A 72089-nucleotide genomic window follows, 5' to 3' on the forward strand; every position below is an offset into this window, starting at 1 on the left:
CATGTCATGTTAGTGTTACACATATCATTGTCAGAATCTCAATTTGATTCATGTATTTGTTATTTTAATTTAATTTAGTCTTTTTTTTAATTGAATAATTGTGTGTTTCTTTCCAAACTAAGACCAAATTTAACTCTTATATGAATGTTATAAAGATATTTTTATTAAATATTTTTAATAAGATTAAGTTTATTCAAATTTATATTTTAAATTGAACTTTATTCATATTATTGTACCTAGGGATAATATTATTATGTATGCATACCTTTTGAATGGAAATTTTTTTATTCCACTAATATATTAATTCTTTATTGCTGATAAAAAAATGATATAAATTAATATAAAATAAAAATACAAGTAACTAAAAAAATAATTCCTTTAAATTCAGAAGTTATCTATATTATAGTTACCAATTCATATGATGATAAGACTTATAGCCTTATTCATCATAGTGAGATTTGCTTCAACTCTCATTCTTTAGACACCTACTTATTTTCTTACTCGTTATACTATAATTTATTTATTTTCTTAAATATTAAAACATTATTGGTAGGTACACCACCATTTAATGTTACGATTACAACTTCACTTATACATCAAGAGATTAAAAATCTCATCTTGTTGAAGAATTCAACACAAAGGAATCCAATTGATGATGATGATGGTAAAAACACCTATGAAAATGAATACACATAATTAAGATGGGTATTTGCCTTTATAGTATCAAACAAAGCGTGTGCAATGTTTATTGGAATGAATGAGTAAAACTTGAAGCATACATTGTTAGATTAAAAAAACGAAGCATGATGTGTTAATTTAAAAGGAAAAACAAGAAAGTTTTTGATTGAAAATGCATTTCCTTAATAAGGAAAAGATGTTGACAAAGGTGGTGGGAAATGATGAATTATTGGTGAAAGGTTTTAAAGAAGAGAGGTAGCAACATGTACAAAAATGGAGAAGAAAAGTGATCCGTGAATATTTGGGCCCAACCAAAGCAATTGCAAGCAAAGAAAGATAAGTAGTGTGAGTTTGTGGGTGTAAAATTGTAGCGCACTTAGCGCCATCTTCAAATTCTAACATAAACAAATAAAACATTCACTATCTCACAACACAACTTTTAACCAACACACCAACCTTAAAAGCCTTACCTACCGACATCATGGTTGGCATCCAATTCCCACCATTCTATAAATGTGCATTCACTCTGCCAAATTTTCCACAAACAAACCCTCATTCTTCTTTTACGAATTTGAATTCTCTGTTAGATTTTTGTGTGGTGTTTTTCTATTGTGTCTCTATAATACACTAATTATCACTAATTTTGATGTTTTAAAATATATTACAATGATATTTAAAATGTCAACACAATGTATTTTTAATGCTCAGCAGGAGACAACACCAAAAAAAATTAGTAGAGAATTTGGACTCTTCTTCTACTCACTTGTATATATCAACCCCCTTCACTTACACACTACACTACAACAATACAAAAAAGACATAGGTTAGATTCTTTTTGTCCAATTTACCTTTTATATAATGGCCCAACCTCATCATGGGCTCACCAACCTATTTGTCCAATTCACTTTTTCTAATACCCAAATCTCACTTTTTATTCTAAAGCTTAAATATGTTTTGGTATTTAAATTTAGATGTGAAATTAGAATTTGTTTATGTCTCAAACTAAACTGATATATATTAGTTCCTAAATTTTAAAAACTAAATGAGTATAATCCTTTTAGTCCAACAACATTAATTTTTGGAAAATGATACGGTGACCCCCTTTTTTGACCCCTTTAGTGACCCCCTGACGTGACATGCACATGTGGAAATAATTTTTTAAATTAAAATTAATTTTTGTGAACCCATTCTCTCCAGACGTGGGCTGTAGCGGATAATGGGTTGGGCGGGTCAGAATCGGGTCAGTAGTGGGTTTGGGCGCGTTTTAATTGAAAGGGTAGGAAATTAGGGTTTCGTGTGGAGAGTGGGAGCAAAAACGAGATTTCGGGTCAGAAGCAGTTTTTCGAGAGTGGGCTTGGGCGTCAATATTCGGGTCAGAAGCAATTTTGAGAGAATGGGTTGACCGTTTGTATTTGCTCCTTCTCCCGCGCACTCCGTCTCCGCACCGTCTCCACAGCGTCTCCGCACTGCGCCGCACAACAACTGTCTTCTCACTGGCAGGGTCTGCATTGTAGATTGCGAAGGGTTTATTGGTAAAAATTTTGAACATTCTTTCGTTCTCCCCGCGCTCACTGGTATGAGTACTGACTTTCCCTTTTGTGGTGGCAGTTGTAGGTTGTGTTGTCACCGGCCACGCGAACGGATTTTGGAGTGGTTCGTCTGGCGTAGGAAGATAGCATAAGATAGCACAGTGTGGGTATGCGGAATCTCTGTTGCAGCTAAACCTTGAAAGGGTTAGGGTTTGCGGACAGGGAGGGCGTTTGCTGTGGAGGAGTTGAACCGTTTTTGTTTGGTGTTTCTCCGGCGCACTCAGTGGAAGATCCTCTTCTCTCCGCATAGTCGCCTTTTTGGTTCCCGCCGGCAAGGTGTTCAGTGTAGGTGGCGAATGGTTGTTTGGTCTTAGATTTCAACATTCTTTCCTTTCTCCCCCGTACTCACTGGTATCAGTTTTCATTTGATCCCCTTTTGTGGTCGCATTTGTAGGTTGTATTGTCACCATCAAGTACAGCGGTTTTTGGAGTGAAAGGGAGTTCTGACGAAGCATATCCTCCATTAGTCAACCACTGTTTTGAAAGGCCGCAGTTCTACGAAGGACCGGCTTTGTAGCAGATTGTAGGTATGCCAATTTTATTTGTATTTGTTGTCTTAGGGGTTGTTGAAGTGCATGAATATAATTTTTAGATGATAACTTGATGGATGTGGCGATGGAGAAGATGGTGACGGAGATGAGGAGTATTAGAATCTGGAATATCTGTCTGATATGGCTTCTTGATTTGATTTGAACTTTTTCGTTTTCTCTGGGATCAAACTGTGTGTGTGATTTTTGAATGTTTGGTTGTTATCGAATATCAATATATGTGTTGTGTGTAGCACAGAATTTAGAAGTTTCCCTATGTCAAAAAACCCAGCCCCATGACTTTAAATCCAAAGAATTTGTTGAATCCTAGATACAAAATGTATACTTTCCAAAATGTATTTTCCTGTGTGTAACGTATGAAAGAAATTTTACTCACAGTAGTTTAAAATTTTTCATCCAAAGAGCTCTTCGAAGGCGCTTCGACTGTTTCCTAAAGTGAAATGCACTGTCTTGCATTGTTGCTGTCTTATAAACAAGAAGCTCAATCCGGTCACCTGGCTCCAATATTTTTTCAATGTTGTCCACCATGATAGTGCGTATCTGTAATATAGGATATTTTTTCAATATTTTTTCCAGTATCCAATAATTTCTGGATCGCTTATGATATTCCTTCATTAAAGGACATTTGATTTGTCAAAGGAACATGCTTTATGGCATTAGTTCTTTTAGAAGATATAACTGTTTCTCACGTTGGTAGTTCTGAACATGTTTCCTATTTTGGCCTTGCAGTCTTTACATTTAGGAATTTTCTGTTCTTTCTTCTCACTCTCTTTTTTGGTAAAATAAAGATGAAGCCATTTGACCCATTTTGCATTGGTCCTTTATCTTTGTTACCCCTTGTCAATCTAGAACTAATTAGAGATTTTCTTTAAATTTCACACTCACACACACACACACCACACACTCTCGTGCGTACATATAGATAATTTAGTTGACTAGCATTTATTTATTAATGTTTCAGGTTTTCCCCAGAGAAGATCTGGTACATTGATCAGATGCTCAAGGTTCTGTCCGAGGTAATAAATATAAGAGACAAAATTTTGCAGTGAATTAAAATTTTAAAGGCAAAAATTCCAAAGCATGCTAGCTTTTTAGGCTATCCATGGGCAGTGATGTGGGCTTACATGTAGATTTAATTCCTCTAAAGTGAAAGTGATTCACTGGAGGGAAAAGTGAGACATGTCAACCATAAATGCTAAAATTAAGGGAGTTGATTTTAATAAATCCATGATTATACTTGTGCATGTAATATCAACCATTCTCATCTATGCTCAAAATTCCTTGCCTTTTCTTCTGAAGTGAACTCTGCTCCTAGAGGAGCTAAATCCTTGTATGTGAAATATGATAGTTCATTTGCTTCCAATTGGCATGAAACATTGTATGAAATCATTCGCATGCTTAAAATCTGCTCTAAGAATAATGTTAACATTTCCCAACTTATTGTCGTCGTTTTATGATGTGATGGTGGTTCAGGTATTGATGTTAAAAGTCTGCCATGTATATACGATTTCATGGCATCAATTTGTTTGAGTCAAAATTGTGTTGTATGCCATGTGTTGGTCAGAAAATGTCTACCAAATAAATTTGATGGTGTATTGAGAATGTTGTCTGGAAGGTGTGCCTTGACACAATAAGGTTGTCGCTACCTTATAATCTGGTGGTCACAAAGTTCTAGCTGTGGAAACAATCCATGTGATCACAGGGGTGTGGCTACATTTTAACTTCTTAGGACCACTGAATCGTGGGAGCTTTATGTGTTGAGCTGTCCTTTTATTGTGGTTGTTGTTTGGTGCTAGCTGTCTCCGCATTGAGCTATGCTTTTTTTATTTTTTAATATTGGGTGCATGTTCTGATCTCTATTCTATGTTAGTAGGCTGGAAATTTTGTAAAAGTGAAATGCACTGTTTATTAAAAAAGTAATTACTCATCATCCTTTTAAGTACCTTTTCTAGAAAATTCATATTCAAATTAAAATTTTCTTTTCAAATTTACAATATTACCTTTTTAATTACGTTTGTAAATTCTTAGGATTTGACTTCTGTAATGGAAAAAGTGCATGATACAGAGAGAAAAGGTGAACTTATAACCATTTATAGAAAAAAAAAAAGACATTTTTGGTTTTAACTTTATAATTGTTATTCATGTAAATATATTCTGTCACAATATGAACAATTGATTTTCCAATAATGGCTATAATTGCATACTTTGGGAAAGTAGGATTTTTAACTGAATGAAGAAATATAGTGTTTTGAAGATTGATAGTCTTTTGAAGATTGATAGAATAACTTTAAAGGCCCCATTGGATCATTTGCTGCGTTGGACCCTCTTCAACATTGATTTGACTTTCTTATAAGCAGCATTTTTGTGTGTGATGACCTGTGTGCAAGTAAATGATGACCTGTGCACCATTTGTTGCAACAATGTGGTTTTACTTAATTTTTTTGAACTGATACTATAGCAGTTAATTCGTGTGTTTGGGGTGACAAAATTTTGTTAATAATATGTGATTTGTAATTAGTGGGGTTAAAGACTTGTAATTTGTTGGTGATGACTTTTGTGCACCCAAGTGATGACCTGTGATACATTTTTTGCAATCAGTATTAATCGAATTTTTTATCTGTTTTGTTATGGCAGTCAATAATTGTTTATGATGTTATATACTTTGGTCCATGTGATAAATTTTCAGTTATATTTGGTTTTATTTAGGAATTTTAAGTAAGATGTCTAGCAAACGTGAACGCAAATGTATTCCAGAAGCAGGCAATAAGGGAAAGAAGAAGAAGGTGGTGGAAAATGTTGATCAGGTATAATTAGAATCTTTAAGTTATTTAACTTTTTTAATTATTTCTAATAAATAATATTTTGTTCATGGTGCTATAGGTGCGAATTGTGCATAGGTGCGAAAGCAAGTACATTGTTGAAGTAAACAATGTACTAAAAGCCACCCACCGTAAACGGATTCAGGCAACACCATTTAGATGGTGTTTGGAGGTGGACAACGCATTGGAAATAAATTGTCCTTTGTTGAGGGAAGTGTTGCGTAGATGGGTTCCACAAGGGGAATATATTCGTGTAGGTCAGCATTTGGTGGGGTTATCGGTTTATGATGTTTGTGTATGCTTAGGTCTTAGTATGGTTGGTAAATGTGTTGAATTTGATGATGATGTAAGTGGGGTAGTAGGTTCACTTTTTGAGAAGAAACCAATCACCTTGCGAGACATAATTAAGAAGATTAAGAACCTAGTGGTTAGTGATGATGATGTAGAGAATGTGTGTAGGTTGTATCTGTTACTTTGTTTTATTGTATTTTATTTTCCTAGGACATCTAGGACAGTGACCAATATGCCTTTCAAAGTGTTAGACAACGTTGACAACTTAAGCGAATATAATTGGGCAGAGTCAGTGCATAGTTTTTTGATCTCTGCACTCAATCGTGGATGTAAGGTTGTACGAGAAAAGATAAATACTCGTAGCCTTAACTTAGCCGGATCTGTTGTAGTTGTTCAGGTAATTAATGTTTTAGCAACCTTTATTTTCGTTATGCATTTTTATAATTTATTGATTTGTCTAACATTTTTATAGGTTTTGGCTGCTCGTCGTCTTGGCTTAGAAGATGTAGAGGGGGAGGTTAAATTCCCAAGATTTCTGCGGTGGCCCTCCGTGAAGATTAGGACACCTAATATTGGCTCTGTATTACTGTTGAAAGAAGTTAGTGAACTATGAAATAATGTCTCTTGATTACTTTTCCTCTTCTTGTACAATTACTCATTAAACTTTATGAATTTTGATTCAATAGGTTGCTATATTTAGACCTTTTGGGTACCTCAACATCACACTTAGGAACATTGTCAAGGTAAATAACTAATCTTCACACAAATATGTTTTTTTTATTCATACCGTGTCTTTAAGTCACACAATATAACCATTTATAACATTTGTAGGTTTTCAAGTATGACATCACTCATCCCACTGAAGAAGAAGTTCAAACTTCTATGCCTGTGGTGCGACTTAACTATGCTGTGAAACAAAATGTGGAAACTGATGCCCAGCCTAGTAAAAATTCCAGTCCAAACGCAAATGTCAACACAAATTTCGGACCCAATTTGCATCCCAACGTGGAGCCTACTAACACGGCTAATGTGGAGGACATACTGCAGATGATGGTTCCTCCATCCACAAATATTCCATGTGTTGAGGTTGGGGAGAGTTCCAAAGTTCAATCTTCTGTTCTGGATAATATATCACTCACCTAAGTCATGAGTCTTTAATGTATTCAATTTTTAGGTTATTTATTTTTAACTTGAGTGTTTTTGATGTTGATTTTAATTTTCATGGCACTGTTGGAATGATCAACTACAACTATGATATTAAACTTATTTTATCACTGTGATATCCATTTCACTGTCAGTTTAACTTAGTATATGATCATCTGTGTACAAATAAGTGTTGACCACCGACAAAGATTTTGCACTCCTTCATAATTTCTGATATATGAAAAAGGTTATAGTATGAAACTCACTTACAATCAATCACACAAATAGAGTAAAATTTAATGTAGGCTACTGCCCATGATGAATCTGTGGGAAAATTGTGCTACAACTGGAATATAACATACATGCCTAACACTGACAATATTAATTGGTTAACAATGAAGTATTAAGTGCTGACCTACAATAAACATTTTGCACACCTTCCAAATTCCTGGTCTTTGATAACATATATTCTAGAAAACTTAACTTTACCAAAGTAGGCGTGTGATAATTGATAATAAGTACTCCATACTTAATGAAATTTAACACCTATATTGCGTTTATGAAAGGTATTAAACAACAACAATACGTGTGGCATAATTCATCCACAACTCCAACATGATATTTTTGTTATCTGTATTCAAATTATATGATGACTCAAGAACAATTAAGTAGTGACCTGCTTCAAAAAATTGGACTTAATCACTCTAACATTTTAAATGTGGATCAATCATATATTAAGTGTTGACCTGTGAACAAAATCTTGCACATAATTAATCACTTCTCATCTGTGTGGTAACCAACATTACTAAATTTTGGACCACATATGTATTCGCTGTTCACCACAGTCAAAATTAAGATGATCAACATCCAACTATCACTTAACATAAACCACTCACAATTCCATAAATCAATGAGTAAGCCAAACAAGGAAATTGTAATCAATCACGACAACAATGTCTAAACATAAAAAAAACCAAATTTATCAATACAAATCCAAATTACAACATCAAATCTATAAATGAACTACTTATTGCGCTTCCTCCTACTAAATGTTGCAAAAGGAGTTCTTATTGCTATACTCTTAACACGCAACCAAGGACCCTCCCTTCGTCGGACATACATGTTGCTTTCTTCAGATTCTTGTGTTTCCTGATTTGGATAATTAACTTCTTCCACATGACCCCTGTCACCAGAATTGCCAAATTCAATGCAGCCAGTGGGGTGGTTCGAATAAGGTGTTTGCGAATGACCAGCACTTGCCTCACCAAAGTCAGAAAAATTCATTTTGCCCTGCTGGTGTTGGCGCTTCTTCTTCCTCTCAATCATCATTGCATTCAAGTCCTCAAGTTCTTTTTGCAATTCTCCTAGCACACTTTCTTGTTGTTCGACAGCTTTAATTAAGTCAACTATTTTATTACCCTTACTTTGACGTCCGTATACCTCAAACCCTTCTTTAACGAAGGGATGGGTCAGCTCTTCTGCAGAGGCAGCTACATCTGCAACAACCTGAAACAATTCACAACAAACTTCAATCAATATAGATCACATATTTTGGAAAAAAATCAAACAAAATACCCAACCTACAGTGTTATTTGTCAAACTCCTTTTAATTACATTGTCCCCTGCTTTCATTTCCATCCAATGCAAGATTCTGGGAAACTTTGTCGTGCGCTGACAATCCTTTAAATTCGGTATCAAAAAATGGTCAAAAGACCATAACTGCCACAATTATAATCAAAATCAGACATAACTCAACCAAATATTTTAAACGGATGAAACAACTTCTAATTTAATTTAACATACAGTACCTGTAACAAATAAACACATCCAGCTACGTGGAAGTGTTTGGTACTTTGTTTCTCCTTCAAGAACAATTTAGCTTCACATATACTGCCAACCAAGAACTCATACACCACTCGACCCCAATTAAATTTCCCAATACTACCCAGGTCATCAACAATGTTAAACAAAATAGAAAAAACTGTTCCACTATGATTGGGCAACAAAAACTCAGAAATTGCTAACAAAACATAAAGCTTACAAAAATCCTCTAAACAAAGCACTTTAATATGTTTCAAGATGTAATCATATACCATGTCGATATCAACAACTTGGGAAGCTCCAAATAAATTCCTTGAATCACTATTTAACCCTTCCTGGTTTAAATCAATGTTCTCACCCACCACCCTCAAGCCTAGACCAAGACATACATCTAAATAGGTAAATCCAACAACTTGTGCACCAATGTCAAACCCTCCCAACCTTTCAACCCACCTACTGATTAACGAAGTCAAAAGATTCCTAGATATTTGAACAGACTCTGTCAACTCAACCATCCATCCAAATGGTGTTCCTCGGATAAATGATTTTTGCTCATCTGTTAACTTGTTATTCAAACTACCAATCAATTTGGTCCAACATGAATGCCTAAAACAGATCTGGAATAAAAAAAAATTGTTATGTCATTTTTTACATGACAAATTTGCAAATAAATTGAAGTACAAAATTTATCATACCTTGCGGTCAACATTGAATTCACTTCCTTCACGAAATGAAGCCATATTTATGACCTGAATACATAATTTCATCAAACATATAATTTAAAATGAAATCACACTATCCATGATTTAATCACCCCATAATCAGTGCTATCAAATGAAACATGACAAAATTGATTCATACCACATGGTTCCAAAAAATATAACACAGGTCATCACTTATGAGCACACAGGTCATCAGTCATACATCAAACAAGTGTACTCCCCAGTTGCCAATGAAACCACACATCTAAGGAATATTTACAAATTAAATCACATTATCCAAACAGAATCAACCAATAAAATAGTATGCAACTTAAAAACATTGAGTCAACACACATGATTGCAAAAAATGCAACACAACTCATCACTTGGATGCACACAAGTCATCATGAATAAATCCTACAACTACATTCCACTTGGGTTTGAAACCACATCAAACACATAACTACGTACGAATGCATATTACCCATACTTAATCACCTGCATATTACCCATATTTAATCACCCCATAATCACTGCTATCAAATGAAACATGACAAAATTGATTCATACCACATGGTTCCAAAAAATATAACACAGGTCATCACTTATGAGCACACAGGTCATCAGTCATACATCAAACAAGTGTACTCCCCAGTTGCCAATGAAACCACACATCTAAGGAATATTTACAAATTAAATCACATTATCCAAACAGAATCAACCAATAAAATAGTATGCAACTTAAAAACATTGAGTCAACACACATGATTGCAAAAAATGCAACACAACTCATCACTTGGATGCACACAAGTCATCATGAATAAATCCTACAACTACATTCCACTTGGGTTTGAAACCACATCAAACACATAACTACGTACGAATGCATATTACCCATACTTAATCACCTGCATATTACCCATATTTAATCACCCCATAATCACTGCTATCAAATGAAACATGACAAAATTGATTCATACCACATGGTTCCAAAAAATATAACACAGGTCATCACTTATGAGCACACAGGTCATCAGTCATACATCAAACAAGTGTACTCCCCAGTTGCCAATGAAACCACACATCTAAGGAATATTTACAAATTAAATCACATTATCCAAACAGAATCAACCAATAAAATAGTATGCAACTTAAAAACATTGAGTCAACACACATGATTGCAAAAAATGCAACACAACTCATCACTTGGATGCACAAAAGTCATCATGAATAAATCCTACAACTACATTCCACTTGGGTTTGAAACCACACCAAACAGATAACTACGTACGAATGCATATTACCCATACTTAATCACCTGCATATTACCCATATTTAATCACCCCATAATCACTGCTATCAAATGAAACATGACAAAATTGATTCATACCACATGGTTCCAAAAAATATAACACAGGTCATCACTTATGAGCACACAGGTCATCAGTCATACATCAAACAAGTGTACTCCCCAGTTGCCAATGAAACCACACATCTAAGGAATATTTACAAATTAAATCACATTATCCAAACAGAATCAACCAATAAAATAGTATGCAACTTAAAAACATTGAGTCAACACAACTCATCACTTGGATGCACAAAAGTCATCATGAATAAATCCTACAGGTACATTCCACTTGCGTTTGAAACTACAACTATTGACTGCTACGAATTTAAAAAACATTGATTAACACATTATTGCACAAAATGCATCACAGGTCATCACTTGTCAGCAAACAGGTCATCACAATTAAATAAGACAGATTTCATCAACCTAGTTACAAAACTACTATTCATGCATCTATCAAAGCACCAAAATCACAGTAAAGGAAAAATAACACAAACATACCAACCACTGCCTGAATCGAACAACTGAAAGCACCACAAACCCTAACTTCGCAAGCTTCGTCGAGGATTACAGTGTTGTGGTCATTCACCTGTACAAGGTAGATGTTAAATTTGTCTTTAACCAATAACTCACTTGACTATGCTGGCGAAAACCAAAAAAAAATCTCAGTTCCTTAACCAAAAAACCCATAACCACGACTTTGGAAAAAAAATACCACAAACCTGTTGCCGTAGTGGAGAAACCCAGATAAAATAAAACATACCTACGAACTACGAAGCTGAATCCAACAATGGAGACGAAGAAAAACCCTAACATACCTACGAACGTCTTCTCCCTTCGTCTTCTCCCTTCGTCTTCTCCCTTCGTCTTTTTCGACTCACTAAAACACACGTATTCTCCTTTCTTCCTTTCTCCTTTCGACTGGGTTTTCCCTTTCTTTCTTTCTTTTCCCTTTTCTCGTTTTTCACGAACAAGAATCCAACAATGGAGACGAAAAAAAACCGTAAATCTGGCAGGAACGACTTCTCCCTTCGTCTTCTCTCTTCGTCTTCTCCTTTCTTCCTTTCTTCCTTTCTCCTTTCTCCTTTCTTCCTTTCTCCTTTCTTCCTTTCTCCTTTCGAACGGGTATTCCCTTTCTTTCTTTCTTCTCCCGAAATCTCGTTTTTGCTCCCACTCTCCACACGAAACCCTAATTTCCTACCCTTTCAATTAAAACGCGCCCAAACCCACTACTGACCCGATTCTGACCCGCCCAACCCATTATCCGCTACAGCCCACGTCTGGAGAGAATGGGTTCACAAAAATTAATTTTAATTTAAAAAATTATTTCCACATGTGCATGCCACGTCAGGGGGTCACTAAAGGGGTCAAAAAAGGGGGTCACCGTATCATTTTCCTTAATTTTTTATCATGTTAAACAATATTTTAGATTAATATTTGAGTTGGAATGTGTCAAACAGTATAAACAATTCAATCGTTAGTCGAAGACATGTTTCACACATAAAACAAAATTTAATACTATTAGATTAAGAGGACTTTATTTATTTATTTTTAAAATTTAAACATCAAAATGTATCAAAGTTTAAGATATAAATAAATTCTACTTTTGCATCTAAATTTAGAGACTAAAATTATATTTAACCGTCGTATTAATGTTAAATATTTAATTTATTTGAATAAAAATCTGTTTGATTTAGCAATGTTTTTTATTTTTTTATTTGAACGGTTCACGGACAGGTCCGTGTTGTTGCAACTCACAAAAATTGATTGAGCTATTTTAGTTTCCATTAGAATGATTTGAAAATGCATTAATTTGTGAAAAATCAACTACACCCAAAATAGGAATAATTTCTCATTGCATGTGTATTTTTACCCGTTATGATGACTTGACTTTGTATAAAACTCCAAAAACGGCTATTCAGAGTGTATTATTACAATAAGAATCAATATAAAGATTTTCACGGAAAATAAAGGAAATAAATTATAGCACTTTAAGTTATAACTAATAACTACTGTAGAAAACCGTGAATAAAATAGTAAAACACTATCAGATTTCTTAAGTAGATAATAGAAAATCACAATTAACTGATTTCTTGCCAATATTAAAAAAATTGAAAATATATTGTTTAAAGCGGTTAAAATGTTTAGTGGTTGGATTTAATATGATAAAATGGTTAGAAGTTAAAACTGTTTTTAAATATTTTTGCTTTCTTATTACTGAATCTCTAAAGCATGCTTTTATTACTGAATCTCTAAACTGTTTTTATTTTTTAATGAAAGTTACAAGAATTAAATAATAAAATTTTAGGATTTTTTTTTTTACTAAAAATGATTGTTTGTCAAAAATTTTCAAATAAAACTTTGTCTCTCTAGATATTTTATAGATATCTCTGATGCCTCCAATGATGAATTAAATACTAATACATTGTGATAAAAATATTTATAGAAAAGGCTGCAGTAAGAAAAATAAAAGTACAGGTACAAATGAGAAAACAATAATCAAGAAATAATATGCATGGATCGACACTTTAAAAACATCGATTGGACCACTTCATAATGTGCTAAACTTGAAAATAAATCGTATATTCAGAAATATAGATATGCTGATTGGCCACCACCTAAACAAAAATGATATTGTCCTTTAGAGTTTGACGATTGTTATGAATATGATGCATATATGGATTTTTTTTATAGTTCATGAATCAAAGGTTGCACTCCATTTTATTAAGAAAAATATAAATCAAAAAGTTTATCAACATTTAATATATAACTAAAGAGAAAATAAAAATTATAGAAGATGTTAATGTGTATATATATATATATATATATATATATATATATATATATATTATAATTAGATCAGAATACAAAAAAAAATGAGCCTCCCCTGAAATTAAACTGCATGCTGCTGAAGTTTTATTTCTACTTTCCTTTTGAAACTCTACACTAAATTATTCTATCACAAGACATCATCATGCACGTAGAATGGACCATAAGATATTACATCTTAGGAATCTAAATATGAGTCTAAGTTTTACATTGGTTAAAAATGATAAATTAGAACATTATATAAAAATAAAGACCTATGAACCAATCATCTTATAATTTTGGGTTGAGAGTGATGTTAATGTGTGAAAATAGTCATACACATTATATGTTGAACCATGTTAAATTTTCTGTTTATTTTTCTATCCTTTGTTTTTTTTCTTTATTGTCTTGTTTCTAACATGGTAGGTCTTCAAATTTTCTTCTTTCTCGTTTTTTTTCAGTGTCAACCCTATCTACCTTCCAGAGATTTTTTGTCAGTGTCAACCCTATCTACCTTCCAGAGATTCATCACGAGCCTTTGTTATTACAACGTTGCTCTCACTATTCTCTGTCTTAGACACGACAACAACCTCGGAGACAACAAATTCTTCAGTGTTCTCTGATGACACAAATGGAGTTACCGTTTTCATGTCTTTGCTCTTCCCCCACAACACCATGTACAGACCACACACAATAAGCACTCCTCCAATTACACTGAACATGCATGTTTTTAAAAGAAAAGCTAATTAATTAACTCGATTATATTCTAACAAATTATTACGTAATAGTGTATATATATAAATATATATACCTTCCAAGGTATAGCTGTTCTTGCAATAACAGAGAAGCAGCAATAGCCACGAGCACAAGGCATAGGGGGTTGAAAACTGATGCATATAATGGACCTCTTTTTCGTACACACCATGCAGTCGCAATAATAGCAAATCCAGAGCTCACAATTCCCTGCCACGACCACAAAAATTTATCATTATTAACCAGAGATACACAAAAATATAATATTTAGTTCAGCATGGACACTAATTATGAAATTAAGATACCGTAAAAAGTGCTGTGAGAAGCCTAATATCCAAACCCAACTTCCATTGACTCCGATCTTTATCAACACAAAGGGCAAGAGCCGTGGCTTGTAGTGCACCCATTAAGTTCATCAACGCTGAACCTGAGTGATGCCTGGGATATTGCTTACTCACCTTAACCTGTTGCATACTCTTAATTAAACTTCTACAAAATCTTTCCACAAAAATTGTTATTAGAAAGAAAATTGTTATAATCTCAAGTCCGATAATATAATAGCTGTCATTTAACATATATTCAAGGTATTATTTATTTCTATCACAGTTTTGTTTTTAAAATGCATATATCAGACAAGGACAATGATATTTTGACTACTAAACTTTAACAACTTTCTCTTACAATATGAGATGTCATCTTCTAAATGATTTTTGAATATTGAGAATGAAAAAAAGAAAAAATGAAAAATCACTTAAAAAATGACACCTAAGATTATTTCATAAAATTGTCAAAATTTAGTAGTTAAAAAATTATTTTCCATCGAACAATAACAAGAAGAAGTGGTACTTAAATTGTCTTAGAGATCAATTTTTAAGTCATATGAATCTATTAAATATGGTAAGAACATGAGATATGCAGCTGGAAAGTTTACCTGAATGATGAGCCAGATTGAAAAACTTAAGCAACTTCCCATGCCACTGAGAATACCTACCCATTCAGCTTTGGAGTGAGCACGCGATGTTGTGTGATTTGCATGCAAAAGATTAACGTCAAGGTTCCATACATTAATCTTTGTCCCTTTAAAAAAAGACAACAACATTGTCCCTGTAATTCCTAGTATCGTTCCCAACACCTTACTCTGTCCTCCTGTACTACGCACATTTAACTCTTCGTAGCTACAATATATAGCACTTTCGCAATTAGTCATATCCCATGAAAAATAAAAACGAAATGAAGGCGAGTGATGAGAAAAACGTACCCGCAGAAGAAGGAGAGAATAAAAGTGACGGCAGGAACCATATTAAAAACAGCGTATGCATATGTTGCTGACACCAAAGTCAATGAAACCATGAAAAGGTTCTGGAATAGACTCCCCCTGTTTATATATATAATCCATAAAGATTTGGTTTGTTCATAGTGATATAACAAAGAAGAGTGAAGAATTAATTAACACAAAGCATACCCAAATAGACCGCAGAAGAAGGACATCCAAAGCACCCGCCATGTCAACTTTGGCCTGTTCTTTCTGTTTCAAAGTAATAATAACGTAGCTTATGTTTTAGCCATTGTATATGCAATAAAGAGGTTGAAAGAAGCAGAGAGAAGAAAAGAATGTGAATGCACCTTTCGAAAATAAGAGCAAGAGAAAGTGAGAAAGCAGCTCCGAAGATGAGACGGTATGCAGTAAGAACTCGCATGCTCATTCCGTCGTGGGCGGCGAGCTTTGCAAGAACACTGGTTGCAGCGTATGCAAACTGCACCAACACCATCACAAAGCTAGGCTTCCACTCTTCCATTACTTTCCACCAACCATTCATTTTTACTTGTCTCTGATAAATTCAATTCAGTTTGATGAAGGGAAAACAAATACATTCCTGGCTTATACACGCATATATATATATATATATATATATATATATATATATATATATATATATATATATATATATATATATATGTGTGTGTGTGTGTGTGTGTAATGAAATTTTCTTAGGAGAATATTAATGACTACATAAACCTATGTATCTATGTCAGCATTTTATATTTTTTTAATTATTCATTTAGCATTATAAAAACATATACTTCCAACAATGTTACAAATTTTATATTAAAATAGAAAATTATCTATATATTTAATACTTTTAAAAAATATAAATATAATTTTTTTTCATGAATCAACATTAAAAAAATTTCTACAAAAATTGTAGAATAAATTATTACTAAGCAAGTGTTACTTCTACTACTGTACAGTGATTGATTACATATGAAAATATATATATATATATATATATATATATATATATATATATATATATATATATATATATATATATATAAAGGATTGGGTTTTTTTAAGTGTTAAATCTTAATCTTAATAAACTTAATATATATATTTTAAATAATGCAGACATGAGATTGGACCTATTTTGTATAAGACTCGATTTCATTTTATCATATATATGAATTTATATTCTACTGTAAATGTAAAAAGTTATCTTAAAAAGTTATTAGGCAAATTAAGTATTTCTTATTAAAAATATTTTGTATGGTCATTATTATTATTATTTTCAATAATACTAGTCATTTATTGGCTCTAGGTAACTTATAGTTATAAGTTTGACTTACGAATATTTTAATTTAGAACACTATTTTAAATCATGTAAATATTCACTTATTTAGAACTCATCATAGCCTCTGGGTTTTATCCCACAGTGTACCATAACTTCCCAAATACAAACCCTTATATGTTATAGAATGCAACCAAACCTAAACCTAAGACTTTTTTTTTCAATTGACATAGTAATGGATATTTTCAATAATCACACATAATGTGATGATATCAATATATGTCATGTTTTCCTTGACCAATGATTCATAAAGCATCCAAAATATGTACAAAAGTATAAAAATAATAATACAGCATGTAAGTAATTTTCTTTTATGCAAATTCATTAAAAAAATACTTTTAGTTTATTTTTATTATTATTTGATATGTATTTCTTCATATTATAGAAGAAAGATGTTTAAAACAAAATAAGAATTCAAAATAAGAACTGTAAATAAATAACTATACATTAAAAGACAAATAAAGAATAAAAATATAAATTAACAAGAATAAGTGTAATTCAAGATAAATTAAATGACATAACTATGAATAACTAAAAAGGAGAGAGTTGAATCCAAAGTCTCCTCTCTTACCATCAACTTTACAATTAAGACATCTAATCACTTTTAGTGTAGAACATGAAATGCACATCTCAAATCCATTATGCATGTGTGAACATGAAATACACATGCTGCATGCTTCAATTTGATATACATGTGTTGTATATGTGCAAGAACAAAAAAATGCTCAAATCAGGTGTGTATGTGGGCCACATGAAATGCACATGCTTAAATCCAACTTGTTTCCTTATTTTTTAGGGCTATGATAAAAGCCTAATCGAAAGTTTGCTTTAAGATAAAATAGGGTACTCTAACTAAAAGAGTACAATTTCTTTCTAATAATTTTTTAAATTTTTTACCAATATGCGTAAATCATAATTAGAAGCTTTACTTTAAATAAAGAAATCTCATTTAATATTGTCAAAAAATAATTATTGAAGTCATGAAGATAGGCTTATATTTTTTTTATTTTTTTAGAAATCATTCTTACAAGCACTACTATTTTAATTTTTTTTCTCGAAATAATATTTATAAGCACGTTTTCAATATATATATATATATATATATATATATATATATATATATATATATATATATATATATATTTTGAAATTGTGATATCTAAAACACAATTTTGTGTTTTTTTAATTTTGGCTTAAATACCTTTTTGGTCCTCATTATCGTAGTGTTTGTTGCGGATGGTCCTCATTTTCACAGAATGTTTAAAATGGTCCTCATTTTAACCGAATGTTTAGAATGGTCCTCATCTTCGCAATTCGTGTTTTATTTGGTCCTTTTCTGTAACGTCGTTTAAATCATTAACGGAACATTGTACAGGTGGCACGATTTGTATTAGGGTGTGTTACGTGTAATGTACAGGTGACTAATTAACGTTAATTTTTCAATTTAGGGGAAATTTTGCAATTAGGGAAATTTTTTTATCTTCGTCTTTCTTGAGTTCAGATTTGCAGAGGAAGCAGCTAATACTTGTCATTTCATCATTGGATTGCAGTTGCACTTGCACTCTTCATAGTGGATGCAAGAGGCAAACCCATAACCACCATGCTCGAGGAAATCAGAGTTTATTTAATGGAAAGGTGGGTCACCAAGAAAAAAAAGGTTACAACTTTTGAAGGAAACATTTGCCCAAAAGTCCTTGACAGACTACATAAGGAAAAGGAGTTAACCAAATATTGGATCCCAAGGTTAGGTTTTTGTGTTTTTTTAACACAATCAACTTATTTGTGTACTGATATGTGTAATGATATTTGCAGTTAGTCAGGAGAAAAGATATTTGAAGTGAGGCACATATCCATAGTTGGAGATAAGTACACAGTGAATGTGGATGTTCAACATTGCAGCTGTAGGAAATGGTTTCTGACTGCTATCCCTTGCTGCCATGCTATTGCAGCAATGAATTTCATCAATGTCAATGCTGAGGACTTCATATCAATCTGTGAAGAAATATATCAATACATCATCTTTCCAGTCAATGGTGAAGTCTTATGGGAAAGAACTCCCTACCCTGACGTCCATCCACCACATAAGAGAATCTTACCAGGAAGACCCAAGAAAAAAAGAAGGTTGGAAGGGTGGGAGTTGAGAAAGGATAACACACAAATCAACAAAGGAGGTCAAAGAAAAAAATGTAGCATATGCCGTCAGATTGGACATAACAGGAACAATTACCCAGATAAGCCTGTGGATGAGCAGACTACAACACCTGCTGAGACTGCACTGGATGCCCAAAATGCTGAGAATGCACCAACTGCTGAAACTCAAACAACTCAACCACCAAGGAATGAAGTGGAGAGTCAAGCAACACCAATACCAACACCAGAAGAACCATCTCAGTAGTTTAGGATGAAATTACAGATTAGGAGGAGACCATGATAGCAGCTACAAACGTCTTAGTTATTTTTTAGGATTTCTGATGTAGAATTCATTATTGATGTACTGCATTTTGACTTTCCTTAAACTTCGTTCAGTTTCACTTTTGCCAAACATTGATGTAGTGCATTTTGATGAGGATGAATTAATGTTATGAATTTAACTTCTTCCAGACTTATATCAATTTAATTTTTCCCAAACTTAAATCAATTTCACTTACTTCAATGCTCAGATTAAGATGTCATTTTGAACATGTTGGGACTAATATCAACATAATCAAACTAATTCATTTCTTCATTTAACAATAGTATAAAACAGATTGGACTTTAAAAGATTACACACAATAACAGTACGAATAATACAATAACAACTCAAGTGAACCCTATTACTAATTGCACTCTCTTCTCAGCAACCTTCAATGACTTCTCCAAATCATTAATCTGTCTCATTTGTGTCATGATGATGACATCCTTTTCATCAACACCACCATTTGAAAAAGTTGCAGCCCACATTATTGGAACCACCACTCTCTAAATCAATAAATCAAAAATTAAAACCAATTTATTATTAACACAAAAATAAAAATAGATTGTACCCAAAATTTTCTACCAATATTCTTTGGAGTTCTTGTCATCCTCAAAGCAGTCATCTCTCTGCAACTACAAATAGGGGTTAATTCGTTTCTCGTTGAAACATCAATAGTGCACGAAGTGATACAACACGGTTGCCTCCAACGATTACAACCAGAGGTAAAGGAAGAAGATTGGGACCGTAACATACCTATATAATGGGATTGCAGGAAGAAGAAGATTGCAGCAATACCAATTGGGAATGGAGGAACAAGATTGCCAAAACTCACCAATTGCCCAAACATTCCCTACCAAAACCCTAGCTCACTTATTTATTTCCAAATATCTAATTAAGCCACCTGTACAGTACACGTAATACACCCTAATACAAATCGTGCCACATGTACAATGCTTCGTTAATGATTTAAATGGCGTTACAGAAAAGGACCAAATAAAACACGAATTGCGAAAATGAGGATCATTCTAAACATTCGGTAAAAATGAGGACCATTTTAAACATTCTGTGAAAATGAGGACCATTCGCAACAAACACTACGAAAATGAGGACCAAAAATGTATTTAAACCTTTAATTTTTTATTTATTTTTAAAAAAATTAATACCTTATCAAAATCGGATTGATGGTATAATTTTTTTTGCCATGGTAAGTTTTGTATTTATTGAAGGATTCGGTAAGGTTTTTTTAAATTTGATTAAGAGGACACATTTATACAAAAGAGCTTATTTACTTGAGAGTGGAAAAGTACTAGTAGTTCTATGAAATCTCAAATTTCAGATTTCATATAGAGTGGTGAGCAAAACTTGATTCATAGAAGTTTGTTGTGATTGAGTGAGAATGAGTGTAATATACATTAACAATGATAGCTTATATAAATATACTAGATTGAGTCATTGAGAATGATAAGAATATCTAGAAAATGAAAAAGGGAAGATTAGAAAAAACATGGTTACTTTGTTGGTCTTCATGGAAACATGTTATTAGAGGCCATAAAATTTAAATATTTCAGTTCATGATTTCAAAAAAATAATAAAATTAAAAAATATATGAAAAATGTGTTTGTAAGATTTATTTTATATATATATATATATATATATATATATATATATATATATATTGCAAAAAACATTTAAAAAAAATAGAAACAGTACAAAAGAAAACATAGTACTTTAGGGGTTGGCATGATATGAAAATTCACGTATAGGTTAAGAGTGTCAACTTCTTTCAAAGAAAGGAAAGTTGAAACTATCAAATGTACGATTCAAATAACTTGCTATTAGCTAAAATTAATTATATGCAAATGTCATATTTGTATGAATACAAATAATTGATAATATTTTAATAATTATTAAAAATAAATAAATATTATTAACAAATATTAATATGTGCATAAATAATATCTATACCTACTATATAAAAGGATATCTCATTTTGGTGTGCACATCACTATTTCTAATTTTATCATTTAATAAAGAACTATTTTTTTAAAATTAAATAGTTATCGTATATTTTTACCATTTAAGTAATCATTTTGTTAAATTAACTGTTTCATTCATTTAATTTTTTTTAAATTAATCATTTTTTAAACTAAAATAAGCATCTTTAGTAAAAAAAAAACTTATCTAAAAATAAATAAAAATTATTTATAATAAATTAAAAAAAAATAGATAATAAAAAAATGTAGTAGTAAGATTGTTGGTAAATCTTTTACGTAATATTGTGAAAGCAAAAGGTTAATAAGGTGAACCAAAGATTTGTTAAATTTTATATATCTATTGATAGTGAGAGAATATTAAAAGTCGATATGTGACGTTCCTTTAATTAGGATTATTGATTAAATGAGACCTTACATCACTTTTATGATAAATTATGTAGTACAAAATATATTAGTATTAACATATTTTAATATACTATTTTTGATTAAAAAATATTAATATACAAATTGTTTAGTTGGTAATAAATTAACTTTTGAATGAAAAGGTTATGATGTTTTAATTATTTAGTTAATAAGGTTATTAATTATTTAATTACTAATATATTCATTATTTAATTAGGAATTAAGTATATTTATAGTGTTTTAAATTAATTTTAAGCGGAAATTGAAATTAATCTTTTTAGAAAACTTTATCTACATCTAGTTTTCAATTATTTATAACCGTGTAAGTTTACTATATTTTACCCAATTCTTTTAACCATATTAAATGTATTAACTATATGTTAACATATAGCTTAATATTTTTTTATTTGAAAAAAATGTATAGATGATAAAATAAATACCTCATTAACAAGAAAAACTTACCTTTATTAATATTTTATTTGATTACTACTAAAAAATTTATATTACATTAGATTTTTTTGCAAATTCGTTAAAAAAATTGATAAAAAAATATTTTTTTGTCATTTTTTTAAGAATTTTAATTGAAAGATGTTTTTTTCGTGAATAATTATCTTTTACAAAATTATAAAATTTGTGAGCATTTCTTACAAAATTTATTAAGAAAAGTGTTTTGTATAAAATATTTTGTAAAAAAAGTAACAATTTCTTGTAAAATAAATTTCATAATAAAATTTGTAAGTATTTCTTAAAAAATATTCAAAGTTCATGTAAAAATGTCGCTTTTCTAATTCATTTAATATGAAAGAAAATAAATCATCTATATACATAAAGATAGAAATAAGTCAAGTAGTTGGATAGTAATTCATGAACTAGTTTATTTCGGGATTTTTTTCATGCTAAACTATTTTAAAAAAATGAGACCAACAATTGTATTAAAGTCTATTTAATCTAATAAAAAAAGTGAGAATCAACTTAGTCATCTAAAATGTATTTTGAATTTAACAAGACAATCTATTTAAATGTATAAAAATAAATATATTATTTTATTGTATAACATGTTTCATACTATATTAAAGTTTTATAATTATTTATATTATTCAATATTTTATATTATTGTATAACATGTGTTTATACTATAATGAAGTTGTATAATAATTCATCTTTTTAAATATCAATTACTTTAACACACTTAAATAATTACTCTTATGACTTTATTTTAAAAAAAATTGTCTTATTTAGAAGTCATATGTCAAACTGTTTTTAAATAAATAACCTTGTATGTCAAATTAAACCTTAAAATTATAGATCTATAAATGAATATGTTAGGCACATACTATGCAAAGTGAGGATCAATCTAACAACATACTCTAACATAGCCTATGTATACTTTGAAGACAAAGAACACCACAAACATTAAATTTAGTATTTTATTGAGTAACAATAAATGAAATACAAAAAAAAAAGGGTTCTCAAAAAGTAACTTATAATAATTAACCACTAGAACATTAAAAATTAAATTAATTATATAGATTGGAAATACAAGTTGAGGTAAGCTACACTAACTAAATCCTTTATTAATTTGTAGGATACTATGTGCCCTTAAAGGTGTTTTTAAATAGATACAATTTGCTTCATTGCTTTCCTAACAAGGCACCCATAAAGTTTATTACAAAGTCACTAAGTCTTAATTTTTATATATTGATAAATTTTATCATTATCTATAAATTAAAAATTACTGTAGAAATTTATACATATTCCATGTCTTACTTTATAAAAATAATGTCAAACATCATTTTTCACGTTATATATAATGTTGTTTTACATAACTTTGATGAAATACAAAGACATATATAAATATATATATATATATATATATATATATATATATATATATATATATATATATTAAGGAACAAACTAATTTAAAAAAAATTGAAAACAAAAAAATATATATTTAATCTTAATAAGAATTATAAAAAAATTATATTAAGGTAATCTAAACATATTTTAATGCAAACTTATTACAATATAATTTTTAGTTTTATAGATAATTATTTTTCAAATTCATTTTTAATCAAAATGAATTAATTATAGAAAGTTGACCATGGATCATGTTAAACAGAGTAACTCACACGACCCATGAAGTTAGTAGCACCATTACATTGACATGTAGACATTTGCATGGAAATTACATGAAGAATTTGGTGAGCCTTTCCATATTTGAAAAAAAAAAGATGGTAATGATTTGTAAGAATTAGAAGGTTTTGTATGAAGATGGCCAATTTTCAGTGGAAATAGGATCATAAGTTGTTTTAAGTTAAATAGTGCTTTTTACTAGGTTCAGATTTTTTACTGATTTTCATCATGTTATCTTCTACTATATCTTCTATTATATGATGTTGTCTTTTAATAAACATTAAAAATACATTGTGTTGATATTTTAAATATTTTGTTTATATTTTAAAACGTTAAAATCAGCAATAATCAATATATTATGAATGTACAATAAAAAAATAACATAAAAAAATAAATCCAACAGAAAATTCAAATTATTTCGATTTACCGTAACACATATCTCCCCTTTCTTATATGTTGATAATTTAAATTGACGTAAATAATTATTTTAATCTTACGAGATTAACTGACGTAAATCTTTTTACAACATTTATATTTATATGAAGTCTGAAAGTTACGTAATTTATTTAAATGACTAACATAACAAATTATAATTTGCATATGTATATACATAATAAGAAGTAATTCCTCAAAAGACAATCAAAATAAAAATCAATAAATTTAAATGTTAATTACAAAACTATTTATTTTTTATACCATCTTCTTGATAAAAAAAAAGTAGTTAATGTTAATGTTATCTACTATTGCAAATCACACATAGTAAACTTCTCTGTTTCATAATAACAAATATGGTTCTAAATTTTCTTTTACATAGATCAAGAAGAGTCAAAAGATAGTATAACAATTTTAGCAATCCTATTACTACCATTATATTCAATGGTGAATTATAAGAGGGGCAGGCGGGTGCTCTGGCCCCCATTTTTTTATTAAATTTTTTTACTTATGTATTTTATTTTAAAATGTTTTAAATTATGTATTATATATATTGAAAATGTTAAAAATTTATGAAAATTTAATTGAATATATATTTATTTATTTTATAAAGTATAATATTTAATATTAATAAATAATAAAACATAAATTAAATATAATAAAGAATTAAAAAATAAAAAAATAAAAAAATATTTTTTATTTTTTATATATTTTAGTGTTTTTTTACACTCATTTGTGTGTGTTTTTCTTTTGTTTATGAAAAAATAAAGGGTTAAATATGTTTTTGGTCCCTCAAGTTTTAATTAATTTTGGAATTAGTCCCTCTTCGAAACTTGATACCAATTTAGTCCTTCATCTTTAAAAATGTGTGGATTTAGTCCTTATTATCAATTTTTATTAAGTTTATTTGATGTTTCAAGCGCATTTCATCATGATAGTATTTGAATTGTTTACACCATTTGACACACTTTCGCTTCAATGTTAACTTAAATATTATCATAAAATGCATTTACAATGTCAAATAAACTTAACAAAATTTGATAAGAAGGACTAAATCCACACATTTCTAAAGATGAAGAATTAAATTGGTATCAAGTTTCGAAGAGGGACTAATTTCAAAATTCATTAAAACTTGAGGGACCAAAAACATATTTAACCCAAAAATAAAAGAAATTAGACACAAACTCGTTATTTTTGCTCTCATCTCTTTCTTTACTCGTGTTTTTTTTCGTTTGTTTATGAAAAAAAAAACAATTAGACACAAACTCATTATTTTTGTTCTCATCTCTCTTTTTTATTCTCTTCTATTATCGAAGAAAAAAAATGTAAGTGTATTGTCTCACTTGAAGAAATATAAGTCTTTGATTTATTCATTGTTTGTAATATAGAAGAAAAAAGTAATGTATTATATGTTTTTTCATAACCGATTTTTAATTGTAACTTGATTATCATATATTTTGTTTCTAGTAATTACATATTTTAATTTTTATTAGTTTATGATAAATTATTTTTCAGTCTTAAGTTTATATATATATATATATATATATATATATATATATATATATATATATATATATATATATTGTAAAATAAAATGAAAGATAAATTTATTGTAGACAATTTTAGCTGTGATTCAATTACTTTTAGTTTTGTTTTAATTATTGATGAAAGATTTTAAGAAACTTAACTATTGATTAAAGATCTTAAGAAACTAAGGACAATTATTTATATACTTATATATACTTATATGTTTTATGTATGTGTATGAATTTTTTTATAGTTACAATTATACTCATGTTTTTATTGTATTAATAATACAAATTTTGAATGTATTATTTTGGCTCCCCCGAAAATATAAGTCAAGATCTGTCACTGATTATATTATTATTATTATTATTATTTATATAACCATTTCTTTACTCTAATGGTTCATTTTCAAGAAAAATAATCTTCAACCAAACCAATACAGCAACATTATGCTAAAAATATTAGTGGTAATATTAATAAAAAATTAATATAACATTTAAATGGTAAAATTAAATCCTCTTTTTCAAATACTCTTACTTATTACGGGAGTTATCTTTTTTCTACATTCCGTACGTGTCATTAAAATTTGATATCAGAAATTGATAAAATTGTTGAAAATATGAATGATATAAAGGATGGCTTCACTAAACATGCTACATACAAGTAGCCAATATTAGTTAACTTAACAAAGCATATATCGATCAATTTAATCAAAATATAAAATATAAATTATTCTCTAAGATAGTTTTAAATAAATTTACATTAAAAGTTTGATTTTATATTTTTTAATATAATAATTAATCATGTTAGAAAAAATAATTATATTAAGTAGAAAATCTAAATTAGTTTTTCTCCAAATTTTACTATTTCTGCCTCCAACCCTCTCCTACCATTGTTGACTCTTGGATTTGAATCATCTAATGGTCTAAAATAATTATGTTACTATCAATATAATTAATGAAAAAAAAAATTGTAATAGACTGATTATTTTATTAGTATGTTGTCAAATTTTTGCCGATAGCAATATAATTACTCTACACAAGAAAACAAATGACTGAAGATGATCGAAATCATTTTTAATCAACATTGTGAGTTTATTCCTACATAAGAAAAAAAATCTCACTGATAAAATATAATCTCTTATTTATTTAAAATAAAAAATTGAAAAATCCATTAACTCTGCAAATAAAAACATGAATGAAAAGTCTTTTTTGATGTTCATAAACCAGTTATGGTGAATGAAAATGCATTTCATAATAATCTAAAGAAATAGTTGGTGCTGCTGTCATACTTAACCAACATTCCACCAACCTTCTTCATGAACATTGGTAACCACAAATTAAAAAGGAGTAAACAAGAGCTGCATTTTGGAACAGAAAATACAATTGAATAGCTTCATATAATAAGCAAACGTGCAAAGTCACCTAGATCTATTTACAGGAACCATAACCAAAATCACCAATTTCTATACAGAACACAATTGTGGTGACAGCCTAAAATTTTCAGAACACACTCAGATACAACCACCTACTGTTACAAAAAGACGTGCTCTCTCTACAAATCAAACCTCGAAAACAGAAGGTTTGCTATTTCTGCAACTTCCTAAACTTGCTACGGATAATCACAATGAGATGACTCACCTCACCATACAGAATAAACTTGTGCTATATACACAACTAACTGAATTTCTTACTTCCCTTCAAAACATTCAAAACTCTCTCTAGTTAAGTCAAGTTTGGCATTGGCACTGGGTTTGTTCTATATACACTTCTATGAATGTAGTTTAGGCCACAGCGGGAATGCCAGAATTCTGACAATCCCTGTTGAGGCAATCAAATCCTTCTACTCTAACTGCAGCTGGTTTAAGTCCAAACTTCATCCTAGCACATCCTCCTTTGCGAGATGCTGAAGATGGAGATAACAAACCAGAAGGCGAGGAAACTGTTGATACAAGAGTGTTCTCTTCATTCCCAAAGCGAGCATCTTGGATCAATGGATTCGCAGCCCGAACTGGAGGAGAACCACAAAAGTACGGAGGAGAGGAAGGTATCTGGTTGGAAAAATCCTCCCAGTAACTCTCCTGTTGAAGGCAAAACTAAAATTAATCAATCAAAGATCACAAACAACATCATCCGTTGCAGAAAAAGCAATGGCCATGACAATGATCAGCTTTCCCATAATAATAAATAAAGAGCAAGTATCAATATAGCAGTTGTAATCAAGGGTGCGGTTTTGTCGCCATAGTAAAAAATTACAGAACAATACAGCCAATTACTGTTGCAGAGAACAAAACAACTTTTTTTGACGTGGTGAAATCGCAATTGCAGTTGAAGACCGTTTCATAAAACCTTGCTAAAAAATACTACTACATGTCTTCAAGCTCAAAAACATCTAATCAAAAATGGCTATCTAAATATGCAACTTTGAAAATATCACAAGCATTCTCACATATAAAATGCATTCTTAAGAAACAAAAACAATTCTTAAGATAAAATTTACATGCCATCTGACTGTTCTTTATTCTCCTTGGTTAAAACATAAGCTAAATAACTTGTAACAGAGTCATCTCTTACCCTCTTAAGAACAATGTCAAGTAGTTCTGCCCCAGCTTTTGAATCAGACCCCTCAGCTTGTTGGCTAATAAACATCAAAAAGCAAACAGATCAGGTATTCCTTATGCAGAAAGTATGTACAATAATGGAATCAACAGGCAAACAATCAATTGTAAAACTTACCCAAAATGCCATTTCACTGGTCGAACAGGCAAGTTCGTTAAAACTCCAGCTCGGCGTGGCTTAGGGCAAAATACAGGGCCATTCTGATCAGCAATGGGAAGAGAGCCCCTCATCTCTTCACGTGCTGAGAAGGCATTCTGATGAAGATTATAACAATTCATCCTCAAAATTTGCTAGCTTCCACACTTGAACACCTAAACCAAGCCAAAATAGAAAATCAGGAAATGTAAACAGAATACTCGAATTTCATTTTATTTCCAAAAGGAAATGATAGCACACAACCCAGCTGCAAGTTACCAACAGATCCATTTAGCCAGATCAACTAAATGCATCAAAATGGAAAATAGAAGAATTAAAAATCTAAACTTCAAAACCAAAAGCCACCACCCATTTCACTGTTTCCCGACTATCTACAACCTAAACAATGAGGTCGAATCAGTGCACAAATCAACAGCAGATCTGAGAGTAGACTATGAAAATGTTAAATGTTTGTCTTTTATTTGTTATGGGTAGATCAAGAAGTGCCAGGATAAGTAAGGTACACAAAAAAACCAAACTTGGGGTTATGTTAAACAACAATAATCACTAACACCATCTTACAAACAGCTAACAGTCACAAAATTAAAAGGGGTAATAAAGATATAGAGAATAGATCTTCAGATGGGTAATGAAAAGAATGCTAAAATTAAAAATAAAAAAAAAATAAAATGAACAAATCAAAGTACAGTACATATCCTAGAGAGAGAAGGAGAGAGAGACCTTTGAGGGTATCCTCCAAATGAAGAAATCAACGAAACTGGAAGGGCGAGAGGAAGGGGACCTTATGCTCACAGCAATCCTATTTAAGGTAAAGCAACGAAGCTAGCATGAACGAGGAACACGCTTAAACGACGTCGTTATGTTGAAATCATTACTGAGCTCGGTCTTCTAAATTTTTTTGTATTATGTTTAAAATTACAAACTATATTAGGATACTATCACGTGCAAGCAAATGTCAGATCAATTGAATTTTTTTATACCAAATTGTGAGTACACAGTTACGATAAATACTTAGAGAGAAAAATATATATTTATGAGAGATTAATTTTATATTTAATATATTTTCAGAAGTCTTAAGATTAAGCAACCATTACAACCGTGTAAATTAATATAAAATTGCTGATTTAAAATTGTATTTTGTTGATAAGTAGCCGGTAAACTAGTGGAAAAAAAATGAAATTAAAAAATTTGTATGGTGTCTTGTGTTCCAAACAGTGCAAAGTTAGACCATTTTTCGATGTTTTGTAACTGTTGCTTACATAAATGTGTTTTTTTTTTTTTTACCGTTGCTCAACTACCACAACATTAATGCAATCTAAGGAAAGCCATCTTGTTACATGATTTGATTAAAGTTGAGAATTAATTTTACAGTAACCCAAAAACTATTAATTGAAATTATGTATATTGAATATGGTTTAGTTTATATGAGTTTAGAGCAATAGCGAAGGGGGATTATTTAACTAGCTATTTGAATCTGAAGTTGAAAAGCTTATTGTAAGAGAAAAAATTTTAACGTTTAGTTTTTTCTTTTTTTTTTAAGAGAGAAAAAATAGTTTGGTCTTTAAGATGTTACACTTTTATTTAAAGTTTCCTCAGATAATTATATTAGGATGATCAAACATTCCTAAAATAATGTGCTTTTAAATTCATTGGATGAACTATTATTAGTAAGCATGATACCACTCAATAGAATAAATGATTTTTAAGTGAAAAAAAAATATATAATTAATTTTATCTATTCGAATTATTTCATCTCAACAATATGATACCGCTTATATGATAAATATTTTCTCGATTATAAGAAGTGAGGTTGTTTAATTCACTCTTAATTATAATAATAATAATTATTATTATACTTTTAGATGTATCTTGTTTTGTATATGTTATTTTTGAACTAAGGTTTCAAAGTTATGAAAGTATATTTATATAAGAAATATTTGAAGGCGTCTAAGATTAGTAATTTAAATGGGACATGAAACATTGTATGCATATAATCAGAGTGACATTATTAGGATGTGTGGAAAATATTAAAACTCAATTAGGGATACGAAATGTGATACACGAATATAAGAATATTATAGAAATAAAAAGTAAAACAGAGAGTAGAGATAAAAATTAAAATGATATGAATGAATGAATGTTAATAACATGTATTAGTCTTCATCTGTATTAAAATATTATTACATCAAGAATATGTAATATAAATAAATAAAACATTTATTTAATAACCTTTATATCGAAAATGTTGACAGAATTATTAACTATTTAAATATAATAAAAGATAATGTGTTTTGGTTAACTTACTTGAACCTGAGGCAAAAGCTAAATCAAGTGTCTAAACTATGAATGATGAAAGTGTTTACATATACTAAAATGAAAAAGAAAAAACAGTAATAAAAAATGTTATATGGTAATGATTCTGACATTGAAAACTAGAACAGAAGAACAAAAGTAAAAGGTTAAAGAAGGTGGCGAAGGTGTCTTTTTGAGACAAAGAAAGCATTTTGCGATGTTTGGTTTGTGTTGTATGACATGATATCATGATATGACCCTCAGACTTTGAAATTGGCTTCCACCTCATCACCCACTCACAACCCTTTGACCTTTTTCCGTTAAAATTGGCCAACCATTTTCTCGGAAAATGTCACACTCTTCAATGTGCTCTTATCATCACATAGTCTTCACACTTCCTGAAATCGATAAAAATCAAATTTTTAAGTCTTCAAACCTAATTTCACTTCAATTTTTATGCAAAAAAATTGTGGTGCTATGATGAACGTGGACACACCCGGGTTTTGCGTAAAGAAGAAACAAAGTGTGGTGATCTCTGAGATCTTGCTTCACTTGTTTATGCATTAATGCATGAAGAATTTTGGAGTGTGGCACGTGCTGTCACTATTCTTCTCACCTTCTCACAACAATAATAAAAGTGACCAAACATGTGCTATCTCACTCTTTTCATTATATACAGTATTTCTGAAAAAAAAGTTTAAACAATGAATTGATATATATCATATATAATCTTAAATATCTCAAGTCTTGGTTTTACTGATCTAAATTACCTATTATAGTATATTATGACATAATAAGTCTTGGTGTTATTGAGTTTCATATATCAGATCTAATTTCATTTTTTGGTTTTCATTATGTTTTTCTCTATTAACAAATTAAAAGAAAATAGTTTTAGTTCTAAAATACGTTACATTTAGTCAAATAATTACAAACTAACATATTTATCTTATTATTTAGAATTCTCTCTACAATTGCAGAAACATTATAGCTGTATCAGATGATCCCTTTAATATTATTTGGATACTTTTACTTATTCTTTGTTGTCAAAATAATTACATCTACTTCAAATTTACAACAAATAAGATTAGTTAACTAAGTTGATATGTTTAAGGATTTATATTCATATCACAGTTGAAACATTTCATAAGTTTAGCAACAATTGTCAACACAAAATCGTCTAATGTTCATATCAATAAAAAATTAATGAAATGACTAGTATTGTCACATTTTATTACATATTTCACTCACACCACAACATTATATAATATCATAAAACGAATAAATAATAGCTGACTTCCATTATTTTGAAGTTTAATTTTTATCTCTACTAAGCTCCACATCCTCAAAATCTAAAAGAATTCATATTGATGACTTGAATACATATTAATAATCATTTATAGATAGAAATTCGTTTTGGACCCAAAAAAGTTATGTAAGAAATTTTTTTAACATACGATAGTGACTAAAAAAATAGATAAAAAATAAACTTACTCTAACTCAAATTTTAAACGGGTATACTTGTTGTCCTAAACCAGAATTCTTATGGTGCACTTTAATCTTTCAGATGAATGAATAAATTGAACAGAATTTTAGAAAAAATATATAGGAAGAGAAGAAAAATATTTTTAGAAACATAATAATTCTTTTAAAATGAATTTTTATTAACTAATTTTAGTTTTCTATTTGTAACTCGAATTTTTAAAATAAGATAATTTAGTTTTACTTATAAAATCTCCAATAATATTATCGATTAATATTGAAAATAATTTTGACCAAATGATATCAAATTATATATCGAAGTCTATTTTGATTTTCTTATATATATATATATATATATATATATATATATATATATATATATATATATATATATATATATATATATATATATATATATATTAAAAAATATATGAAAAAGTTAAAATAAATTATACTAGTTAAAAATACTATCATATTAAGTATAAATATATAAAAATTCATTTTTGATCTACATTATTATGAATAAACCGTTATTATGATATAGGCTAACTATTAGTTTTGTTTATATTTAAACTACAAGAGATGATTTTATTGGTTTATAAAATAATTTAATTTTAGAGGTGATTGAAATTTGAGAATAAATAGTATTGATTAGAAATTAATTATTCATCAATGTTCACCATTATGAAACCAATTCAATCGTAATTGTAGATTTAAATTTCGATTAATATAACACTTATGTTGATATTGAAAATATGATCTGACAACTGAGAAAAAATTAATTAACTATTAAAAGAAATTCAAAACATCTTTTAGATATAGGACTTTTTTGAGATAATTACAAGTAAACTTATCTCAATAAAAACATCCCAACAATTTATTTAAATTTAAAAACAACCTTAAAATCACTATATATATATATATATATTTTCAGAACCAAATAAAAATTATTGAATTGTAGAAGAAAGAGAAACACGTTTGGATGGAAGGTAAAGCTGTCCCTGTTTGTTGTGTGTGTGAGAATGAAGAACGTCACTGTCATTCCAAATTCTCAATCCACATTATGCCTTATCGTAACAATGCAAAGACAAACAACACTTAACGTAACTTTAATTGTTTTTTTTGTATCAATTCATTTTATACCCATTTTTTGCAATTATGTTAAAATACCAACTAGTATAATTTTAAATAATTTATTTGAAAAATTCAATTCCAAAATTTAGAATATTTGTAATTAAATTATTTTTCGTGCAAGATAACAAATTATATTAAATTTTCCAACTACTTTGGTTTAATCATTAAAACGTCTAAATAAAAATAAAAATATTTCAAAATCAATTCAATTTTTTTAGTAAGTACTATGTTATTGGTTTAAGACATTCAAGTCCATACTTGATGGTAGAAAATAAAGTTTGATTAATACGATTTTGGTCTCACTTAAAATTTGGAAATTGGCATTCGCTATGCCGATTTCACTTTTTTTTATATCCATGTAGCAAATAGTATTATTCACTTTCTTACATAATTAGTCTAAATATAGAAATAAATTATGCTATCTTTTGCTTCTATATTTAAAAGTACATAAAAAGTAGAAAGAGGCGATATTTATTTTCTTAATTTTGAAAGCTTATAATGGTATTTTCAATTTCTTGTGTTTTTCTTCTCATGAAAGTAATAATTTTTTATATACATTTGACATTTATTATTTTAATGACTAATATATTTTTAAAATTGAGTTGTCAACCGGTATGTGAGAAAAACATTTTCTTTATACTAAATTTGTCCAACAACTCTCAATTTTACTTTTTCCCCATTTATTGTGATTTAACACTTGATAAGGCAAATATTGACTTAATTGTATTTTAATTTAAAAATATTATTAAAGTTTGATATTTTTTTATTGCGTAAATAATAAATTAAGTATAATAAATATTTGTATATTTTATTTTTAACATAAAAATAAAATTACATAAAAATCTTAATTTTATTCATCTTGTTTAATTGTTGCGATAATGATTAAAGTAATTAAATATATATTTAATTTTTAATAATTATCACATTAAAAAAATAAGACTAATATGTAATTATTTTCAAAAAATTGCCTTTTATCTTTTTTTTAAAATTTAAAATTCTTTAATTAACATTAATTTTTCTTTGATAGATTTACGAAACAATTAATACATATTTAATTATATTAATTATTAGTAGAATTCAAATAAAAGTAATAAAATTAAAATTATTATACTAAAACTATATTATAATAATAATAATATAAATGAATTTTAATTTGCTCATTCATACATTAATGATTTTACTTTAAGTACATTTAATCATGTGTTTAATGTAACAAATAACGCAAACTAATAAAATAAACATATTATACCTCAATAACATTTTGTTCTTGCTTCACAAACTAGCTGTATCTACTTCCGAAGTTGAAAAAAAAAATCGGATTTTTATCAATCAAATATGTTATTGATGATTTCCTAAATAATTTCGACATATCCGATGTTGATGGGACCATTTCAAGAAAGAGAAACAAAGTACTTTCTGATTTACAGTGTTTAAGATAAAATTCCTTTCCTTGTAAAAGAAATGAAAAAAAAAATTAACATTTTAATCTTCTCTTCCATACAATTCTAACAATTTGAGTTCCTCACTCCTCTCCAATGCTCTGCTGAGTTGTTTTCTTCTTTCTACCAAATCCGGTCACTCTTCTTCACAATATGTGAAGAAGTGGCCACTGTTGCTGAATCACTTATTGCCTCTTTTGCTTTTCCTTCAATCATGTCTTTCTCTTCTTGCCTTTCCCATTCCCCATTGACACTCAAGGTACACTTTCTCTTTCGTTTCCTATTGCTGCCATTGATTTGGTTTCTGGTTTTACATGCAATTTTTCTTTCACCTTTTTGCTCATTCGCTACCTTTTTGTTTATCACCTATTTTTTTCCTGGCTTCAGCTCATTTCCCCCATGCCCACTGGATTGGAGTTTGATTCCCTACGTTTGAACTCTAAAGTTTTAAGCTTTTAATGGTTATTGGAATGAAAGTCGCCATTTTGCGTAGATTTGAACCACCCAAGCATTACTAACGAATTGGGCATTTGTGAATTTCTTTGCATGGTTGGTTGTTTGTTTTTCTTTGCATGGTTGGTTGGTTGTTTTGCTTTGCATGGATCTATTCTAGGCTCTTGTTGGTGTAGTAGAATTAAAAAAGGAGTTTGTATTTCTGCAACTGGCTTTTCTGTGTCTTCAAAAACCTCTAAATTGATTCAGTGTTCAAAGAATCCTTGCGTGTTGAACTGTCATTCAAATAATAATCTGCACAACCTGGTTGTTTCCACTCTAAAAAGGGTTTAATATAATTTGTTATTATATATGGATAGCATAAGGTGTATTTTCTGGGCTTAAGAACTAACTATGCTTATAAATAATTGAGATTCTGTCTGTTTCATTTTGGCAGCCTATAAAACCTTGTGGTTCTGTTGTGAAGGGGCAAAGTTTTGCTTTCTCTTTCAGAAGTCATGGGCCTGAGCTTTGTGACAGAGACATTGTGAGGAGTAGAAGGTTGCAGGGAAATTTACCAAGGGTCAACTTAAGTGGAGATTGGAGTTTCATAGGAGGATCCAAAATTGTTATGAAACCAAATGCTACAAGATTGCTTCATTATCCAAAAAGGGGTCAAATGCAAGCTTCATGTAATCCTCTTATACTACAGCTTATCATTTTCAAACTCATTTTGAAAATAACGTGTCTTGTGCTGGACCAAATTTATTTAAGAACCAATTGAAGTCTCTGGTATTTTGGATGTGGTGATACTTTTCTGTGTCTCTGAGCAACTTACAGGTGAAATTGGAGGTTTTGTAATTAGGCCTCTTTGCTCTAAAATTTCTCATTTTGACCACCCTGGAAAATTTCACTGCATTCTGATTTATATAAATATCATTGGCGCAAGCTGTTTCTTCATCATATGTTTTTGATTCTTATTAAAAAAACTGTTGGATTTGTCTTAGCACTAAACTAATATTGTTTATCTCGAAAGAGAGCACACATTAAGGATTTGATTCACAGAATGAATTTACATGGCTAGCTTACCTCTTTTGTCAGTATATCTATAACTTAAATTACCGTATGATATACACGCACATTGAAACTACTGAAAGCTATAAATATCTGTGCATTGTCTGCATGACTTCACCAAGTGTTGTTTTTGGTTCAAGTTTAACTAAGTTACTGGGCTTTATTTTTTGAAATTTTTAGGGACCAGTTATTGATTTTAAGTTGTCCCTTTTGCTTTAGTCTTCCACATTTTCATGTGGCTGCCGATTTCAGCTATCTGTGCTGTTGTGGTTCCTACTTTTTCGTTATTCTCTACCATAATGTAACTTTGAATTTGATAGCCTTGAAGAAAGTCATTTTTTTTGGAAAGAAAACTCTTTAATATTGAATCTGAACAGCTTGTTCTAACATGCTTGACACTGGATTATGTTCTGTGCTTAAAATTTAAATCTTGCTATTAGTTCTGCTCTTGAAGCAGATGTTCAATTTCTTGGAAAGGTATGCTAGGAATCAGGTTTTACTGAAGCTATTGAGCAATATCTGCTCAAAGCTTGTGAGTTTCTTTTGTGTAGTTTGTGTCTTGATTCCACAGGTGATGAGAAATTGGCTTACAAAAGTAGTCTAAATTTCCTACGATCGTTACATTCATTCTGGTCGGGTTTAAAGTTTGGCCTCATACTCACTTTTCTACCTTTACTTTTCAGGCTTCATAGGATCTCAACTTGCTAGCACTGCATTTACGGCTGGAACTGTAGCTGTTCTCCCATTTTACACACTTATGGTTCTAGCTCCAAATTCTGATCTAGTATGTTTCTAACTGCATTGGAGAAAATTTAAGACCCACGATCACCATTCATTGCAACATTTTTGCTTTATTACATGTCTGTTTCGTTAACATGCAAAAATCATTTACACATATATAATCATTTTCTGTAGTAGTAAATAATCCTTGTGTGGAATTTGGATATTCTTCTTTCTGTAAACTTTTATTGGCTTTATGGTTTTGTACTTGACGTCTTTCCTGATTCATCTTGAGTGCAAAAATGCAGACCAAGAAATCTATGGAGAGTAGTCTACCATATGTAGTGCTTGGGATTCTTTATGCATATTTATTGTACCTTTCTTGGACCCCTGAGACATTTCGGTTGATTTTTGCAAGTAAATACTTGCTACCAGAGGTGTGTGTGAATGCATTCAGCAATGAAGTTTTTTCTTCCCAAAAGTTTTGTATCCAACTGATAACTGTGAATACTTGATGCAGCTGCCTGGTATAGCAAGAATGTTCTCCAGTGAGTTGACTTTGGCCTCTGCATGGATTCACCTGTTGGTTGTTGATCTTTTTGCTGCAAGGTCGTGGATTTTATCTTTCTCTTGGTTTCTCATTCTTTGCATATTTATCTGATCCTCTTTCTGGTTATGAATTCAGGCATGTTTTTCAAGATGGATTGAAGAATCAGATTGAAACTCGGCATTCTGTTTCTTTTTGCTTGTTCTTTTGCCCCATTGGGATTCTTACTCATGTCATCACCAAAGCCATCACCAAACCTGCCACAAAAGAGGGTCATGGTGTATAGAGGCACCTGCTTATACCCAAGCAACAAGGATTTCATTTTATTTGAATAAAAGTTTGACGAAGAAATGTCTGAGTTGAACTCACGAATTTTCTAGGTACTTAATATCCGTCACAAGTCGGTCCAAACAAAAGGACCTTGCAATGAGATGCAATTGAAATTTATGGAAAAAATAGGACTAAATAAGGAGTAACTATAATTTTATTACTGAAAATTTGTTATAAGTATGAGTCTAATTTGAAAAGTAAAATTGAGTTTGAATAATGAGTCTAATTTGTTAGGAATTCAAGATGAGTATGAAGTTTTATATTGGTTAAAAAATAGAAAGATGACTAGTATTTAAGTAAGATGACTCAAACTCATTACTTAAAAGTTTTGGGGACGGAAATACTATGGGTCTTTTATATTATATGTGCTTGTTCATAATTTATGGGTATTAAATCTTCCTATATCTTTTTTTGTGAAAAATCTTATAGTGGTATCAAAGTTAGGTTTATCCTTGTGACGGTTCGGACGAGTACATTGTTAAATAGGTGAAAAATTTTACACCTCAAGGATTTTTTGTATCGAAATTTTTTTGTTTCAGTGAAGTGTGTCACGTCCGTTGTAAGGAAGTGTATCTTTTGTGTGGGCATATGATATCATGCTCTCTTATATGTTTTTTTTTTATTATATTGATTGCATAGTTATTAACCTTTATATTTGAATTACATGGTTAGATAAAAAAATTAGATAAATGATATGAAAAAAATAAAAACTATATAGAAACAAAAAATAGATGAAATATGTGTTGTTTTCACTGATAGTTAGGTAAGAACGTTTGTTGAAAAATGAGTCTTCCTGTTCAACAAATCTATATTATGGTTGATTTCAATGGTTTTGGGAGCTGATTCATCTACAGGAGACAGAATCCTTAATGCGCATTTGAAGTTTTTGAAACTTTAACTATTTTATCATTTATTTCCATTTGTAGTATCACCCTTTCCAAACTTGGCACTGGCTTTTATTAATTTTAGAATCACACCACCAACCAAATTAGAAATTACACAAGTACAATTTTACTTGTTTTTACTACTGTTTTTATGATTCGGCTGAACGACACATTATAATTAGAGCTTTATTCTTTCTCATAACTTAAGAAAATCGTTGAACTCAATCTCTGGTCGCTAAAAAAAAATAAATCAACACGAGTCCGTTTATTTAAGGTCAATTTTGTTATGTTTCTAACATTTGATAAACAGAAACATGAAGTGTTAGCATCTGTATCTATATGAAATTCTTAGATGATAATTAATCTATATATTGTTAATCTTTTCTCTCACATTACTTTATGCGTGGGGCATAACACATTTCCAACCGTTAGTTAAAACCGTTGAAGGTTCCAACTATACCACGGCTGTAAAAAGAACCATACAAGCAGAGAAGAACAACTGAAGACACAAAGTCGGTACGTGTTTTAGTCTGTTACCAAAAACTACATCGTAAATTTTCAACAGAGTAGGTGTTAAAGCATACATTACGTTACGTACAACAAATGATTCAGAAGCTAAGTCAACTTGGTTTTCTTGGACTTAGCTTGAGGCTTCTCCGGAATATCATCAGCATCAACATCATCGTCTGAAGAAGCTTCTAATGACTCATCTGGTACATCATGAGGAACATTATGCTTTGTAATGAAATCCTTCAATATGGTCATGCTTTCCTCTTTCAGTGAAACCAATTGCTCTGATAAAGAACCTTTTTTTGGCTCAACAGAATATGATTCCGAGCCAAGACGCAATGTAGCCTTTACCTGGGGCTTAGCATCACAAGATTCCGTCGCCATCTATGTCTGTGGAACATCAAAGAATAAAAGAGAGAGTTAGATAATGATACAGATCATAGACAACAGAACTACAAAGTAGACAAGAAGAACAAACTGGATAAACAAGAGCACACACATTGTAAGCAGTTCAGTTGAGGAAAAGCCTTACATAACTATAAATTTGGATTTAGATTTCTTCTGAAACACAACAATAAGAAAACAAAAATATGAAGCTGAAAACAATTTGAAGCTTGGGAAATCCAAATGATCAAGTTCCATTTGGGGAATTCAGGTAAAAGGAACCATTTACATATTTGAATAGAACTCCAAAAGGCAACTTCAGCTCAACCTACGTTTTTAAGCAAACAAAATTCAAGATTCAGCAGAACTCCGAATATCAAAACTAGCAGAGACCACAGTGAGTATAATAACCCAACACACAGACATTTCGTCAAACAGTATATCTACAAATAAAAATAACACCTTGCAAGTTTTCACATACAGAACCAAGCACAGTGAGTAATTTAGCTGAACAAATAAAAGATGGTACTGTAAATAATATTGAGATTCAAACAAAAGAAAGACTGAATTATAAAGAAAATTGAGAAAATAGGAAGCAAAAGCAAAAGGGATTTTACCTTCGTCAGAGAGTTGGTGGCTGCTCAATGGAACAACAGGAGAATCCCGCAATATTTTGTGGTGCTGAATTTATGTTTGGACCAATGCGTCGTCTCTCGGCCCATTTCAATTGAACTTGGGCTTTGAGCTACACATATGGGTCATAAATTTCTTCTTTTTCGATTTTTTTTTATCATTGTAATGTTGGCCTTTGATATATAAGTCAGATATTATTTTCACTATAACCAGGGAAAAATGAATTGCTACAATACAACTAATAATTTCAAAGTCTTTTTAGTGATAAATAAATAATATTTAAAATTATATTTTCCGTCGTCTATTTTTATTTTCAAATTAATACTTTAATGTTTTATTTCTTTTGTTTGTGTATTTTAGTGAGTTAATTAAAAACATTGAAAACATTTCTCTTAACATTTAAAATAATAAATTCAATTTACTTTTTATTCCATTACACTAGACAAGCGAGACGAAGAAACAGAAAACAGAGTATAAGAGCTTGGTGTTACATTGCTGTGGAGTGGCCCTTATCTTGTTGGCATCAAAGACCGAAGCTTTGAAGAAAAATAAGAGAGGCAATGGCTGTTTGTGTTTCTGGGTCGCACACAATTTTCATGAACCGTTCCAATTTGAAGACTGTTGCGGTTCTGAGCAGAGAGAAGAAGATGGGTGTACAATACGATCTGAAGAAAGGGCAGAGTCGTAATTTCCATGAGCTCCCCTCTGGTCTAAGCATGGAGGTGATAGTGCAAAAGGGTGCAGAAATCAACAAGAATGTTGAATACCCTCCTTTGGTTTTTGTTCATGGAAGCTATCATGCTGCTTGGTGTTGGGCTGAACACTGGTTGCCCTTCTTTTCATCTTCTGGCTACGATTGCTATGCTGTTAGCTTGCTAGGACAGGTACATTCTCAAAAGGGTAACTGACATTTCAAAAAAATCACCAAAATTTTGTTATAAGTATGTCATCTATGTTGGTAGTTTCAGTGTAGAGATGTTGAGATTTTTTTTTTAACTGTAATGGTATTGTTATCTATATGCACTTTCAAATATGTTATCTTTTGGTGGTGTTTCTCCTTGGATAGGGTGAAAGTGATGCACCTGCCGATTCTGTTGCCGGTACACTTCAGGTGTGTACCTCTTCCTTTTCTACTTGAGATTCGTAAATAGAATAAACCACCAATTTAGACTCGTAAATACTACTGTATCATAAGTAGTCTTTGACGTAGTAAAACTATTTGAATAATTTTTCAAGTATTGAATATCTGTCACTTTAGTCCTTCCTTAAGTTGATGAATTTCACTAAACTTAAGTAGTCCTTAAGTGGTTTATACTGCTAGAACTTCTTAAGTAGTTCTTTTATGAGCAAGAATAACACTTATATGAAATTTATTGTTTAAGCTTTGTTTAATGTTTAAGCTTTGTTTATCTATTAACTTTCAAATTTTGTTTGATAATTTGGGCAGATTTAATGGATTATGATCATATAGTCTTATAGTTAGTCATTTATACCATGTTTTGCAGTAGACACACGCAAGAGATGTTGCAGATTTTATCTGTCGAAATATTAGATCACCCCCTGTGTTGGTTGGACATTCATTTGGAGGGCTTATTATTCAATATTATATTTCCAATTTAGGAAGTGACAATCTCAAAGGTGATTTCTCACCCTGGCTTAGTTGTTAATTTCTTGAAAATTGTTAAATTAGATGATATAACATTTGGTCTGCCATCTCTGCCCTTCCGCCATATATATGTGTGTGTATCAAAACTCTCTATTATCTATGATAATTTTTCATTTTTGGCTCATTATGCTAATTCATTTGAGCTTGATCCTGAAAATAGAAGATTTGTTCCCACAGCTTAAAGGAGCTGGCCTTGTTTGCTCTGTACCTCCTTCTGGTAATAGGTAACCAAACTCTCAATTATGTTATTGATATTCTTTAAGAGAGAAAGATGAACCTTTTAACTGTGACTGCACTGGTTGATTCTTCGTCAATTTTACTAGTGGGATAGTCTGGCGATATATCTTATCCAAGCCAATTACTGCCTTCAAGGTATTTGAACTTAATTATCTGAAGAATGTCACTTTTCCCGTTTTTGTCTTCTGATATGCATACACCACCTGACAGGTGACTCGCAGCTTGGCAGCAAAAGCTTTTCAGACCTCTCTTCCCCTTTGTAAGGAGACATTTTTCTCAGCCACTATGGAGGATCATGTTGTTAAAAGGTTTGATGTCCTGGAACCATTCCTCCATGAGTATTTCCATTGCAATTTCAAATGGAAAGGTGATGATGCTCGGTGATATATTCATTTGTTACTACTTAAAAAATTGCGGCAATAATTTAGTGAACAACATGTTCTGTCTTGTACCAAAACATTGGTAGTTCTAGCGGATCTTATTAACAGGGCAGAGGCAGGGGATAAAGCAAGGAATTTCTTCTAAAAAACATGCTTAACACACCTTGGCAAATGGCGATTCACTTCAGTGAACCTCAAAATTATGAACTTATTTGACTTGTTAGTAGGAAAGCATATTGATTTACTGTCATTTCAATTATTTAGAGTAATCTCAAATAAATGTCCACTGGGAAGAATGTTTAAAAATCCTGAATTCATGTCAATTTTTGTAGGAGTTCATTGTATGTTTATAACACCCCATAAACATAAAAATGTTGAACATGAACTTCATTTTTCTGTTAAATATCCTAAGACTTACTCTTTATATATTAATACCATGTTTTGATCCTCGGTCAACTTACTGAATATTTAGTTGTACTGTCCTTACAATTCAACTCAAGTTAAAGGTTAGTTGGTAAGGTTAACACGAGGGGGGTTTAGTTTAATTTTGCAGCTTATTTCCCATTTATTTCTAATGCTTCTGATGTTTAGGCAAGTGGTTGTTGTTATCTAGTCAGCAACTCCGAACTAGCTTGCCACAAAGTGAAATTTTAATCCACACTGCAACCCCAAACCTAGCTCTAAATTTAATCTGATTTATTTTTTATTCATGGCTTTTAGGTATATACACTCTGAGTGATGTGTTTATAATAACGTGGATGTGCTTGAGCCAGTTCCATGCATTTTAATAATAATTACTTCAACTCATGATCAATATATTGCGGAATGCATTCCTGTTATATAGCCTCAATTATTTTTGTTGATTTTTCAAGCTTAAAGTCCTGAAAAGCCTTTTTTCCTTGATATTTCAGATATCAAGAGCTGATGAAAGAAAGTTCGAGGATGCCATTGTTTGATTTAAGAAAGCTGAATGCATCTCTTCCGGTTCCTCCTGTGTCAAACTGCCCTTTTGAAATTCTTGTGTTGGGTGCAAAGGATGACTTCATTGTGGTATTTTTATGTTTAACGTTTAATTTAAGTAACCACGTGCTTCTTCCTCCTCCAACGATACTGTTTAATTCATTGAATTGTCATTGCCCAGTTATCTTTTCTACCAATAATTCCGCAACATTGAGTTATTTTTCTATCAATAATTCCGCAACATTGATTTAACTTTTGATAGTGAATGTTTTTATTCGTTGTTTATATTATAGGATGTAGAGGGACTCGAAGAAACAGCAAAGTTCTATGGTGTGTCACCAGTATGCGTTGAAGCAGTTGCTCATGACATGATGTTGGATGTTGCATGGGAGAGAGGTGCGGAAGTTATTCTTTCATGGCTAAAGGGTTTGGAGAAGTAAGAAGCACGAGATAGTAGAAGAAACCATCTGCTTCATTTTCTCATTTTGCTCGGAGAACATGCAAAGATGTGTCTTGCTTCAGATAATTAGAAATGATGTAATAATGTTGAAAGTGTTATAATCTTCAAGGTAGGTTCTAGAAGAAATGTGATTTGAGTTGTAATACATCGATCCAGATATCCAATATCCATTCATATAAGTATCTGCACTTCAGCATCCTAATGTACTTGAATTTTTAGGATAGATTCTCAGTAACACTCACTATGGTTTCAGACACCAAAAACACTTCACCCTTTCTTTATTTTGATTTCTCTATGCAAATATATTCCATTATAAGAGAACATATTCAAAGCAGTCATATAAAAAGAATACTTGTAGGCGCCTCGTTTATTGATATAAAATGATAAAATACGAATACATGTGGAGATGAAGCTTTTAACGAGCATTATTTATGACACTGGACAACCCACTTTTCTATAATGAACACAAACCAATGACAATGGATAACCCACTTCTCTATGAGGAACTTTTCTCTAAGATTCAATTGTAATTTTTTTTACTCTTGCATGTACACTAAACAAACTAAACTGTTTCTATTCCAGGCAGCACATAATTGCATTATTTCACTCCCTTGTGCCGAAGGTTAAGAAGCCTGAAAAACCTTGCTATTTACCCCTGTTCTGTACAGATGCAATTCAGATGCGCTGGTAACACTAATCTCAGTGTTGGCGGCTGCAAAAAGAACATCACCTTGGGTGACTACGTGCCCTTTGGGTGATCCTGTATTCATATTTCCTTCCCCAACAGTCACCAAAAATATGGAAGGACCTGGAACTGCTGGAAACACCACTCTTTCCCCTTGAGGAAGGATACAACGATCAATCTCAAATTCCTCAAATGGTGGGGTATATTTATTTACATATTGATTAAGAGAAACTCCATGCAAGATCTCAGGAGAACCCTGTAAGAAAATAGAGAAAAAATGGCCTCAAACATAGAAACTCATGTATTCAAGCCACCTATTGAGTGATCATTCCAAACCAACATCCCTCAAAATGCGTTTCAGTCTTCAACTATATATGCATGCCTACTAGTATGCTGCTCATGTTGAGTCAAAACTTCACAAACAATAATCAAAAAAGCAATCCATGAGGCATGGTGAAGGCCAAGGATAAAAGAAACAAAAGAGAAGTAACCAATATGGATCAATCCATAGCCAGGATGAAATTCAAAGAAGACAAAAAACTAAGACGTGCCTGAGCTGAGTGATCAGGTGTATGGCAGAAGAAATACAAGGTTTAACAAGTCATTATTTATTAGAAATCATATCAAAGAATAACCAAAGGGAACAGTAAATTACTTCAAGTAAACTGAATATCTGAACTAAAAGATCTAGCAACAGCTTTGATGCATCATTTACCTGTTTGTAAGTGAGCATAGAACAAAGAGTCTGGACATCTCTGTGTTTGGGAGTTAGGCCAGCTCGCACAACATTGTCAGAAGTTGCCATGCATTCAACGCACTCCCCAGACAAATATGCGTGTGGTTCGTTTGCCCCCAGGAACAAAGCTTCACCGGGATTGAGTTTTACAAGGTTAAGAAAGAAAGCTGCTATGACACCAACATCAGATGGGTATTGCCTTTCCAACCGCAGTACTAGCTGCTCTTTATCTGTCAACTGCCTCACCTGACGAAAGAGCATAGTAATATGGTATTGATTATGTTGGCATCATTTCAACAAAAAAGAAAGAAAAGAACTAAATTATTAGATTAATCATGTAACAAGAAGGTGAAGTCTTGTGAATAGAAAAGCTGTCACAGTACTGTATTTCCAGTACATAATACAGAGAGGATCAGAAATAGAGATAACATGCGGTTTCAGAATAATATTGTATTCATTACTTTTGACCATGAGATTATGTGACCCTTAGAACAGACTTAAATTGCCACATTTCTGACATGTTTACATGGACTATATATTATATCTAAATAACAATAAGGGTATAAAAGGAACAAAACCAGAATGATAGATTAGCGCATGTAACGAACAAACCTCATTCTCCTGAAGCAGACGACTTTTCAATCTGTTTACTGCATCAGTTACTCTCTCTTTACTAGCTGACATGAGATCCGTGAACACTGCCTTCAAAACAGGTTTCACCTTTTCTTCACCATCCTCATCATTAGTTTGTAAGACCAGGTCTGTATTTGTAGCACCAACTAGTTCCACAATTTCAGGAGTAGAATGAAGCACACCCTTGAGCTCCTAAACAGAAACAGGGAGATTGCTCATTTACTAAGAAATCATTAAAGCAAGTTAATGTCCCAGCATCTAGCACAAGTTCTGACCCCTACAAAGACGGAACTTAAGGGAAAAAGTTTAAAGAAAGAACTAGGGAAAATAATCACTGATCAACAAGAACCACTCAAGAAACTTTTTCCCATAAGCAGTAAAATCTTTGAATTATTGCCATGATTAAAAACAGAATCCTACTGGTCTCAAACTACAAAGAAATATTCCTGTACTGAAATTTTTGGTTTTCAACTACAACATTCCTCATGTAAACCAAATGAAAATACCAATAAACGTCAAATCCACCAAGCCAAATCAAATCCCGTGGAAACCTTAAATTACAGTAACATAGCTGCGGTTTGGCAGTCCCACACTAAGATCTATAATAAAACGAAATCAAACTCCCACTATCTGCCCTATAACTATCACTCTCATACTTTATTCATTCAAACGGATATCATTCGATTCTTTTGACATGTTCTCTATTAATTGTGTTGTTGGTTGGCTATCACAGGTTGCATTGCATCAGAAAGAAGCCTGTGAACAAGTGGAAACGTGATTGACATAATAACGAAAGTAAAGTTAGCAGAGAAAGGAACATTCAGTCACATCACAGGGATTGTACCTAACAGGTGGGCAGTTCTTATCCAATCACTAAAAGTCCATGAATACTGAATATTTTTTAACTTTTCAAAAAGTGGTTTTTTACACATCAAACTCTACAGGAAAACATTAAAAAATTCTGATGTATCTACAATCAACAACAATATTTAGAACAGAAAATTCGCGCAGACCCTATCCAGTTTTCTGCCATATAATATAAGGCTCAAACTCAAAAACATCCATTCAAAGTTGAAAAACACAGCACAGACATAAAGTTTTTTTTTTGTTGTCGAACAGTTGATGAAAAATCAAATCCGTTGTTCTCATAATATTCATACCAAGAATATAAAATATAGTAAAAAGGTAATTTTTTCATTTAGTTTCTAATTGTTCCCGTTTTAAATTTCTGGTCCCTCAACAATGTTTGGTTGTAGTTTATACTGTCAGAAAGTTTTATCTGGGGACCTCAGCAAGAGCCAAAACTAGCTCATACGTACGTGTCAGAATTAAACTTTTCTTGCATACAAAGTTTACAAACTAAAACTTAAAAGAGTATTCTCTCGTTAATCCTGTTATAAATGTTCCAACTACTTGATAAAGAGAATTCTAAATGAAAAAGTAAATCATATCTTGAAAATATAAAATTTATTATCATCATGCAAAGGAACTAGGCTTGGTAGAATGGTGGAAGGTTGAAGAGGAAGATTTATAATTATTGAACTTAGCCTGGAGACAATCACAGAGAACAAATGAATAATTTAACATAAGAATAAGAATAAAAATAATCCAAATAATGGAGTGGTACCTTGAGAGTGATGAATCCACAAAGAGCCTCAAAATTAGTTATTGCAAGAGCCATCTCCGGTTTGTGATTCCCATCTTTATACAAATCCGGGTGCAACTTATGCAGAATTCTAGCCAACTCCTTATCAGGGTGAGCCTGAATAGACAAAGCCTTCCCCACAGACAGCACCTAACAAACAGAACGCGCTGAAAAGATTCAATCTTGCGCCAAAACCGAAACACCCACTTACACAACCAGTCACAATTACAAAGGAGGGATCGGTGAGATATACCTTGAACAAGAAAGGGAGATCAGAACCCCATTTGCGAAGAACCTGGTCTCCTAGCACATCAGGGTTGTCGGAAATCCATGACTTAAGGGAGACCCCATTGGAGGCCAAGAAGGAAGGTCCTGAATCGTGGGTCCCAATCCAAAGCTCGGCATAAGGGTCCTCCGCGTGGAATGGGGTGTTGGAATTGAGCGCGTGGAGTCTGGCAACCTCGGAGACGCGACCAGGGAGACCCCAATCGTAGTTTTTGACGGAGCAACGGAGTCTCTGAAGATGACAGGGAGAGTCCTCCATTGTAGCGATGGCAAAGAGAGTCTCAGTGAAGGGAAGAAGAGAATGGGAATTGAGATTGAGGCAGAGACATTGCTGGTATTTGAAGAGTGAGTGAGAGAGAAGATGGCGCAAGCGGAGGAAATGGAAGGTGTGGGATGTGTCCTTTTCTGATGCAAGTTTTCCACTTTCTTTCTTGTCAATTGCTATGATGTGATCTTATCTTCTTCCTCTTCTTCTTGTTCAATGGGTTTCTTTGTGTTTACCTTTTGTTACTTTCTTTCTTTCTTGCTTTCTCAGATGCCTCTAAGAACAAGGAATTTCATACACCACCAACAGACAATTTATGAACCTTCTTATTCTTTCCAATTCTACTACATCACTGATTTTCTCAAATTTTCAATTCACTCCTACTTTTCCTTACCCAAATATTTGTAAGAGAAAAAGTGGAACTAAAGGTCAAAATCAACAACTCAAAAACAGGTAAAAAATCCCTGAGAAATAATGATGGTTTTATAGCATAGAATAACGTCAAAATAGAATGGAATTGTGTGATGAAGAAAAATAATAGGACAAAAGTAATTTTTGTAGATTATTTAATTTAAAATATTTAATTTAATTATTATTTTACTATAATTAATATATATTTTTATTAATACTTTGATTATTTTTGTTTATTATTACTCCTATTCATTTAACGTGGACAAATCATAATGAGTGTACAGACAAATTTGAAGTTTAAGGTGATTTTAAATTGGAAAATTATGTTTTCCACATTTAATTTACTTTACTTATAAAGAATAGCGTTCGCGTTTAATTTACTTTACTTATGAAGAATAACATTCATATGAAATTTTGTTTAGGCATAATTTTTAACTAAGTTTTGTAATGAAAATATCCTCATACAAGATATCATTTTCCTGTGTTAAAATTAAAAAAAAATCATTTAAAAATATATTATTTTTCTATTTATAGAAATTTAATATAATTTTGTTTATTAATATATACATATTTTGATTATTTTTAGAATCATATTTTGAGGATTTTAGAAATCATAACTTTTGGGTATGAGAAAATTAAATTCCTCTTGTACCAAAATAAGCCTACATAAATAAATAAATAAAATACAATTCAATAGTTGACTTTAAACCTTGGATGGGTCTCCAAATTTAGTATTTTCTATTTGTTTTGGTTTTGCCGTAAACTTATATATGTCAAGTTTTTTATTTATTAAATATAACTTTTGATTTATTACTAAATACTCAATCCAATATATTAAATTTTTGTTTCATGATATCAATTTTTTTAACCTTTTTATTTATTTATTCCTACCAAAACCTTTTTTTTTCTCACTCATTCGTTTTCACTTTTTTTCTCACTTTGACCAGTAAGTTATTTTTATATATATTTGTTCACCATTACTTCTTTCCTTCTACAATAATAGTGTTTTTTTAACCATAACTCTCTTATTTAAAAATTTAATTAATACACGTTTAGTCAACTATTACTTTAGGAAAAAACATTACAAACTTTAGAAGTGAAGAAAATTATTATTATTATTATTATTATTATTAATAGATTTCAACTGAAAAAAATACTATACCAAATGTAATTATGAAATAATTAAGATTAATTAATTATGTGTTATAGTAATCGAGTGATGTTGGCCAACCAAAAGAATTGAATAATACAATAAGAACGTTGGAAGTCAACTTACACTATTAATTCTAGATAGATGAAGAAAAAAAAACTGAAAATATAATATAAAGAAAAGTTGTATGACATTTAATTTTTTTAATTAATTAATTTGAAACGAAATAGTTGTTTTCATCGCTATTGTTTATTATATTTATTATTATTATTATTATCACTTTTATTATTACATTAAATTGCATTCTGAAAGGGGAAGTCATAGTCATTAAAAAAAATAAGACATAACATATCAGTTATCAGTTTTGAAATTTAAATAATTTAAGGGAATGAGTGTAATTTTATTTTTACTCTGTAAACAAATAATTATAGCCTTCAATAATGGAGTAAGTGTGTTTTCAAAAAACAATCGAGTATATGAACTGATTATGCAGAGTACATACAAGCTTTATAATTTCTTCATAAAAGGAAAGTTTGAATGAGTCTCAAATGATTTTTTTTTTTTAAATATAGTCCTAATAGTTTCATGTAGGGTGGTAAAGTGGGTTAGTGTGGTCCATTTTGACTCGTCCTGCGTTTTGGTCCACAAATTGTAGGTCGGGTTGGTAGTTCACTTTTTTGGTCTACCCTATCTTGTGGATTAACTCGCATTTGTGATAAACGAAATATTTTTTTTGTTGACTAAAATAAAAACTTTTTTATTTTTTTATAATAATATATTATTTTTTATCGAAATAATTCCAATTAATTTACCTAATTAAAGACAAAAAAAAATAATAACGAAGATCATAACTAAAGTACAATAATAACATATCATCTTACAATATATGTACGTATAAATGTATAAAAAGATATTTCATATTCAAGAACTAAAATCATTATTTTATATACAATGATTATATATAAACATAAACATAATAATAATAATAATAATAATAATAATAACAATAATAATAAAAATAAATGAAACTTAAAGAAACACGAGAAATGATGTGAGAACTAAAAATAATGAGGATATATAATTTTATAAGTGGGTTAGTGGGCTAGTCCGCCCTATCTTTAGCCCGCGCGGGCTGTAGGTCTATACGGACCAACAAATTCAATATCTCAATCTGTCTTGCATTTTTTTGTGCGGGTCTTCTGCACGCCAGCTCATCCCTAATTTTACGTTTTTTCTTTGTCTTCTTTCTTCTTTATTTCACTTATAACAAACAAAGAAAATGTTAGGCGTTAATATTAATCGTCATAATCAAAAGTTAAGACTTAGTATTTTAAGGTGTTAGAAAATAATTCAAAATATATAAAATAAATGAATATATTTTTCAAACGCAGATTTAAGATTAAACTATAAACCACGTATACTTATGAAATAATATTTTCTCTCAACAATACCATGCTGTGTTGGTATATATGAGTTCTCTACCAATCATGCACAATTATCAAATATGTTTAAATATATTTGCATGGAATTTTTAAAACTGAATTAAGTAAGAATCACGTGTGAGAGAAACAAATCCCGCATGTAATACAAATTGTAGTTTTCGTATATTTATATACAAATCTTAAAATTGAATTAAGAATCAATACGTGCTTTTAAGAACCACTAAAGAATAAACTATTTTGAATTAAAGCTTGTTGCCATTAATTTAACTTAACTAATATATAAACTATAATTTAGGAATGCATATATGTAATGATAGAATCTGGCTTTTTCATATTATTTGGTTACAATTTTTTTTTCCATAAAAAATATTACACTGTATATCCTATTTTATAAGAAGTGATATTTTTTTAATATTTACATCAGAACCAAAATTTGTGCTGGTGCGTGAAGAAGGTTTCGTAGGTGAAAGAAAGGTGCATGTTTTTTTTCCGGAGCAAGCAAAGCAAAGCAATGATAAATAACATTTTGAGGAACAAGAAAGAAACACGTACTCACGTTGGTGTTAAAGGCACGTGAAAAAATTCAGAAAATGACAAAATAACCCTCATTGCCACAAAACGACGCCGTTGTATGGGTCGGTGCAGTGTGTTTGTAACGTAACAGAACTAACGATCACCATCGAGTGGGTCCCACGAATCGAACGCACTGGAGAACCCGTCTTTACTCTCGCCGACAAAACCAGCCCATCTTCCTTCATAAAACGACGCTTCTTAATTTATTTTATTTTATTTTTTTAGGATTATTAAATTAGACTTAAATATGATAAATTATTATTTTTTTTATGAAAAGTATTATATTACCGTAGTTGATTACCCACATAGAAGAGCATGGATTGGAGAAAATAAGATATTTTCTGTAGAATCATTCTATAAAGCTTTTGTGGAGAGAATAAGATATTCTCAACGAATAAAATAAAATATAAAAATTTAGTTCGTGAAGGAAACGATTTTAGGTCTAATTGTTAATTGCATTTAATGAATAAAAAAATGCTGAAATATATCTAGATACCAATAAGTGGTACATGATTCAGTCGATTAAAGTAAGGTATCACGTTTAAATCTTGTGAAAAATATATGATTGAAACTGATTATTGGTGGTCAATTAGGTTCCTGATGAAGCTTCGTTGTTGAAAAAGAAATAAAAAGTAGCCATGATTAAAGAAATACATAGTTACATATAAATGAAAAAGGTGCACTAATAATACAAATATAGAATTTGTATTCATTTCATAAATAATTCTTTTTTTTTTCGAGTATGGCTCATTTTAAATCTTTGGTTTGCATAAAGTTGCATAGGTATACCATTATCGTGAAACTTAGTTCGTTGATTATCGAAGGAATCATGAAATTGTGACATCATCAATTTGAAATACTATGATAAAAAAAAAAACCCTAATTTTGGAGTTTAGGTCCACGGAAATAAAGATGACTTCTTGTAATTCTAGACAGCAAATAATTACTTAGAAACGAAACTTCTTAACCATGTTAAGACTAATTCAACCAAAATGACATAATTGAGTCACTTTTATAATATATGAAACTTGATTCATTCCTTTGAAGAAAGAAGCTATGACCAAATTCAACATGTTTAATATAGCTGTAGAATAAGAAATATAAATATTTCTTATTTCTCTCATTTCTTTTAACAAAGGTAATCTTTATTTTAATTAATTAATTAATTATTCTCCTTCTAGGAGAGGGTTGACGAAATTCATCTTGGAACTTGGGGAATTGAAAATTAAAACTTTACATTTTATTCAAAATAGTTAAAAGATATAAATGACCATGACTGTACTTATAATAAAAGTCATCCACAAGTACTTTACAACTCAAAATATTTATTTAAACACGTCAAACCCACTGTATATTCAAGTTAGTGCACGATTGTTTAATTAATGAGTAAGTCACCTAATATATATAATATTTTAAAGAAAATAAGTATTTATAAATTAAAATAAATTTATAACAAATAAAAATAAATAAATTTTAGAGAAATTAAATATAAATATTCCAAATCTACCCCTATACACTAAAAAACAAAAATTGATTATAACTGTGATATGGTTAGTGGGTAGGGAGTTCATAGAATACTATGCAGCTGATAAGGATGGAAAAGTGATTGGATAATATATTATGATGATGTGTAGTGATAACGATAAATAAATATTATAAATAATAAACAGTGATGGAAATTGATCCATTTATATAACCAAGAGGATATATATACACCTCTAGGTCACATATATATATCAATAACTTATTATATATAAAAATAAAAGGTGGTTCACCTTCTTTTAGGTCAAAAATATTTTACATTTACAAGACCTATCACTTTGTTATTTTTTTAATAAGTTTATTTTAACTCGTTCCAATAAATTTATTGGAGATTTTTATCAGAATATATTTAAACTATTGTATAGAGTTTCGTCATCCAACGTTTGAATAAATGTTCATATAATACGGAATTATTAAGCAACTTAAACATTGTTTAATCACACGAACCTTAAGTCTATAAACACTATAGCTCAATATTTTTTTTTCCAAAAGACAAATAATGTAAATAAAAAGCTCTAAATTTTTTAATTTGTTTAAAAACGTGAAGGCTTGACAACTACACTTAATATTGATGTTGGTAAGGAAGCAATGAAAGATCATTGACATGTCTTTATCTTATCCTCCAAACAACAACATACATACAACTATTCTATGTCATTCTTTTTCGAAACAAAAAACAAAAATACTGAAAGCAGACGATTAATCCTAAAACATAGCAAGTAAAATAATTTTGATGGGTCATCAAGTTAAGAAAAAAAAAAAACCCTAAGATATACTCCTCAAATACACAGCACCAGATTTTGGACCCGTAAATATAAAAAAAAATTGACCAAACACATGTTTTTACATATGTCTAAAAATAAATAAGTGCAATCATAATATTTCTATAAAATATAAAATCATAATTTGAAGCAAACATCATGATATATGGACTTTGAATGGAGAGAACTCCACTAAGTTGTGGGCTATGTCGAAAGCATAGCATTATATGTATTCTGAAAATTTTGTTCCAAAAATTCTATTTCTAAAAGTTTTTTCTAAAATATATTTATTATGTTTCAGAAATTCTGGTTTGAAAATTTTGTTCCGGAAGTTTTATTCCAAAAATTTTGTTTTAGAATTCTAAAACGCTTGTTTCGGAAAGTTTGCGAAGTCAGCTTCCAGAGGGTGAAATAGTTATTTTGTAAATTTGAGGGGTGTGTGAAGAAGAAATTGTGAGAGTTCAGGAAGTAAAAGCCGAGAGAATAATATAGTAAGGTCCTATATCCTTTATTGGACTAGACTCTAGTGGGTTTGTTTTGGGCTTTGGTAGCAACGAAGAGAATAGGGCCTGATTGAGGATTCGCAAACACCCATTGCATTAGCACTGAAAAGGTTATCTAACAAAAAATTGCAGAGGCATATTGTGATTACTTTTAATTGGTTTTGACTTTTTTCGAGATATCAATTTCTTCTTTGTATAATATTCCTTTTCTACATAAAGCAACTCTTTAATCTACACTTTTTAAATCCGTGGAAAGCTAGGATTCGTGCATAAACCTATTGAATCATCAAATTGCAAATTATTGATAATTATACAGTAAAATAAAACACCTTTTTTTCAGCTATTATTTTGCTTAACAAGAGCATGTTAAATTTATAAAATAAAAAGTAAAGAATAAGAGTTTACTTGCAATAATAAAGTATATTAATTTATATTACTTTAAGATGAGAAAGATCCTTAATTTTTAAAATGTATATATATAAGTGAAAATTTTAAAAGATGTGTATTATTTTAATATTTACATGAAAATTTAAATATTTATGAAAAAAGGTCATTGAACTTTAATTTCATATAAATAAATTATTAGATCCTTCATCGTACGGATTCTTTCTGTCTCACTCAACCTATGGTGTTGGATCATCACACATGTTTGGCACGTCAACTATGACACCACCGTCTGCATATACTCCAGGACCGTCATCATCAATGCCTTTCTATCCTCCACCATCGACTTTTCAAAAATCCCCTTTTCCTCAACCACAACAAGATGAAGATGATAGTGAAGACGAGGATGAACAACATCAACACCAACCACCCAGACGACCAATCAGACCAAGAAGATGACTTCCATGTGGCACTGAAAGTCATAGATAATGTATTTACATATTATATTTCAACTTTAATATAAAACTATTTTATATTTTTAATTTTCAGATTTTTGTTGTGTTTTTTTAATTAATTTTCTAACTTTTTTTACTAAAAAATACGCTACAAATTAAAAAAAGCTTAAACATTAAAAAAAATTTTGAAAAATAATATCAGTATTACATATTTTAGTTTAAAACTCAAATAATATAATACTTCAAAACATATTATTTTAGTAAAACGTGTCAACTATTGAATGTTAATAAACATAAAATATAAAATTGTATGTAGTATTATTTAACGAGTTTACCTTGTAATAAAAAAAGTGAAAATATAAAAATAAAAAATAAATAAGCAAAACCGTTAGGACTCAAAGCAATTTTATGTGAAGCCGATTCCTTTCTTAACGACTTCCATTCTTGATGCTGTTACCGTACCCCTCACATTTTTTGCATTTTAAAATTAAAAAAAAAAAACGGTACCACTCCTAACGACTTCAGCTTATGTGTCGTTACCCATCATAACGACTTCACCCTTCCCGTGTAATATTTTAGTCAACTAACCCAGATTTGTAAATTCAACTTTAAAGTAATCCAAATTTGTAATTTTGCCATCTATGTTTCATTATAAACAAAGTATAGATGAAAATTTTTAAATAGTGTAATACTTAATAAGTTCTTTAATTTTTTTATCTAGAAATTTTAAAATTTAAATAGTAAATAAAACAATAAAATAGTTATTAATTTTATTTTATAAATAGTTATTAAGTTTTCTATTTCACTATTTTTTTTGTCTACATTCTACAATAAATATATGTTAGTGAATTTTTCATTTGCATTTCAATTATAAACGTATAATTTAATTAAAATTTGATAAAAAAAATATTTAAAAAAATTAAGGTTATCATAAAGCTTAAAGGCAATAGACAAATAATTTTTTATTTTAAATTATATCTGTAACCCGTAAGTTTGTAGCCCTATGGCTAATTACACTTTACATATATTAATATATGCAAACTTGTATAATACTCAATCGTACTATACCATATTTTTCAATATTTAAAATTAGTTTAAGTGGATGAAAACTTTAAATTTGGGAGATTATAGAATAATAATATTAATAATTAAAACGATAGAAGTTTAACAAAAATAAAAAAAAAAATTGATATACATTAACACATACGATACTTCAACCCATATACAGAAGAAAAAAAGAGAGAAGATTAACTCAAACTGAATCAATCATCTTATTTGGAATCTTACACATAAATAAACAGACAAAAAACAGACATGAATAAGAAAAGGTTAAGACAGACTAAATCATGCACCTATTTACAGCATCGCCAACTGTGTAGAAAGTATAAAGAATACAAAAGAAATAATATTTTGTACCATTGTTTATTCAATACATTATATAGCTACCTTTTAATAAAATATTATTTTTTAATAAAATATAAATTTATAAGGTTGCAGAATGAAAGTAAAGTAACATAAGATAATTACAGCAACTTTACATTCGAAGTTGATGAAACCAGATAATAGGTTGTTCTATGTCTTAAAGAATGATTATTATGAATCAATCAATTGGAGCATCCTACAGTATTTGGCCCTTGGCTTCCTTTGAAGTTGAAACGTAGCAAAGATGCTCCAATATTCATCCTACAACACCAAATAAATTGACATCTGTTCCCAACCCATTAACAGAGAATCAATAAAAAACTAACCTGTTCATGTAAAAAACACAGCAAGTTACTCTTTATCTTTAGATTAAAAGAATTTGGAATAACTTAATCTGGTATTGCAGTTATACTGATACTCGTTTGTTTGATTTTGTCTTCAATTAATGTTGTTGACACATGGCTTGTCACTGTGATGTATCAAATGGTCCATTGTTAAATCATTGCATGAAAGGGTTTATCTGCAATGTTAATTGGTGGCATTCTGTAATTATCATCAATAAGTTTTGACTTGTATGGCTTCTGTTAGTACAATATTCCTTTTATCTTTAAAGTCATTCTTTAATATATTCTCCACGAGTTATGAACGCTAAATCAGACTAGCTTATTCACAAACCAATCAAATAATCAACATGCAAATGAACTTTGATTAAAGGATCAGGTATTTTTGAATCTACTGCATGAAGATAAAAAAGAAATCATGGAAAGGATGGTATATTTCCCTTTTGGTAACATTCTATTATATTAGAAGTAAATAAGCACTATATATCTTCACCTTAGTGGAATTTGTTTGAGCTGTCATTATAAACAATGAAGGTTCTTGAGAAATTAAAGTCCATTATTCTCTATCTAAAAAGTAATCATATCTTAAATTTAAATTTGACGAATCAAAGCACAGCAAAGAGAGTAAGAGAATTTTGTCTGTGATGCATCTTCATCGTGTCTCTTTATCAGTCTATAAATATGGATGCAGTCATTGTGATTAAGGTATAAGGGTGTGTGTGCTTCACTGAGAAATAAAATAACAAGTTTCTTAGGTCTATGCATGGAGCTTTGAATACAGAATGAGTTTTGGTGACCCCAAAGGCTTCCATTACTGCATGTTGCTGTGGTTTAAAATCCTGCAACAAGTGGTAATGGAGGCTGGAGGATCATTAAAGGCATCTGTTCATGTTTTGTTATGATCTTAAACATCCACAATAATAAAGTCTTATAATGTTTTGTTGCAGTTATACTGTAGTTCCTGTACAACTTCATTGTTGCAGATAAACATAAGCTCCACAGTGCAGTTTCCCGTTCTTAAATTATACTGGTGTGGTGATTTGTTTCAGTAATTTTGAAGTCTGTTGCTTTTGTAAACAGAAGACAAAAATTCAACATTCCAAAATCTGAGGCTTTTATACAAGGAGCTTTTCTTGCACTTTTTGCTTGAGGGAGAAGAAACAAGACCACACTTTTTGTTTTCTTGCAGGTTTTCTGTTCTAATGTGAAGAAAAAAAAACTATTATTCTTGGCTTTGGATTCAAATAGGGACCACCTCTTGTTACATAAGTGTGGTTTTAAAGAAAGAATTTTGGTTAGAGTATTATGTGGACTATGGTTATGTAAAAGTAGGTTTTTTAAGAGGTACTAGATACTCGTTAAGTTTAGAACATGATTATAGTGACTATAATGAGTTGAAAGACTTGTTTTTTTTTCTCCTTTCCCCAAGTAGTCTATGAATCTAATGATATGTTTATAGTAGTCTATGAATCTAACGGATGTGTTAAAAAAGTGTTTAAAGACATACATTTGATGTCTTTTTCGATATGATATTGGTAACGAGTTACATTTTTTATTTTACAAAATCACGAGGACAAATTGGATTTAAATCTATATACTTAGAAGGTCAATATTAATATATTTTTCTTTCTAATTTGAAAGATTTGTCGTCCAAGAAGAAAGATGTCAAAGACATTAATTTAATTTTAAATTAAGAATGAAGACTGTTCCGATCTTAATGATTTTGTAACATCTCTTTGGGACATTCATCAGTTATATGATTCTAACAAAAAGTTGCAGAAAAAGGGTTTTCTGTGTGAATCACTCATGTTTGACTTGTTTCAATTTGAAGATTCATCTGCAAAAGTTGTATTGAGCATAAGGTCAAGGATAAATGTTAAGAGCTTTAACTCAGTGGGTATTTTCTGCTACTTGCTTAGTGTTGTTAGAATATATAAAAAAACACTCAAAGTTTCTAATTGTAGGGGGTGGAAGAAACAATAGTCGAAGTTTATCTAACAAAAAAATTCTGGTATTATTGTGATTACTTTTAATTGGTTTTGACTTTTTTGTGAGATCAATTTCTTCTGTGTATAATATTCCTTTTCTGCATAAAGCAAATCTTTAATCTACACTTTATAAATTGGTGGAAAGCTAGCTAGTATTGGTGCATAAACAATTGAATCATCAAATTGCAAATTATTGCTAATTACAGTGAAATAATACATCTTTTTTCAGCATGTCAACTGCAGATAAGAATAATTCATGCAAGAGATATGATATTGCCATTTTGGTAACATTATGTTAGAAGCAAATAAGAACAACCTTTGCATGGTGGAGTTGGGCTGAACTGTAATTCTAAAAAAGTAGGTTCTTAGCCATTTATATGTGTTATAGCGAATCAGAACAATGAACAGTGAAATTAGTGGTTTATTTTCATGAACACCCTCTCTCTCTCTATATATATATATAACCTATAGGTATTCACATTATAACTTAGGATTTGAAGAAACCACAATACGTTGGATATGGAGAAAGCTTTTGATGTTGGAAATAGTTCAAGTGTCAGTCAAAGTTTCACATTGGATTGAATAGACAAAGTTAAAACCCGTAACATCATTACCTTCAGGTTTTGGTGTAAAAGTGGTATCAAATGCCTTATATCTGCAAGAACAGTGTCATATATATATATATATATATATATATATATATATATATATATATATATATATATATATATATATTAAACCCACAATCTCTCAATAACTATGATCATAACTCATGAAAGAATATATAAACCTATCAGTGGTATTAGAATCGATGGTTTGGAGTGACTGACCACATAACCATAACCATAACAAAAAAGGGATCACCGGAGTGACTGACCGCATAACCATAACTATAAAGGGATAACTCATACACCTGAAAGGAAACATATCCATATGAAAAGGAAAAAAAAAATAAAGAACTCATCTTTGAGGGGGAGATTGTTGGGAATAATCCAAGTGTGAGTCAAAGTTCCACATTGGATAGAATAGACAAAGTTAAGACTCATAACACCATTGCCTTAAGGTTTTGGTGTAAATGGTGTTAAATGCCTTATATGTGTAAGACTAATGTCATATAACCATATGGAATCATAATCTCTCAATATAACTATAACTATAACTCATATGAATGTATGAAAAATAATATATATAACCCAACATTTAATGACTCTTCCACCACGTCATTTCATGTTGGTCCGAAGCCTAGACATGCCTCATAAATGGTGTGTCCCCATGTTTGACATACCAAACACCGACACCCACATAACACTCATATGATACATATAGGTGAAATGTCTAGTTTGAAAATACAATTTTTTTTATCTTTAATATAATTTTGACATGGTTCTAATACAATGTTAATAATGAAAAATACAATGATTTTCTAAAAATCCTATGAACTTTTAATTTTATTGTATAAGTTTTTAACAATGTGTCTAGTTTCTAAAAGTCTCACTACTTTTTATTTTTTGAATATAACTTCTTCATTTTTGTATCAGCTTACAATGTGTTTAGATATATTATATTTAACTAATCTTATTTATAGATTATTTTGAGTATGCATGATATAATATATAAATAGTGTCACTATATCCTTCATTTTAGAGACTACAAGTGTTAGATTGTTTGTATCTATCCGTATCATGTCCAGTGTTCATGTCAGTATCCGTGTTACATTATTTTTTAACATTTTATATTGTTTTCTAGTTAACATTTTATGTTCGTCAAAATCAAGATTGAGCTTGCAAAAATTGTAAACAGCTTGACAAAACACAATGGATGAGATATCAATGTCATGACAAATCCTATTATTATGGTTATCCCTCCTCATAAATAAGATAACAAATATTTACGATCATATTATTAACATTTATATTAATTATAATAATTGACAATATTAAAAGATAATATTGAATATATAAATATGTACAAAATTAGCACATTGTATTTAAAAAATACATTTCACTACAAGAAAATGTCTGATTAACAATTAATTTTAGTTTAGTGATCAAAAATTGTTAATCACTATAATAACCAATTTAGATATCAATTTATAAAATAAAAAAATTATTGGTTATTAAAATAGTCACTATTATGAATAAAATTTTATAATTAGTCGCTAAATTGATCACTAATTAATTAGAGACTAATTTAGAAATCAATTCCTTTGTAGTAGAAATCTTGTTAACTAATGTTTACTGACCAGTTTTCTTTGGTAGCTAAAATTTTAATAGTTAAATTTTAGAAACCAATTTAAAGATCAATTATAATTTTTTATTCTTAATAGTAATTATTTTAGTAATCAAAATTTTTTATTTTATAAATTGGTATTTATAATAACTAATAATTTTTAATCACTAAAATCGGTTATTAAAGAGATATTTCCTTGTTGTGTCTCTGGTACATCTACTTTTTTGATAAAGTAATATTATATTTAAATATAATATAATTTATGAGGTTGTAGAATGAATAGAAAAACAACATAAGAACATTACAGCAAGTTTACATTTCAACTGAGGAAACCAGATTGGTTTGTTTTAAAACATGTCTTAAAGAATGATTATTATGAATCAATCAATTAGAGCATCGTACAGTATTTGGCCCTTGGCTTCCTTGGAAGTTGAAACGTAGCCAAGATGCTCAAATATTGTTCCTACAATACCAAATATGAAGTTATTCTTTATCTTTAGATTAAAAGAATTCAGATAAGAAATGAATTTTTGGAATAACTTAATCTGCTATTGCAGCTATACTGATACTCTCGTTTGTTTGATTTTGTCTTCAATCAATGTTAACACATGGCTTGTCACTGTGATATACCAAATGTTCTATTGCTAAATTAAATCATTGCATGAAAGGGTTTATCTGCAATGTTAATTGGTGGCATTCTTTAATTATCATCAATCAGTTTTGACTTGTGTGGCTTCTATTACTATATTATTCCTTTTATCTTTAAAACCATTCTTTAATATATTCTCCACGAGTTGTGAACACTAAATCACATTAGCTTCTTTACAAACCGATCAAAGAATCAACATGCAAATGAATTTTGATTAAAGGATCAGGTATATTTGATTCTGCTGCATGAAGATAAAAAAGAAATCTTGGAAATGATGGTATATTTCTCTTTTGGTAACATTCTATTATATTATAAGTAAATAAACACTGTATATCTCCACCTTAGTGGAATTTGTTTGAGCTGTCATTATAAACAATGAAGGTTCTTGAGAAATTAAAGTCCATTATTCTCTATCTAAAATGTAATCATATCTTAAAGTTAAATTTGGCGAATCAAAGCACATCAAAGAGAGTAAGAGAATTTTGTCTGTGATGCAACTTCATCGTGTCTCTTTATCAGTCTATAAATATGGATGCAGTCATTGTGATAAGGTATAAGGGTGTGTGTGCTTGACTGAGAAATAAAATAACAAGTTTGTTAGGTCTATGCATGGAGCTTTGAAAACAGATTGAGTTTTGGTGACCCCAAAGGCTTCCATTACTGCATGTTGCTGCGGTTTAAAATCCTGCAAAAAGTGGTAATGGAGGCTGGGGTTCATTAAAGGCATCTGTTCATGTTTTATTATCATCTTAAACATCCTCAATAATAAAGTTTTATGATGTTTTGTTGCGGTTATACTGTAGTTTCTGTACAACTTCATTTTGCAGATAAACATAAGCTCTACAGTGCAGTTTCTAGCTCTTAAAGTTACTGGTGATTTTGTTTGAGTGTTGATTTTGAAGTGTGTTGCTTTTGTACTTGGAAAAGAAGACAAAAATTCAGCATTCCAAAATCTGAGGCTTTTATACAAGGAGCTTTTTTTTTGCACTTTTTGCTTGAAGGAGAAGAAACAAGACCACACTTTTTGTTTTCTTTCAGGTTTTCGGTTCAAATGTGGAAAAAAAACCCTATTATTCTTGGCTTTGGATTCAAAGGGTGTTGCTGTGGATAGGAACTACCTCTTGTTACATAAATGTGGTTTGGTTAGAGTTATTGTTAGTGTGATTTGTATGTGTAGTATAGTTTATATAAGTAATAGAAAGGCTTTATTTTTTTCTCCTTTCCCAGGTAGTCTATGAATCTACTGATATGTTTAAAATAGCCTAAGAAGCTAATGGATGTATTAAAAAAGTCTTCAAACAATGTATTGCAGAATAGTTAGGATTTTTAGTGTTGACTTTCCAAGATGTTTGATGTTTTTTTGTAGACATTTTTTATCTTACAAGATCTTGAGGATAATTTAAATTACATCTAAATACTTAGAAGGTCAATGTTCATATATATTTTTCTTTCCAAAATTTGAAAGATTTGTGCAAGAAGAAAGATGCCAAAGGCACTAATTTAATTTCAAATTAAGAATGACTATCTGTTCAATGTAACCTCTAACATCTCTTGGAATTCATCATGATTCTATAAAAAGTAATCAGGACTTTGAAAAATCCGACAAATTTTGTTTATTTTTTATTCTGTAATATATGGATGAGTTACAAGTTGCAGATAAAGCCTTGTCTGTGAATATGTTTGACTTGTTTCTTTTCTTTTGGTTGTACTGGTTTCAATTTCAAGGCTCAACTGCACAAGTTGTATTGAGCATAAGGTCAAGGATAACTGTTAAGAGCTTTAACTCAGTGGGTACTTTATGCTACTTGCTCAGTGTTATTAGAATATATAAAAATACACTCATTCGATGAGAAAATTTAGAAAAATAATTCATTTATGCATAGAATTTTATATTAAAATACTTTGGAAGTCAAGCCAAGTTGGCTCAGATAAAGGTCGAACCGAGTTGATCCAGACTGAACTCAAGCCAACTAAGTCTCCTCGAGCCAAAGTCTAGCCAACCGAGTTGACCCATGTCGAAGGTTGAGTCAAGTCAGTTTGGGTTGACTCAGCCTAGAACGAAGGTTGGGCCAAAATGGCTCAAGTCGATGCTGTAGTCTAATCGGTCTGGATCATTGACTTGTCGAATGTCGAGTCGTGTAGATCAAATGTCATTTGGTCGAATCTAGTCGAGTCATATTAAATCTTTATGAATTGATCCAAACAAAAAATTGAGACGAGTTGTGAGTCGTATCATATCAAAGCTCAAACTAATTTTGGAATTTGGATTCAAAATAGAATTGAGTTTGTTATTCATATACAATATATTTTTTTGGACACTAACATTTCACGATATACTAAAAAGTATTGTAATATATAGAATCTGTAATTAAGATTAGCTTCTACACATTGCCATCTATATTCACTTGCATCAAAAGTTAATAATATAAAGGAACTATTTCTAACTTCACAATAAATAATTGTTACTTTGTTTTATATTCAATTGTAAAATTAGCATGTGTCAATCTTTTAATTACTATAGTTGGATTCCAGAATTTTTTTTTATTCTTTGTTGATATTAAAAATACATTAATATTATTATATTAATTTTTTAATATATTTTAAGGTAAAAAAAAATAACACAGAAAAACTTAAAAGAGAAAATCAAATTTAAAATAATATTAGTTATTTGAGTGTTTTTACGCGTACGTCATTAACAAGAGTGTATTTAACTGTTTGATATGGTCCTCACATATATTTCTTTTACAAATTTAGTCTTCATGTTAACTTACATCCAACATTTAGGAAAGAGTACCTTACCTCCTACGAATCTTTCTTTTACTTTTTAAAATATAATGAAACCACCACATTACCTAATATTTGATAACTACATCTAGTGGTTTAAAAATTATAGAAAATAAATTTTATTAAATGGTTAAAAGATTTTAGAATAAAATTTATTGAACATGAATGTTAATTAAAAAAAGGTCATAATAACACATGTCCTCGTCACAACTACACTGGTTAAGGATAATTAATATACATTCAATTTTACAAAATTTGATAGTTAATTGTTATATTAAATGAAATCTGATCTAATAACCATTAATGCAATTTTATTTTATTTAAAGGACAAAAATATTCATAAATGTTATACATCTATATTTAATGTTTTATGTAATACTCAGCTATAAAAGTTAAAAAAAAAAATTAAATAATAAAATAACTATATTTTAATGTTGCTAAAATTTAAATTATAATTAAGCATAAAAAAATTTAAATTATCAAAAAAACCAACAAAAAATAGTTTTAAACATCTAAAAAGTTTTAAAAAAAAATAAAATTAAAGTATCAATTTGAGAAAAGAAAAATATTTGTTCTTTCTTTTTAATAAAAATCTTAAAAATTTTAAAGTGTTTATTTTGTATTAAAGAATTATTATTTAAAAATTTTAAATTTTATTTTTGTTTTTATAAAATATATTCTACACATTTATATTATTTTAATTAATAAATTTAATTATTTTAGTCCTCGATATAAAAATAATGAAACCAATGTGCATTAATTATTATTAATTATTAGTTAACCGGTATCATTCTCTATTCTTATATAATCATTGTTTAAGGCTATTTCACTTAAATTAAAATAAGATATTTATTTTTACGTTTTTCAATTTGATGTTAAGTGGTAGAGTGTCTTTCATGCATTTACTATCAAAACAAAGTCTACTTATGTTATGGATTAAAGTAACAAATGTCATACATTCATTATAATCAACAGACCATTTATTTTTTGATATTTTCATTGTTAAGGATGGAGGGGTCGAGGAGTCAAAAAAGAAAAGAAATGGAAAAATATAGATAGAGAAAAGAGTGATGTTTGCCCAAATGAACTCACTTCGATGTTTTCAACGTAATATTTCTCCATGCCCTCAAGTGTAGTATACCGTGCCATATTTTTTATAAAGTTTTTTTATTTATTTTAATTTGGTATAACTTGTAAATATAATATTTTAAAATTCTACACCATTTTGGTTTGGAATTGAAGTTGACTTTTGAAGTCCTCTTTGAAGTGAACATTAATTTCACTTTTTGTTTTCATCCAGAAATGCGCACACTTTGAGAGATTCTAAATTGCGATGCAGACATTTAATCCTGATGACTAGTTAGTTTTGCAGAACATAATTTGGAAGTTCTGGACACAATTATCTCTCATATTCTTCCATCTTTCCTATATTCTCTGTTCCAACTTGTCAACAACTTACAACTTAATTTCTCGAATCATGCACTGATTAAAAACAGTACTCAGTATATATATGTGTACAATTTTTTCTTCCTTTTTTGGATTAACAAAGAATCTTATCTGGAAAATTGGAAATTCTTTCATGGTAGTGGGATTCGATCCATAATAACTATATGGGATAATATTATTATTATTATTATTATTCTGTTGTTTTCTAAATTATCATGAGGCGAAGGGACAAAGTGTGAGTCACTATATAAAGCCACTGAACCCTAGCCAGTGTAGTGTAAATCTATTGGGCATTTTAGAGAAAGTGTCTTTGGAAACCCTGAAGGCTTCCGCTATACTTTGTTTCACATCGATTCAAATCGAAGAAATATGGAGTAGCGGTCGCTGGTAAGGGTCACTAAAGGCTTTATTCTCCGTAGTAGTTTGAAACGTTTTTGCGCTTTCTCCACACTTTGCATGCAAGCATCGTTGAAAAACTAACTGATACATATATCGGATCATTTGCTCTATTATTATTTTTTACTAGAAATATAACCTTCACTCGTCTAAACCAATTTTAATCTGACTCTAATATTACTTGTTAGGTTTACATAAAGAATTTTACTGAGAAGAACAAACATCAATGAGACCTAAACCTAATCACATAAGTCATTGACATCACTCTCAACTCAAAACCTTAAGACAATGGATTTATGAGTCTTTATCTTTATACAATACTATACTTTCTCATTTCTACCCAATATAGAGCTTAGACTCATACTTGGACGGAGTGAACATGATCTCCACAAGACAAACGTAATACTTTAGCTAGTAGACAAAAGTGCATACCATAATTCTTTAGTCGGTTGATAATTATATATATTGCATGTATATGAAGACACAACTCTTCATACTTAAAAGAATATAACACTCTAAACACGACAATTCAATTATGACTCGGCATTAGTTACATGACAATTAACGCCACTTTCTCATCTTGACAAATGTTTTAAGCCCTGCATATAACACATTGACGTTGCTTTAAGTCCACATGCAATATCGTTTTTTTTTTCTTCTCTGCTATTACTTTACCATGTTATTTAGTTCCGTATGATATAAGTTTCTTTTCATATACATCTACTTATTAGAAAGAAATTTGCAAAAGAAAAATTTGGATTACCTCTATAGGTTTCCAAGTCTTGTAAAATTCTCCAACACAATTCAATCTCTATATGAATGTATTTTGTCCAGCTTAATAAGGACCAAAATGAAAAATTAAGACATTTCTTTTGAAAATTTCTTTAAACCTGTATAATATAGTATTTTTATTTATAAATTATTCAGGAGTTTATATTTAAAAGATAAAAAATCATAATATAACAATGACGATCGATTCTGATGCAGATGGCTTAGTGTATACACATATAACATTATTATTTGCATAATTTTTCTGTCTACGTAGAATTTGCAAATCTAAAATACTCGAAGGGAATGTAACTTTTTCTTACCCATTATTGATCCGAAAGAATTACTCTGATTTTGCAAATCTTCAAATCTATTTAACCCTATTCATTCAAAAATTCCATCTAAGTAATCTAAAATTCCATCAAATAAAAAATACCACTACATGCATATACCTAATATTCCATATTAATATTTATGTTGATGTCTCAATAATAATATAACGATGAAAGAGTACTCATTGTTGTAAAATTGTTATATATAAATTCCATGGTGTTGTTGAGCAATAAAAAATATATACATCTTTTGTAAAATTTCTTTTATTTTTCCATAAATCAGTTTGACAATGATCGATGCACACACATTCACGGTAAAAACGATTAGAACTTTAAGCTTTAATCCATGCACGTACTAGTACGGAAAAATTCAACACTTTAGATAATTTGACAAATAAAAGTAGAAAACATTTAAAAATGGCAACAAGATTAGAGTGCTTAATTAACAACAATTAAAACATAAATTTATTGTCATTATCAAGTTAGGGACATGGTGCTTTCATATATTTTCTTCATATATAATTCACATGGTAATCTTTTTAATCAGTTTTGAAAGATATAATATACAATCTCATAACTTCTCTTTTGCCCTAGAAATGGATGATTCTTGTATGAAAATATTGATTTCAGAATCAATTTAAAGATTAATTATTGGAGGCTAATGCATTTACTATTTTATGGTTTTTTTTTTCACTCTCTTGAAAGGACGGATGACAAATTACAATTAATGTTAATGGAAAGTGGAATCTAGATAATCAACCAACTATTATTTTGTAATGGTGAGCTGGTGCCAATTAAATTTGGGTTGATTTCAAATTCATTTGGAATCAAATCTTGGCTAACTTTTTTTCTTCTTATTTTATAGGTTTATATTATTGATCTTAAGTATAATTAATAATTTTTCTATTAAACAAGTGATTTTCCATACAAAAAAGTAAATAAATTGTAGATTCAAGAATGGTCGTACATCATAATAAGTATAAGTTTGGATTTAATATTAGAAATGATAAAAATAAGTAATATATAAAAAAAATAAAACACATAAACTCATTGATAATTTAAGTTAAAAATGAGTTTTGGAATGATCTCTTATATACAATATTCGTGACTTATTGATGTCAAATGTTTTGGCATGAAGAGTAGATAATCTTAATCATATCCTCTATATATATACAAAATTGTTTTGGCATGAAGAGTAGATATAAAAAGTTTAAAGTTCTGTATTAGAAAATATATCACTGAAAAAAAAATTAAAAGGTAATTAGATTGCACATCATAAACGAGATAAATTATTCATTTCTCAACTCTCATACAAGACAATAGTACCCATTTTCCAATCATAAATATTTGATTTATTAAAATTATTTATTTCACATCTTTCATACTAGACAATAGTACCCAGTTTTCAATCATAGAGCACACATGTGATTTATATATGGTTGTTTACTTTTATAATATTTAACATGAATTAGGTAATATAAATAAAGTTTAATTAAACCTTAAATCTGTTTTAGACTTATGTATTTCTAATTGAGTTTCTATTTTTTTTTGTTTTATTAATAATTTAAAATTTTATATTTTTCAATTAAGTTTTTTTATTTAATTTTATAATTAATTATGTGGTGATACTATTAATTTACTTCTCATTTTGCTTATTTGTCTGCACGTCTTAAAAGATTTTGTGGTTAATAGAAAAAATGTTGTAGTTAATGAAATGATTTTTGTTGTTTTTATTAAAAGTATGTTATATTACAATAGAACATTATTATCCCCAACAATAATAGTCACGGCCAAAGAAATTCATATTTTCTGTCAATTTTATTTTGAAATTTTTTTTTCGTAAAAAATACTTACAAATTTTGTTGTGAAATTTTTTTTGCAAGAAATTGTTACCAATTTTTTTGCAAAATATTTTATATAAAACACTTTTCGCGACAAATTTTGTAAGAAATATTTGCAAATTTTATAATTTTATAAGAAATAATTACCCACGAAAGAATTACCCATCAATTAAGATTCTTAAAAAAAAATGACAGAAAATAATATTTTCTTGCAAATTTTCTTAACAAATTTGCAAAAAACAAAAAATCTCATATAATATGAGAATTTTTAATAATAAGTGACAACGAGAATGACAACCGACAATCACTTGACTATTGTATGTGCGATCACTTCACATTATAGGTGATATAATAGAAGTCATCCGAGATCATCGTAATAATCTTGTTATCCAAAATATTTTTAATTAAACCAATAAAAATTATTTGTAATCTTACTTTAACCACAAAATCATTTCATATTGCTAAAAAACAACTTTACATTTTTTTTAATAGAAGACAAATAAGCAAGATAACACTCAAAATATTAGTGAAGTCAATTAATAAAAACATTAAAAGACAACGATCCAGCTGAAAAAAAATAAAAAAATAAAAATATAAAAATATAAAAATTATAGGTCATTTATATACTAAGAACACTTAACATAGAAAGTCAGTTGAAAATACGTACAAATTTGTGATATAATTAAAACTTAATTAAACCTATAAATAATTATATTTTAAAATTTTAATAAATCAAAATTGTATATTATATAAAATCATTGGTGATATAATAACAAATGTAACTATGTAAATTTTAAGATAAACCAGCATATTAAAGCAAAAAGATTAATTATTATAGAGATAATTAAAAAAATTACTAAAATTCTTTTCAGTTGTTGCTATATTGTAAACATGTTAAACTATCTCTTCAGCAAAAGAAGTATAAATTGAAAGAAACATTATTTGTGGGACTGTCTTCTTTAATATATTCCAACCTAAATTTCAGAAGGAAAAAAAATTATTAACTTTATGCTTGCAAACCACGTATAACACTTCTTTTTATCATTAATAATAACTCATAGCCACTTTAGTTATATGCTCCATCTCTCTTGATTCTCAAACCAATATACGATAAACATGTTTCACATTAATTTTCTTTTCACTTTGATTCCTTTATATATATACACATAAACACTCTTTTTAATTTAATAACATCATAAAAAATAACACGTGCATCCAAAAGAATAAAAACTAATCCATATAAAAGGATTTAAAGGAATATCATAAACAGGATAAAAGGTTCACTCTTCCACAAAACATCCATATAACATTGACAAATTCAAACTTTTAAAATCAATTAGAATTATTATAATGTAAATCATTGTCACACTATACTCTTCATTCATATATATATATATATATATATATATATATATATATATATATATATATATATATATATATATATATATATATTCTTTTAAGTATACGAAAAACAGAAGAACATTAGGGTTTTAGGTAGCAAAATTGAGGCATTGATTTTAGGGGAGAAGATGCGAAAAAAAATATGTTTCCACTTTGAGAATTAAAGATAGTGCAAAGGCAAAAGGAATGTATTTGCATGCATGCATGCATTGATATTAATTTAAAGGGAAAAAGGTTGCACTAATAATTTAGGTATTTGACATTCCAATTGAATAGGGGTCAAATAAAGGTGAGTGAATTTTGGCATCTCACTTTTTTTAGGGTTATTTGGCTTTGCCTCTTCACAACAACAATAAGACACCTTTCAAATCCAAACTATAACATTCTCACAAATTTAGGACTAATTAAAAATGTTCAAGATTCCAAATATTAATATAATCAATGCCATGGAATCACAAACTATTTTTATGTCTCAAACTTTTCTCGCCAAATTTATATTTAGGGTTTGTAAAAGTTAATATATATATATACTTTGATTTTTAATAATATATATGTTATAAAAGCTTTACCAAGTCATATATATTATTTTATATTCATGGATTTAATAAA

The 72089-nt window shown here is 29.7% G+C and overlaps 7 protein-coding genes across 11 annotated transcripts; 3 read left to right on the plus strand and 4 right to left on the minus strand.

Annotated features, from left to right (window-relative positions):
* The first annotated feature begins 1985 nt into the window (after positions 1-1985).
* On the plus strand, positions 1986-7213 carry LOC114185775. Of its 2 annotated transcripts, none has more exons than XM_028073683.1 (9): positions 1986-2210; positions 2287-2552; positions 2662-2794; positions 3777-3831; positions 5522-5619; positions 5696-6322; positions 6398-6523; positions 6612-6668; positions 6757-7213. In XM_028073683.1, exons 5-9 carry the CDS (start codon positions 5536-5538, stop codon positions 7066-7068), a joined length of 1206 nt encoding a protein of 401 aa, XP_027929484.1. In that variant the 5' UTR covers positions 1986-2210; positions 2287-2552; positions 2662-2794; positions 3777-3831; positions 5522-5535; the 3' UTR covers positions 7069-7213. The 2 variants fall into 2 exon arrangements, with proteins under 2 accessions (XP_027929484.1, XP_027929485.1); XM_028073684.1 differs by having other exon boundaries at positions 2662-2790.
* A 7042-nt stretch (positions 7214-14255) lies between these two features.
* Positions 14256-16319, minus strand: LOC114185854 (WAT1-related protein At1g25270-like). The gene is made up of 7 exons (XM_028073795.1): positions 16126-16319; positions 15965-16027; positions 15761-15877; positions 15434-15677; positions 14808-14966; positions 14561-14712; positions 14256-14463 (listed from the first exon to the last, which is right to left on the minus strand). The coding sequence occupies exons 1-7, from the start codon at positions 16317-16319 to the stop codon at positions 14256-14258; spliced, it is 1137 nt and encodes a 378-aa protein (XP_027929596.1).
* An 11121-nt stretch (positions 16320-27440) lies between these two features.
* Positions 27441-29676, minus strand: LOC114183501. The gene is made up of 4 exons (XM_028070537.1): positions 29570-29676; positions 28811-29004; positions 28649-28712; positions 27441-28155 (listed from the first exon to the last, which is right to left on the minus strand). The coding sequence occupies exons 2-4, from the start codon at positions 28969-28971 to the stop codon at positions 27859-27861; spliced, it is 522 nt and encodes a 173-aa protein (XP_027926338.1). The 5' UTR covers positions 28972-29004; positions 29570-29676; the 3' UTR covers positions 27441-27858.
* Positions 29677-35214: 5538 nt separating this feature from the next.
* On the plus strand, positions 35215-38422 carry LOC114183937 (protein ABA DEFICIENT 4, chloroplastic-like). The gene is made up of 6 exons (XM_028071136.1): positions 35215-35452; positions 36083-36317; positions 37383-37483; positions 37728-37856; positions 37940-38028; positions 38105-38422. The coding sequence occupies exons 1-6, from the start codon at positions 35408-35410 to the stop codon at positions 38250-38252; spliced, it is 747 nt and encodes a 248-aa protein (XP_027926937.1). The 5' UTR covers positions 35215-35407; the 3' UTR covers positions 38253-38422.
* Positions 38423-39545: 1123 nt separating this feature from the next.
* LOC114183960 lies at positions 39546-40799 on the minus strand. Of its 3 annotated transcripts, none has more exons than XM_028071170.1 (2): positions 40692-40799; positions 39546-40080 (listed from the first exon to the last, which is right to left on the minus strand). In XM_028071170.1, the coding sequence occupies exon 2, from the start codon at positions 40072-40074 to the stop codon at positions 39796-39798; it is 279 nt and encodes a 92-aa protein (XP_027926971.1). In that variant the 5' UTR covers positions 40075-40080; positions 40692-40799; the 3' UTR covers positions 39546-39795. The 3 variants fall into 3 exon arrangements, with proteins under 3 accessions (XP_027926971.1, XP_027926973.1, XP_027926972.1); XM_028071172.1 differs by lacking the exon at positions 40692-40799 and adding an exon at positions 40537-40560; XM_028071171.1 differs by lacking the exon at positions 40692-40799 and adding an exon at positions 40364-40387.
* A 338-nt stretch (positions 40800-41137) lies between these two features.
* Positions 41138-44633, plus strand: LOC114185028. Of its 2 annotated transcripts, none has more exons than XM_028072514.1 (8): positions 41138-41591; positions 41774-41818; positions 42216-42345; positions 42537-42597; positions 42697-42745; positions 42821-42918; positions 43902-44040; positions 44244-44633. In XM_028072514.1, exons 1-8 carry the CDS (start codon positions 41268-41270, stop codon positions 44388-44390), a joined length of 993 nt encoding a protein of 330 aa, XP_027928315.1. In that variant the 5' UTR covers positions 41138-41267; the 3' UTR covers positions 44391-44633. The 2 variants fall into 2 exon arrangements, with proteins under 2 accessions (XP_027928315.1, XP_027928314.1); XM_028072513.1 differs by having other exon boundaries at positions 41139-41591; positions 42534-42597.
* Positions 44634-44750: 117 nt separating this feature from the next.
* LOC114185027 (mannose-6-phosphate isomerase 1-like) lies at positions 44751-49070 on the minus strand. Its single transcript, XM_028072512.1, has 5 exons — positions 48363-49070; positions 48092-48259; positions 46444-46656; positions 45811-46077; positions 44751-45351 (listed from the first exon to the last, which is right to left on the minus strand). Exons 1-5 carry the CDS (start codon positions 48651-48653, stop codon positions 45034-45036), a joined length of 1257 nt encoding a protein of 418 aa, XP_027928313.1. The 5' UTR covers positions 48654-49070; the 3' UTR covers positions 44751-45033.
* Between the last annotated feature and the right edge of the window lie 23019 nt (positions 49071-72089).

This window comes from Vigna unguiculata, chromosome 5, assembly GCF_004118075.2.
Source record: "Vigna unguiculata cultivar IT97K-499-35 chromosome 5, ASM411807v1, whole genome shotgun sequence".
Taxonomy (NCBI): domain Eukaryota; kingdom Viridiplantae; phylum Streptophyta; class Magnoliopsida; order Fabales; family Fabaceae; genus Vigna; species Vigna unguiculata.

Coding starts and splice junctions, on each gene's coding strand:
- LOC114185775 (XM_028073683.1), top strand. CDS start 5,536: ATGTCTAGCAAACGTGAACGCAAATGTATTCCAGAAGCAGGCAATAAG. Junction 6,323..6,397: donor GATCTGTTGTAGTTGTTCAG/GTAATTAATGTT, acceptor ACATTTTTATAG/GTTTTGGCTGCTCGTCGTCT. Junction 6,669..6,756: donor CACTTAGGAACATTGTCAAG/GTAAATAACTAA, acceptor TAACATTTGTAG/GTTTTCAAGTATGACATCAC.
- LOC114185854 (XM_028073795.1), bottom strand. CDS start 16,319: ATGAATGGTTGGTGGAAAGTAATGGAAGAGTGGAAGCCTAGCTTTGTG. Junction 16,028..16,125: donor CTTGCTCTTATTTTCGAAAG/GTGCATTCACAT, acceptor ACTTTGAAACAG/AAAGAACAGGCCAAAGTTGA. Junction 15,878..15,964: donor TTCTTCTGCGGTCTATTTGG/GTATGCTTTGTG, acceptor ATATATAAACAG/GGGGAGTCTATTCCAGAACC.
- LOC114183501 (XM_028070537.1), bottom strand. CDS start 28,971: ATGAATTGTTATAATCTTCATCAGAATGCCTTCTCAGCACGTGAAGAG. Junction 28,713..28,810: donor CCAGTGAAATGGCATTTTGG/GTAAGTTTTACA, acceptor GATGTTTATTAG/CCAACAAGCTGAGGGGTCTG. Junction 28,156..28,648: donor TTGACATTGTTCTTAAGAGG/GTAAGAGATGAC, acceptor TGCCTTCAACAG/GAGAGTTACTGGGAGGATTT.
- LOC114183937 (XM_028071136.1), top strand. CDS start 35,408: ATGTCTTTCTCTTCTTGCCTTTCCCATTCCCCATTGACACTCAAG. Junction 35,453..36,082: donor ATTCCCCATTGACACTCAAG/GTACACTTTCTC, acceptor TCATTTTGGCAG/CCTATAAAACCTTGTGGTTC. Junction 36,318..37,382: donor GGGTCAAATGCAAGCTTCAT/GTAATCCTCTTA, acceptor TTTACTTTTCAG/GCTTCATAGGATCTCAACTT.
- LOC114183960 (XM_028071170.1), bottom strand. CDS start 40,074: ATGGCGACGGAATCTTGTGATGCTAAGCCCCAGGTAAAGGCTACATTG.
- LOC114185028 (XM_028072513.1), top strand. CDS start 41,268: ATGGCTGTTTGTGTTTCTGGGTCGCACACAATTTTCATGAACCGTTCC. Junction 41,592..41,773: donor CTGTTAGCTTGCTAGGACAG/GTACATTCTCAA, acceptor CTCCTTGGATAG/GGTGAAAGTGATGCACCTGC. Junction 42,346..42,533: donor AGGAAGTGACAATCTCAAAG/GTGATTTCTCAC, acceptor TCCTGAAAATAG/AAGATTTGTTCCCACAGCTT.
- LOC114185027 (XM_028072512.1), bottom strand. CDS start 48,653: ATGGAGGACTCTCCCTGTCATCTTCAGAGACTCCGTTGCTCCGTCAAA. Junction 48,260..48,362: donor ATCTCCCTTTCTTGTTCAAG/GTATATCTCACC, acceptor TCTGTTTGTTAG/GTGCTGTCTGTGGGGAAGGC. Junction 45,352..45,810: donor CTATGCTCACTTACAAACAG/GTAAATGATGCA, acceptor ATTTTCTTACAG/GGTTCTCCTGAGATCTTGCA.